We start from the raw sequence: 72089 nt of genomic DNA on the forward strand, positions 1-72089 counted from the left end.
TTACTGATATAACATCTGAATAAAAAATGTGTTGACACACAACACCGCTTTGAATCCAGAATAATAAAACTGTTTTTAATTAGTAATTAATTCATTAGATCAATGAGCTCAAGGGCAACATGACCAAGACACAAGGAACCATTCTTAGGTTCATACAGACGACAAGGGAGGGAGGTTTTATGTATAAGTGCTTGAAATCAATTCATTAAAAGCTATCTCGACAGTGCGTGTAGAAGATTGGAAAGTTAAAATCCATGCAATAAAGCAATGTGTGCAGACACAGACATATTGAACGAGCCCTGCATGGCTAACATGTGGATCAGACTAGCAAAGCGGAGAGAAAATGTGATAAATAAGGGCCACCAAAATGTTGTGCAGCTTGTGGGGTGTGAAACATAAACTCATACAGGGAATCTATGAAGTCCGCTGAAGAAGAGATGGGAGTAAATAAGGTGATGAAGGTCCATCAAGATCAAAGCCTACTGCACCTTGAGATGTGTATAGAGCAAAGTAAATGGAATGAAGTGCTGCATGGTTACCATGAGGTGCAAAATTCAATTTCTCATATGTCAGGAAATTGAGGCGCAGCATTATACAGCAAAGGGTATGAGACCTGCATTGCATATGATGCACACTTACTATGCGACCTGCATTGCATGCAATGCATGCTCATCTGCACTTCAACATGGGATAAAGCATGTGCTGTTGAAGCAGGCAGGGAATTGAAAGAAATGCAGGGTTTGGAGAGGGCACAACCACCCTCCCTCTTACCCCCAGGCCTGGAAGCAGTCCTCACCCCAAACAAACACAAAAGACAGAGGAGGCCCTGGAGATTTATCTGCGTACAGAAGAAATTCTGTCCCTTCAAAAGTGATAGAAACACTGCCCTTCTAGAGCAAGTAAAGAGTCTCCAGGAAAGGGCTGGAAGGAATACAGCTCTGTAGGAGTCAATTCAATAGAGGAAGACTCACAGACATAAAGTACGTGTTGAGGAGGCTCCTGTGGTGAGATTTCATAGAAACATATGGATCCCAGTTGTTACATATGGGATAAATGCTTATTTGCATATGAGTTTTATATCTAGCCTTTTGTCACTGTTCCTTTTCTTTATCTATATTCAGACATTTGTCTTTGCATTTAATGACTTACTCATCCTTGATCTGTGGAGTGCATTCAGGAATCTTGTTATATTCATGGAAGATGGATGGATATCGTTACAGATATGATCATGGTGTTGAGTATGATCTCTATCCACATGGATATTATGTTAGCATGATTTATTCTGGTTTTTGCATGACTACAATGGGAATTGAACTATGGAGCGATTTCTTAGGTTGAGCCTGGAGCGCTTGCACTGCAGTATGATCTGTTGAATGTACTTTGTAGAGTTTGACTCCTCTCATCACTTTGTTTTGGTCTAGTCAGTTGTCTTGTAAAAATGGTTGCTTACTAATGGGAACGTTGGCTTCCTGAACCCTCCTTTTTCCAAGTTGTTTACCCCCAGGAGTATCGCTGCAGGATTTGAACGATTCCGCTTTTGTCTATGTTATTTTCTGTTCAGGAGCTCTTTTTAATCTGAATGTTGAACTGGCTCAATGGGCGTGCTTGGGCTGCACGTTTATCAAAGCTAAAGGGCGGACCACTGTTCTCTTCTGCAATGGGCATAGATATAGAACTCTATCAAAAAAGAAGGGGGGGGACCTAGGAGCCAGTTAAAGGTCCAGTGTCTATGCTCCAAGTTTTAACTTCAAAACCAAACATGAGACACTGTTCCAAGGGTAGGGTGCATCACAACACCCTGGCGCTTTCAAAAGAAAGAAAGACTAAAGAAAAAAGGGGGGAGCCCCTAGGTGAACGGACATATGAATACGAAGGAAAGAACAAGTCTTGCCTCCTGTTGCCCTCACACACCCCGAAGGGTGTCACGCTTCATCATCGGGCGGTGCTCCTCGTTGGTCCAGCGCTGCAATTCCCAACGGGTCCCCCAAGGGTCACTTTATCGGAGTTCTTTTGAGGTACGCCGGATGGTGCATGTGGGTGTGTGAGGGGTATGTCTTATAAAGGGTAACCAAGTGTGAGCAAAGTGTTTAGAAACTCGCAAGGGGTGACCTCAAAAGAAATGTTAGAGAGGTAACACCCTTCACAAGATAAAAACTCATAAATAGGGTGTAATCCCAAAAGGCACAATGTACCTAGATAGCATAAAACGGTCAACATATTTCACGCCTTTGTTGCCGGAAGGGTCATTGGCGTTTTCTTCAGGACTGGGATTAAAAAATGTGATTATGTTACCACATACAGGAAACCCCTGAACAAGCATAGTCCCCAATAAGTCACACTCCATAGCTCTATAGGTAAAATTCAACCATTCTCTCAATATTCTCACCTCCTCGTAGAAGGAGAGTGGCTCCCATGACTAGACAAGTTGAACGCCCGCACCTGTGCCGGGCTGGTAAAAGAAACACAATAGGGATCTGCATGAGCTAATGGTTACACTAATGTGCTTGTTATGCTAGGAGCAGTAGGCTCCATTACCTCGTCCTCAATGCCCAAGTTAAACTCACAATAAAACTCAGGTGCCTCAAACCTTGCACCTACCCTGTCCAACCGCCAGCCGATAAGGCCCTACTAGCAGCGGAGAATGGGCTAAATACAATCAAAGGTGTACGTGCCTGGGCGGTCCCTCCTTCCTGTGCGCCCCGTAGTTTCCTTAAAGGAAGCGCATGCGTGCAATATTGCTGCAGAGCGCATGCGTGGTAGGGGAACTGAACTACTCCTCCGCACATGGGCGTCACTATAGGAGACGAGTTGAATAGGCAACCTATGACATACACTCAAATTCGGGCCAGAGTTCCATTCCCGATAAATGTCAGAATCGCATATGTCAGTGTATAAATAGACCTCTCTAAAATTAGGCGTGTTAGTATGTAAGGGACCTCTCCATTGGAATACAGGGGGCTGAAGGAATAGGCTCCATGAAGGAGGGGGGCAAACTGTGTGGAGCTGCAAAGCAAGTGTCTGCATCAGAAGTCTCTCTGACATTAACAAGCCTCTCTTTCTTATAGCAAAGTATACAGGATTATCCATATTGTAAACCTAACCAGAGGAAAGCAATGTACCACAACAGGTCTTTTACTGAGAAGGGAAGAATAAGATAACTGTGGGAACAAAAGGCAAGGACTAGAGAGTTCTGGTATTTCCACTATTTAAAACTCATCTGATCCAAACAACTAAAATAGGCATTGTAATTATGCCATGTTCCAGAACTAAGCGTAAGGTATTTTCTATTGCGGTGAAACACTTGTCTACTATAGTCCAAGTGGGCATGAGGAAAGGTCTTAAAAACCTATCTGGTCATACAAAAGTGAATTATACATAATATGGGGGTCCATAGTACATCACTACAGTCTGGGAATGTGCACTTGAACAATATACCAAGGGCTGCAAGGAGACAGAGAAAAACTGCTTTTCCCTAATCCAAATTATGCAACATCAGCTTCTAATAAGGACTGTGAGTTTATTTACACAGACTAGCTAATAAAGAACTAGCCATGTCACGTAAGATTTGCAGCACCCACAACTAATTCCCCTTAAAGATCAAAATAAAACATGAGAAAAAGAGAGAGCAATGTACATATTAACCAGCCTTAATTTGTAAGGGAGCTAGCGGGGAGCTAACCTCCGCCTTCTCCCTCCTGTTTGACAGGAAGAAATCTGCAACAGGTTTCAATTCTGTCAACACTATCAATCCGGTGTGTAGCAACCGGGCATAAACAAAGTTACAGAACAATTCTGAAAGGGCTGGAAATCCCTGCAGCAAATCACATAGCCTCAATCTATAAGCATGTGGGCTGTATAAATATGGTAAAGCTGATCTGCTAATCAAAGTTCACATATACAATTATAAGCAGCGGGCAATATACATGGGTCATAATATAGAAGTCAGCCTTTTACACTATACCCAAATGTATGCATTTTACTGAAACCTAAGGCAGATTGAAACTGCTCTGAATGCACAAATTGGGGCTGTAAATTAATGAATTTGTGTGCCCAATTTCGACTTTGCTATTTGGGACACTGAAAAATGAATCTCCTAAACACTTTTCACATATTAAACATCCTCAGAATGTTTCTACTAACTGCAGAGATTGGAAATTAGATATATCTCATGTAAATCCTTAGAAAAATGACTTTTTTATGCCCTGGCTGAGTGAAATTTCATATGCAAATGTCCTCATTATGTGACACTACACCACCTAAATTAAATGTGAATGCTAGGAGATCATAATATGAGCATTAAGCCTCCTAAATATTAGAAAACGAATTTTAAAAGCACTCATTAATTTTCATAATTAATAATTTGTCTTTTAATAAAACCAATCGTTTTTTAATATTAATTCCACATATTAAAACAAGGGCATCCCTTGCCTATCATATTTAGATGCCTTCATTCATAAGCCTAAGCACAGTAGCATAGTTTGAAAACATGACAGCTTTCTTCGCCAATATTTACAAGAATGAGTTTATAAAAAGAAAACTTTAAGAAAAGAAAATCCTGTTAAATTTTCTCGTTATCCAAAATACTGATTCCATTCGTGGAACCCTTTTACAGTATTCTAAAATGCAGAGCTTTCACTCTTGTTTAACTGAAGAAGTCTTGGCTAGGTAAACATTCCTGTTCTACATGTAATCTAAAAAAAACAACAGCTGTTTCGCTCATCGGCCATAAAAGCCTTTTCTCAGTATTGTAACATGATCATGGTTTTCAGTCTTATTTCAAACAGACATTTCAAGTTTGAAAATGCGTGTGCAATACAGCAATATCCAATGTATTCATCTGATGTGTTTTACCTATTAATATCTAATACAATATATTCTTTATAATTATTCATTTTATTATAGAACACGCAATTTTGTTTTTTAAGGCCTTTTATCCCTGTTTAAGGAAGGCAGAAAAGGGAACCCAGTTTACAAAAAGGCGTACTATACTCTACCTAGGAAGCAGAACAGGATTTAGCTAGTGCGATGTTAGAAAAGTTCAGGTCACCTCTTTGCAGAAACTACAAATCAAAATGGTTCCTTAATATCCAATCTTGGAAACATTCGATCAATGGCTGCCTGTCCATAAGGGAGAGGCAGTTATGGCTTAACTGCAGGTGACACATATTTTAGGCTTGCATAACTTTTTTTATTTTTCTTCAATACCAATTAGACATACACTGCTGAAGTGTGTCTGTCATATTTACAGCATGATAATGATAATATCATGTCTGTGGAATTTAGTAATTTTGAACAAGTTCCAGCCAACTGCTGCGCAGAGATAGACATCGTCATGGCCGTCTCCTTACATCACAGGGGAACTTGTACTAGTATCAAAAATAAACTTTGTCAATACGACACAAAGACAAAATCATATATAAAAATAAGAATTCATATGCCAAACGATCAATATACCAAGCACAGAAAGCATAGATAAATTACAATAGCATAAATAAATGAGCAATGATGTGCAATCACTGAACCTACAGCTCAGAATCCAACATCCTGGCCTGCTTAATTTGTCAGGCCCAAGATCAATCTGCCTTTATTACCCACATATGACAGCTGGTCATCTTTTTATGATGAAAGGCTGTCAGCTGTACACACTGTGTCATTCCTGACACACAGAACCAGTAGAAACAATTTACAAAAATGACTAAATGCATAAAATGACATTTTAATTTTGTTTGCCAATCCAACTCACGTGTCCCGTCAGTAACAATCCATGAATGATCTGTGGGCAGAAACAAAAGAAATACACAACACACACACAGAGACACTTCTCATAACACATAAAATATCAACTGTAACTGTTAATCAAGTGGCATAACATAATATACATTAACCAACCACAAAATATTTTTTTTTACTTAACTGTAATCCTCTTATCAGTCAGCTTGCAACATTAAGCCACCTTAATTTAAAGTTACTAAAAGTGAAATTGCTGTACTGACACTCCATGGTAGCCTTGTGTAACAAATTATATGGTGAAAAATAATTCTTAATTTGAAAATCGTTTTTACCTAGGCATGTAGCCCATAGAATTTCAAGCAAGAGCATCATTTCACTTTTTGTCTAGGACTAATGCAACATTTAAAAAAAACAGTCTTCATGGACATTATTTTCCAAAGGCAGTCTTGACTGCACCGGCTTGAGCCTGGGCTGGTAACCAACTGTTCTCCAGCACTCCTGGCCCCCACCTTACAGACCTCAAGGTTAAAATCTGCCTCACACAGCCCTGCTCCCGGTCTTCTCAAACTGGAGCTGCCAAAGACAAAAAGCCTTCCTAATTCTTTCTAAACTGCAATAATTTACCCTATTTTAAAAAATATTTTGTTCTTTCAAGGCTAAAAAGTTATGTCTATTCTCATGTTATTAAAAAAATATATACTGTGGTGAATATTTCACAGAACCTAATAACACACATACCAGTTTTTAGAACAAATGCTTGTTGCAATGGTACACATTTCATCGAAATGGATGAAAGTCTCAGCAGATCCAGCTTGAATCAGAACCTACAACCATGATGTTAAGAACCACCAAGAACATAAACCTGCATAGGAACAATTTACAAATTCAAAATACCCACAATTTTTCTCAAACTAAACTTTTAACCTGTCCCTAATTACTTTTCATTAGTACTTTTGTACATTAAGAGTGTCATCAAATCAGAGGGATTGCTCTTGGTCTAACTACACCCCTCTCAATGTACTTTTGCGATGCATTGATGGCGATGAGACCAGATTAAATTTACTCCTTAACAATTTCACTTCTCAGAATTCTTTCACTTATTCACAGTCATCCAATCACACGCTTTTTCCAGTGCTAGCAACTTTAAAAACACAATTTACCACAACACTACATTTTTATTCACTAATAGCTTACTGCCATTCAAATGAGTAATTTTACAAACATACAATCTCATATTTACATGGCCATGTTACATACACTTCACCACTTCTATACTGGAGTCATATATTCACTACTCATTCATATACTCATGTAATTAACCTTATTTCACATATTATTTTGCATACAAATTTAAACAAACAAACAGGGGTAGCTAACGTTTCTTTTTCCTACTTCAAATGCAGAGTGATATGTCTTCAGAACGAACAGAGCGCGTCGACTCCTGTTCGGGGAACCGATTCAACAGAATTCCAGACCACACAGATTCACAAAAGAGACAGTTTGAAGACTGTCCTGAGATCATCAGACAGGCGAACCACAAACCCTCTTACAGACAATCCCATAGTCCTGTGCTGGTTGGGCCGGGCGTCTGGGCGCGTAGCACCAGAACCCTAGCTTACCCAGTTGCTCCTAGGGCTTTTCTGAAGAGAATTTGGCCGAGTGAGCAAAAACCCCTTTTGCAACACTAGGGCGTCCGATGTTTAATCTCAATTAAGCACCAAACAAGCCTGTGGGGCATCTGCCCGTGCAGTCACACCACTGCCACGTCAGACCCCCAGATTCCCTTGTGGCTCGGCTTCACCGACCATTTCCAGATACAGTTAACTGTTACCAAAAGCACCGCTCAACAGTGCTATTCCAAACAACGCCAACAATACAATTCACTCACCTGGTGCACTCAGGTCTGATTGCATATTCTTCACTGCCAGCTCCTGACAAAGTGCCCTGAAAACCAACACGGTCAGCTCCTGGGTTACACCTTATAGGATTCCAGCGGGGGGTCATTTAGCAGCTGGGGAGACCTCTGGGCGCAAGAGTGGAATCTCACCAAAGAACTGGCTCTGCAATTAGGATCCTTATTTTCTTATCCACACCATTGACCAGAACTCCCCCCTATCCCTCTTCTCCTGCTTATGGGAGGGGGTGACCCTAAACGCGGAATTCCAGACGAGCCCCCAACTGAATGAATACAAAAATATTACATTACCATAGAGCTATAGAGCTATTCTTACCAATAGCCTCACCCCAATTACCAGTTATCAATAATCAGTCAGTTGGCAGTGAAGAAGAGTCAATCATTTGTTATACAAAGAACTCTGGCCAGAGGAGCCCCTCACATCCTTACCCCTCAGGGTGCGCGGAGAAGACTCAAGACTTACAGTGAAAACCAGACAGATATACTTTCAGTGAACACATGAAGTCACCACACATGGCAAGTTTCTATTTCTTGTGAAGCCTAGAGGAAAACCCACATATGGCACAATAGATTAGAACGAAACTCAGCTCAAACTATTCATTACTGGGGAGGTCAGGAAGGGTGACTCCCTTTCTATCTCGGGCATGGGAGTACAGGAACAGTGTCTGCAGGAATGTGCTTATCGTAGTCTTAAGCAAGATGTGGCCTTGGGTCTCGGACGATATACTTTCAGCAGCTCAGGCTCCATGAAGGAGGGGGGCAAACTGTATGGAGCTGCAAAGCAAGTGTCTGCATCAGTAGTCTCTCTGATATTAACAAGCCTCTCTTTCTTATAGCAAAGTATACAGGAATATCCATATTGTAAACCTAACCAGAGGAAAGCAATGTACCACAACAGGTTTTTTACTGAGAAGGCAAGAATAAGATAAAAGCTTTCACATTACTGGAACAATTCCATACACCTGAAGCTTGCACCTTACAAAGATAGCTTGGTGGGTTGCAGCACATGAATAATAAGCTGCAACTGCTTATTGGTTTAGACACATTAGGCCAATACTAAATATATATATATCTGGTAAAAGAATGGATAAGTACATCATGCCAACGCATATATTGGATACATTACGCCAATGCCACCTATAACGAATTTTTGATCCCAACAGGGCCCTCTATTCCTAAATCCTACCAGGCGAAACAAATGTCAGGCTATACTGTAAAGGAACATACCTAGTAGTGGTAGCAGGTTATCTCACAGGTATGCTACTAATACCTGATAAAAGTGCACACTTATGGATACCTCAGTCATATATTTATAGCGCTGTCCTATGTTTATGGCGGGAGTAGGTAAATAGAATAAAGGAGTTTGTTGCTATAGGTGGGGGAGAAGGGGAAAGGGGCATGCGCTGCCACCAATTATGCACTAGAGGAAGCCCACCACCCGCAGGAGAGGAGCCCCGACCATCAAAAGGCGCAGACTGAAAGAGTGGCATCGCAGCAGCCCCAGCTTGTACAGAACTTTGTGAAACAGTTATTACTTTGATTATCGTGCATTGAGGTAGTCTCACATTATTTAAAAGCAGTCTTTAGCATTTTTGGAGAACCAATCTCTGGATTTAGTAGCCCTTTTGCAATTAGAGTAGCTCACACCAGAGTTCAGGAAAGCGAGAGACATGTTCATGGTCAGGTATGTTCTGGGGTTGATGTCAGGGGTGGGACAGTTGTGACGAACCCTAGTGGGGTTTGGCGAAGGCCACTGGTGTTCACACGGGCCACGGGACGTGGGGCTGTCTGCTCCGGGTGGGGTCGGGACCATCACTCAGAAGTGACAAGTGGTTAATGTTATTGTACAGACAACAAGACTGAGAGCAGAGAGGAGAAAAATGTGTGTGGAGTACTTATCATTCACACATAGAACATGGAAGTATTGTTTGGAATTTTCTTTATATATTTGGCACGTCATTGATCTGTTCTATACTGAGAAGGCACTATCCCCTGTTCTAGAAGGTCTGTATATATGTTTTTCTTCAGTGTTTTATATTAGCACTTTGAGGGCGCTGTTGAATTCTGAGTGACCTTTACAAAACTTGGGATTCTCGTTGATTAGCTTTAAGGTTTCTGGAATCATTGACACTCAATAGTGAAGATTGTATTTAGTAATCTTTTGTCTATCATGGGAACTCTGCCATGTGTTTTCCTGTGTATGGGTGTCAGTTCCAAACAACTGTACTTTAATTTCCCCGGAGTCCATGTCTGCCCAATGCCTAACCCAGTGGGCCTGTTATGCTCGTACAAATCACTTATGTGGTTTTGCAGTACTGGGCGCACATGCGAGTGGTATGCTTAAGGTCACATGTTATGATTATCAGCCAAATAACGTCTGGTTCTATGGCTTGTGTGCTATGGTGCCCGGCAGTCTGATACCTGAGAACATATAAAAAAAATACTTAAGTGCCAGAAAGTGCTTTTGATGTTACTGACATGATTATCTATATTACATATGAAAACGACTAGACATATATGTCAAGGACTGTCTGTTGTCCCTATCACTATTACTTTAGTCCACCATAAAAAACTGAAGTGAATGCATAGATTGGTTTGCTTTGAGTGCACAAGACAATCCCAATAACTAACAATAACCAAGAACTCTAAACTAACCATTAACCTTGGGTTCCGGAACAACGTATTATGTTTGTGATGCATTAGGTAGTCTGATGATGTGCTGCCTGGCTCAACATTTATAAGGTCTCAAAGGCGTGACCTAGTGGCTGTGCCAATGCTTGTATTGTACTTGGAGACTCTAGTTTGAAGTACAGACGATTCCCATCTGCCTTGCTTTTTAGCTTTCGACTATGGAACTTGCATAATTCATTTCCTCTTTCAAGTCCTTGTTAATGCTACCACTAGAGTCTTATACAGAACTGCAGTCTTTTGGGATTTTTGTCTCTTTAATGTCTGAAGTTGATGCTGTCGCTCTGCTATTTTAAGTCCTCGATACTAGGAAACTATAATGTAACAGTTACCACGGTTGGTAGAATGTTTTAACTTTTCACACAGATATGCGCCGGAATATACTTTCTGCAGAAAAATAATCTGTATACTAATAACATTTAATTCTAGCAAAGTTATATGATTTACTGTTAATCATTAGTACATAACCGCGAATGACATTTACCCTTTGTTTTCACCATTGACAATAGTCACATTTTCATTACACAGAACACTAGCTAGAAAAAAACAGTCTTGGTTTCATTCATTCATTCATTCCTTTAAGGTAGAAGATAAGCGAGGAAACTGCGTAAGGTCAACTTAAAAATAGCGAGCTTTCTTAACCTTTCTTCTTTCTTCGTAGGATCAAAGCTGAAGTTGGTACCTCTCGCTGCAGTTTCTCGTCACAATTTTGTTTTCCCGCATATTCTCTAATATTCAACAAATAGTTCTACCCAACATGGCAATATGGGTGGGACTGAAAAGCTTTTCACTTCAGACATTGGTCAGCTATGGTAGCATGACATTAATAACGTTACGCTGACTTAAGTGAGAGGGAATACGTTCTTCTACTCGTTTTGCAAAATGAGGACAGTGCAGACCAACCAAGGTGTGTTTATATGGATTTCAGTGCTGCAGATCTGGGTTATCCAAATAAGGACTGATGGGTGAAATATTGACACTAATGGCTGACAGGAACGTCACTTGCCATCAAGACTTGTCACAAATGCTTTTTAATGTGTTGGAGTTGAACTGTATTTCCTCATTTCTATCTATTATTATTATTATGTTTCTTATATAGCGCCTGAATCGACCCCCAAAGGGGTATCTCCGCGCTTGCCTTGGGAACCCGTCCTGGCTTTTCCCTGTGAGATAGCCCCTACAGGGCATCCCCAAGGTGAAAGTCAGGCATCCCGCCGGGGGGGGGGGGGGGGCGGGGGGGGGGGGGGTCGTTGTGGAGATTAAGCAAGCAATTATCAAGCTTTATCGAGAATTATCGAGTCCATGGACATTTGAGCTCAAGACCCTGCCGCGTCGGGAATTGAACCCTGGTCCCGGGTCTGACCTCTGCTCCAGGGTCTGCCTGCTCTAACCAGTGAGCCACACTTCTCCATAGTATCCATCTATAGTGCACAAATAATGTATGTCAAAGTTCAAAACCCTTTCGTCGTATAACATAAAACAGGATGCATCTTAAGGAGGGTCAATGGTGGAGACATGTCCTTCAGAATTGTCTAGAGCCACTGCATGGCACGCTGCTCACATGCACCCTGCTATATATGGTACCAGGAAGCAGTTAATACCAACAACAAATAAAGAGGAGCAGGAGGGCTATCTCACAATTAAGCTGCCTATCATATAAACCTCGCAAATGTATGAGATATTAGTTGGAGGATGATGACTGGTCCTTTATTCGAAGTTGATTTATACGATCAACACATTCTTAATGAACAATTATCCTACAGTCTGTTTTTGGTCACTGTTCTCTATTTCTGTGTGGTTAAATTAAGCAGAAGGTAAGCTTGAAACTTTGACATGTGAATGGCTAAACAGAGGATCTGAAGGCTGAAGGTAAATATTGAGCAGGAGGGTTGGGTAAGCAAGCTGACTCATTAATGCAGAAGGAGCAAGCTTGGCTCATCAGTCTAAGTTTCGAGTGATTGCACAGCTGTGATAGCAATGGGAATACTGTAATTAGAAAGCCTGCTTGCTGGTTAGAAAGGGGGGCATGTAATGCTCGACGTGAAGAGATTGAAATTCCAGTTTTATACTTTATCATAATTACATAGCATTTTCATCCTCCCACGGGATCGCCCCATTTGATTTTCGAATACCCAGGAGAGGTTGCAAACTGCTTTGCTTTGAATTCAGTCGAGTATTACAAACTGCAGCTTAATTATAAGTTGGTTGATAATTAGACCTGAGATTTTTGTCCATTAAAATTATAGCTGCTGGTTTTCTTTCAGAATGATATTGCATTGCTTTCTCCAAAAACACACGTTTGACTGGGCAATGTGTCCGCCTGGATATTACACTATATGGAGGCATGAGGCCACAGGCTGAATGCCTTTATAAGGCGATGGAACTCCGTGGCGACTTGCAAAATCCTAATTAATGTGAAATTAGGGGTCGTTTTTCTGTATAACTAACCGCCCTTCCAATTTAGAATGGTCCTTTTATACTCCTTCCCACTAATAGTTCATTTTTCATAACACTTTTACCATTTAAAAGCACTGTAAATAACAAGTGTGCTGTCACAATTTCAAACGTGTTTGCCCTCTTTATCAGTGGCATACTCCCTTTTAATTTTGGCAACCTGTAGTGGCATGGGACAGTTGTCATTGACTCTAATTGTACTTCGCAACAGTCCAATGTCACTACAGATATTCCTATGCCAGTACAGACTGCTGCTTTCTAGTACCCATCTGCCGGTTTGGTAGTGAATTGCAGCAATAGCCATTGCGTAGTGGGCCCATCAGGTCTTTGGACCGCCCACAGTGGCACCTTCTTCATCATTGATAGCTATGCCACCAGATCGCTGTGTCCAGCACTGTTACCTTATTATCTTTTCCTAGCTGGTATGAAATACCTTTCTCATGTCTTCCCAGTACTCCCTTATCAGGTATGTTAATTTCATTTTCAGAAACCAGTACTACTTTGATTTTCAGATTACACCTGTAGGCATCATTTAGCATGTATCCTTTTATGACTTATACTAGCAGCCCGCCCCAGCTTTGCCTGGGGCAGAAGGGGGCTGGGGGTAGCATTTCCGGATTGCGGCAGCGTTGCCCGGGCGGAAGGGGGCTGGGGGCAACATTTCTGGCTTGGGTGCACTCCCACCCCGATGCCCACCCCAACATTGCCCAGACAGCCTCCCGCCTACCCCCTTGCCTTTGCCTTAACCCGCCCACCCCAAGATTGCTCAGACCGCCTCCCGCCCTCTGCCTCGCCTTTGCCTTACCTGAGCCGCCGCTCTTCCCCGCGCTCCGGACTTCACCGCCACTCCTCGCTGCTCGTCACCGCTCCTCCCCACCTGTCATCATCACGCACGTTGCGGACATCGCTAGGTCGCGGCCAGCGCTACGTCACGGCTGGCGCTACTTTTAGGGGACTACTTTGTTTTTTAAGCTTAATTTTTTAATTTACGTTTTTTTTAATTTTATGTGGTCTATGTTCATCTACACACCCTGAGGATAACAACAATGTATTGGGTGTGTGGATTGGCGCCGTGGTTCCCGAGTTTACCTTGCCAAAATGTTTCTGTTCTCTCTTTATAATAGTAGTATAGATAAGGGAACTACTTTCTTTCGTTTTTTTTGAGCACTCCATTGGAGTAGTGCAAGCCTTTTCTTGTTCTGTGCCTATAGTCTACATCCCCACTCCAAGTTCCAACCTGCTGTGCTCACACTATTGCTCCCAACCCCTTCCAAATTGGTCATAATGGAATAGACCACTCATCTCTTGGGGAGAGGAGGTGGCCTAACGGTTAGGGCGGTCAATCTTGAATTGGGAGAACGGCTTTCGTGTCTCAGCAATGACGCAGAACATCTTGTGATTCTGGGAAAATCACTTATTCTCCCTGTGCCTAACAAAAATGAATGTTTCCTCATGTAATGCAACTGGTGCTATGTAGAGCGCACTGATACCTGTTGTAATACTTTATTCGATATATTTCATATGATAAAAGTACAGACATTTACTAAACATGAAACCAATATAAAAGGAGCACTGATACCCCATTTGGGTCAAGCGTGCGCTATATAAAAATCTGTGAAATAAAAAAAAATAGCAAAAGGTATAGTTTTGTAAGTTTGATTAAAGGTATAGTTTTGTAGGTTTGATTGAAGAGTTGACTAATCTGGATAGTCACTTTCCTTCCAAATTTTGTATGAAAGTTCTGGCTTTATCACCATATTTAGACATAGCTCATGCAGTCCAAATACGACATGGCTACTTCCACTAGTTCTGAAAATCCACAACGATTTCTTGGAAAAATCTCCTTCAGCAGTCAGGAACTTTCCCTTGCTTGAATATTGATTTGTCCAAAAACTCATGGAGTTTTCAAAGAACTGAGACTCTTTGATGACATTATTATGTCTAACTTTACATCAAACTCAGCACCTTCAAAGTATAAATATGCCACACTTGCCACAACAAACACACGGTGGTTCGGAGCAGTTTGACTATCTACTTGCCCGACGCTGCTCGCTACAGCAAATGCCAAAGGAAGCCAACCCTCCAGCAGACGCACTGAGAGAGACGCTGTCTTTTCTCTTGCAGAGAAATCCAGCTCCAGTGTTTCCAAGCTACCCTTGCAGGTTGTTGGGAAAACGAGTCGTGAGACAGAGAGATACCAGACCTCCTTCATTCTAAACTAAGGTCCGGAGCTGATTAGACCCTAAGAGAAATCTTGGATAGATTCTTGGCCAAAAGAATACTAGATTTATGCTACACCTCACTTACTTCTTCCCTCGTAATAGACTTAGGTTAGGTATACCTGGGTAGGCGTATTTTAGAAGCACCAGTTGAGTACTTTTAGGCTTTATTTATTCATGTATGTATTCTATTTATTTTATGGCTTAGAAACCATACCTTGCATTTACAGTATAATTTCATAATACTCTTTTTCCTGTACGCATTATACTTTGCAGCCAGTATTACGATTGTAGCAGTTCCTTTCTTCTCCATGAGAAAGAAGCCTGTTCAATAAATACCTTTTATTGAAAATGTCAGTCTCTCTATTTCTCTGCACCTCTTTTGAAACGAAGCATGTACGATTGGCTGAGTAAAATATCTATCTATTGTTTCCACGACTCTGAAGATCAGTTTTATCTTGGGGAAACAAAGTTGTCATGTTTATGCGGTTCAAAACACAAAGGGTGAGAGAGGGCCTCAGGGGAGTCGTATTTATAGACTTTCTGGTACCTTGTCCCCCAACTTAGCAATAGACAACACGAGAGATACCAAGAGTCTGCGTACAGGAACCTATATAGTGTTCAATCTGTAAGGCAAAACCAACAGGTTAATGTGTTGGACACAACAATCCTAAGAGATATGGATGTGGTACCACAGGAGAAGAGAGAACTAGAAAGATAGCCTAAAGAGTGCTAGAAAAATCCCCATCAGCCCGCTCAATAGCGGAGCATCGTCATCTGGGTAATATGGTTGAAAATGGTGGTATCCAGTGTGCCCTTCCTTAGGAACAACCCAAGGCTAGCAGAACTTGGACCACCATGTTGACCCTCAACCAATAAAGATGATCAAGTGCAGACTGAGAGGGTTAGGTTGCAGTGCTCGAAAAACTGTGAGAAAAGAAAGGGAAAAAAACTTGTAATCCACGTGTTCTAAAAATACCTATCTTGATGTCATTTGAAAAACTTTATTGGGTCTGACCATCAAGGTGGTATGGTTAAAAGCAGAGTGAAAAATAGCATGCAAGGAATTGCTATTCACCATGAATGTAAATTGGTCGACATGTTTCAGCCTGGATAGGCTTTCTTCAGGACCTATGATGCACTACTGCAACATTAACTTACTGTGTCAAAAAACTACTGAGTTGCTCCAACTCCTCAAAATGAGAAAGTGGTGTGTCTTCTCCTGTGTGTAAAGAATTGACAGATAGAAATGACAATCATTATTGCTATTCAAAAAGGGTATGTAGGTAGGTACATAGACGACATCTTGGTGGTATGGCGTGGTGATGAACATTTTCTGCTGGCCTTCCACAATTGGCTTAATGGCCTAAATCCGTTTTTGAGGTTTACCTTAGAACATAGTAGAGAAAAACTACCATTTTTGGATTTGGTGATCTTTCCACATGATGGTCACCTAGCTAGTTCCCTCTACAGGAAGCCCATGGCGCGAAACTCTCTTTTGAGGTTTGATAGCCATCACCACCGTTCACTAAGGGAAAATCTCCCTTTTGGACAGTTTTTGAGAGTGAGGAGAAACTGTTCAGACTTGTCAGATTTCCGTGTTCAAGCTAAGGACCTTTCAGCCAAACTAGAGATGCGTCGCTACCCTGGCCGTCTCATTAAAAAATCGTGCAAAAGGGCCTCAAATAACCACCGCGAGTCTCTTCTAGAGGCACCGGTAGAAAGACCACCATTGAATCAACTGGTTTGTGTCACAACATTCAACACTTCCTCGTCCAAACTTCAGAAAATCGTCAGACAGAAGTGGAAGATTTTGAACAGTTCTGGTGATAAGATTCCACTACCACTCTTTTCATTCAAAAGAGGAATGAATTTGAAGGACGAGTTTGTCCACACTAGACCTCGACAAACTCCAGAAGACTCCACATCCACTTTGTGGAATCTTCCGCCTGTACAGGGTCATCACCCTTGCGGGAATTGCTCAGTTTGCCCGCAGACAAAGAAAACCTCATCAGTGGACATAGGCACTTCTCGTCCATGGATACTCAAACGCCATACAAATTGCAACAGCGAGAAAGTTGTTTATCAAATCACGTGCCCATGTGGGTTAAGATACATAGGGATGACAACGAGAAAAATAAAACTGCGCCTTCAAGAACATAAGAGCACGATTCGACACAGTAAGCAAGCCACTCGGCTTACATCCCATTTTCTCGAAGCAAAACACCAGACAGACGATCTTAAGTGGGTGATCCTAGAACAACCACACATACCAAATTACGTTACAGACATCTCCCAGTTCTTACTGAGAAAGGAACAAAGATGGGTGTTCAAACTAAGAAGTGACACTGAGGGATTAAATGATGAAATCCCTTGGTTACAGCTTTAAGAACTAGGTTTTTAGATCACAGTCTAATACATCAGCTTCTTCTAACAATAACCTGAAGGGATAGGGTCTTGGATAACTCTAACATGAACATTCCCTAATGTTAACAGAGAGTGATGCTGTTGCGCTCACACTCTACATTTCAGAACGGGGCTCACAGGAAATCCATTTCGATCCCGCTAATACCAGTAGGGTGGGCTGTGTTTTGTTGTTTTTTTGTTGGTGCCTTTCTGAACCTGACTGATTACGCTTGCACATAGACACCTAAGACGATGAACACATGTACAGACACATCGACCATTACATATTCCAATTCACCTATGAGTCTGACTATATACCACATTGGTCACTGGTTTACATGCAATCAGACCCTCTTCCATTCAACATCACCAGTTTATACTGCGGGTGCTTTTTACTCATAGGAAGGAATATGAGTAAACAACTCTATTGCTCTTTTTGGGTAAAGAAACAGTGTCCAACACGCTCTCTCCTCCCTAATAATACTTTGGGAGTGATATTGAGCAATCTAGTCACCGCCAGTATCAGACCAGAACACGGGTGGTTTTACAACCGACCAGGCTTGTACCCAATGAAGCTCCGTCTGTTGATTATTACTTCTTTTCAACATACAATATGGGCTGTGCAGGTTTAGAACCGATGGGGCTTATGTGTAAGTAAACATGTCTCTGAGTTTTTGCCTTTTCGATCGGATTGTTTACCGCCGATCGTATGTTTCAATCAGTACATTCATAGGTTTCTATGCATTTAAAACCGCCAAACGATTTCGCGGCTGTGTTGTATATGTCGGAAACACACATAAACAAACAATTCCCTCGCCCTCATTGGCCGAATATGGACCAATAGGATTGCTCCTGTCATCCTGTTGCCCAATCAGGGCTCAGCCTTGTTCTCTATGGTTATACTAGACGCACGGGCTTTTTCTTCACATAACATCAACGTAATTGGACGCGGAGAGAACGAGCCAGTTCAAAGACATCGAACGGCTCTCTCTCACGTCCGCAGCCGCTATATATCTTGCGGCCAGGTACATGTTGTCTTCACCTCCCCCTCGGCTCTCGACCCAGAGCGAGGCAACGACGGAGAGGTGAGGACACTGATTTCTCTCTTCATTTTTTCGGACTTTCCAACAGATAGGATGAGGTATAGCTGATAGATAGATCAGAACTCTGCTTTCTGGCCAGCAATCTGAACATAAGGTAGTGTCTCTCTAGAAACTGTGATCTCTTTTTCACATTATCTTAACTTACATTGTAGAGACTTCCTGTTGAGGTGCAGGCCATCCTCAGTTTATATGTAGGTGTCTGGATGGGAGGCACCGGCCACGTGGGTCCAGTCCTGATTTTTCCGGTGGGCAGATGGGTTGTCTGGCGCTCGCCTCGGAATACTGGTCTGTTCCTCGGGACTGGTGCATGGTGCCCAATGTGAAAGTGTGTCATCTTTACCTTTTACCTCCTTGACTGCCACACTTGTTGTCGCCATTGTTGAGAAAACCATTTCTTTTGGACTATCCACAGTCTGAATTTGGTCTCTAAATGAAACGTATTTTTTCTTTCCTTTTTTTCTTTTTTCCTAGTGCCTGGCCTCCTTCACTTTGAGCCAGTGCCAGGTGAGGTGAGGTTATTCCTCCCTACAATTTGGGTGAGTTGATTACCATAGGATTAATCAGTGCACAAGGCACATATGATAGCCCTTTTTGAATAGCAATAATGATTGTCATTTCTATCTGTCAATTCTTTACACACAGGAGAAGACACACCACTTTCTCATTTTGAGGAGTTGGAGCAACTCAGTAGTTTTTTGACACAGTAAGTTAATGTTGCAGTAGTGCATCATAGGTCCTGAAGAAAGCCTATCCAGGCTGAAACATGTCGACCAATTTACATTCATGGTGAATAGCAATTCCTTGCATGCTATTTTTCACTCTGCTTTTAACCATACCACCTTGATGGTCAGACCCAATAAAGTTTTTCAAATGACATCAAGATAGGTATTTTTAGAACACGTGGATTACAAGTTTTTTTCCCTTTCTTTTCTCACAGTTTTTCGAGCACTGCAACCTAACCCTCTCAGTCTGCACTTGATCATCTTTATTGGTTGAGGGTCAACATGGTGGTCCAAGTTCTGCTAGCCTTGGGTTGTTCCTAAGGAAGGGCACACTGGATACCACAATTTTCAACCATATTACCCAGATGACGATGCTCCGCTATTGAGCGGGCTGATGGGGATTTTTCTAGCACTCTTTAGGCTATCTTTCTAGTTCTCTCTTCTCCTGTGGTACCACATCCATATCTCTTAGGATTGTTGTGTCCCACACATTAACCTGTTGGTTTTGCCTTACAGATTGAACACTATATAGGTTCCTGTACGCAGACTCTTGGTATCTCTCGTGTTGTCTATGTTTATGCGGTTGTCAGAAACGAATCCCTTCTTGTTTATTCGAGAAAGTTTCTAGTGACCTCTGAGCTAGCTGGTACTCACAATTAAGTATAATATATTCAATAGAGACCTAGTCGACCTCAGTCCTACGTCTAATCTATAGGATATATTATTCCAATGCGCAGAGCCTATTGAGAATATAGGAACTACACTGCAGGTCGAGTAAAAGATATTAAAGGCAGTAGACCTTGGCAGCCAGTGGGAGCTCATTTGTGAGGCAGATGAGTTGTCACAAAAAAGAATCTGGGATTTGATTCCTGATCGTGAGTCCCTTACTGGCTGTCAACGGGCTCCTTCAGCTTGAGTTGTCAAGGACGCTGAGCGAATGATCGGGTGAGGTGATTTGACATTGTCAGGCGTGGTTGTTTCATCTTCTTTGTGATGTGCGAGTGAGTCAGAGTGCACAACTGAAGTAATCATTTGATGTATTTAGTGAATGAGATACTGATTTCTTGCAGGTTGTCCAGCATAACTTGCTTATTCTTTTGTTGATTCATATTATTATTCATGCATTTAACAGTTGTATTTGCCAAGTGTGTTATTATTGCTTGTATGTATGTGTATATATATATATACACACACACACACACACACATATATATATATATATATATATATATATATATATATATATATATATATATATATATATTCACTGAAAAAAACATAGGTTATAGACCATATATAGTTAGGAATTCGCATTTACAAAACCTTAATTTACTCACACAAAACCATTGAAATTCCATATATAGTTAGTTGCACTAACTATATATCGCGCACCCGCAATCCACTGCTGATGATGTCACATATTACATCATTCATGACATGGTCAGTGACATCACTGATGACATCACTGATGACATCTCAAATGACATCACTGATGACATCACTGATGACATCTCATTTGACATTACTGATCACATCACTGATGATATCATTCATGTGATAATACGATGGACCTCTTCAGACTCTAATACAACCTTAGATACAATCAGTGTAAACAGACACTCACAGACTGTCACTCATCCATGGAGTTACTCACACACCTAGTCAGCCATGCAAAGAATCAATCACACCTCCATTTCCTCAACTATACAGTTATACAAACTTTACTTATTCAAACATATACTAACACATATTTACTCTCTTATACAATCCCTGATACAAGTTCACAATGATCCATACAGCCACTCACACATTCACTGGCTCTTATGCACAGTTATTTATATATGTCAACTCTCACATGTACTGTGTTTTACATTTGTACTTACTTTGACATGTAGCACTGAGATATCCATTCACTCACCAATACACTCATGCACACAGTCAACCGCCCATACAGCTGTTTCCACATGCACTTTTGAAACCATACATCTAGTGAATCAACTGCTCACACATCTATGCACAGAGTCATACACCTCCCAGCCACCCACACACACACACTCAGTCTCCCATACAAATACTTGGGCAACCAATCAATAACCCATATAGTTACTCATATAGCTACTTATCAACACATGCAACAGTTTACAGAACAACAGACATAATGATGCACAAATTAAGACAGTTTAGTCACTAACCCATGCACTCAGTGAGACACATTTAATCACTCACTCATACAGTCAGTCATGCACCTACTAAATCCTTCATCCAGACACTTATACACTCATTCTTCAATATGTAAGACATATTTTAACTTTACAGAAACATACAGTCACTGGATGTTGTCATCAGTGATGTCATCAGTGATAACATTTGAGATGTCATCAGTGATGTCATCAGTGATGTCACTGACCATGTCATGAATGATGTAATATGTGACATCATCAGCAGTGGATTGCGGGTGCGCGATATATAGTTAGTGCAACTAACTATATATGGAATTTCAATGGTTTTGTGTGAGTAAAATAAGGTTTTGTAAATGCGAATTCCTAACTATATATGGTCTATAACCTATGGTTTTTTCAGTGAATTTTCAAGGTTTTGTAAATGCTAATTCCTAACTATATATGGTCTATAACCTATGGTTTTTTCAGTGAATTTTCAAGGTTTTGTAAATGCTAATTCCTAACTATATATGGTCTATAACCTATGGATTTTTCAGTGAATATATATATATACATACATATATAAACATATATCATCTGTATATCTATATAAATACAAACATAAATGCATGCATACATATACTTATATGCATACAGATGCATGTTATTTACATGAAAGTTGAAAAAACACTAATAAAAGCAAAGCTAAAAAGCCACCTCATTACAAACAGAATGGCTTTAACTTAAACGAGGGCGAGATCTGTTGCATTTTCAATGCTTGTTTACTTTGGTTCCATCAAGAAGGCATTCAGATGTGTCACACATTTGCCATAAATTCTGAATGTTAGCACTCTAGTTGCACATTAGATCACTGTAGTAAAGCTACTGCTCACCAGGGTCGTCTGCTGCTGGTATTCAAAGTGCATGTTTCAGTCTGCATGTCAGAATTTTTTTAATGAAATAGAAGAGGATTTGAGAAGTCACTCAAAATGATCCCTAATTTTGCTTTCTGAAGCACTAATCATACTTTCTATGGCAAAATTAACCCCCTCATGTTGTTCCTTTTTAAATTGAGTGTTTTCAGACTTACCACTTCATTCCAATCAAGATGGCTTCTGGTGTGCCATACTTTTGTCATAAGTAAGACTGTTAGCGCTCTAGTTGTTCTTTAGAACACTCTGGGACATTCTGTCATTGGGCTATACTTGGGGTACATCTGGGTGATATTTGGGCTACATTTAGGCTCTTTTGTCTCTGGTGGCCATCTTGGGAGACTGTATGTCAGAATTCTTTAATGAAATTGAAGAGGGTTTGAGAAGTCACTCAAAATGTGCCCTAATTTTTCTTTCTGCAGCACTAATCATAATTCATATGGCAAAATATACCCCCTCATTTTGTTCCTTTTTAAATTAAATGTTTTAAGAGTTGCCACTTTATTCCAATCAAGATGGCTTCAGGTGTGCCATACCTTTGTAATAAGTAGGACTGTTAGCGCTCTAGTTGTTCTTTAGAACACTCTGGGACATTCTGTCATTTGGCTATACTTGGGCTACATTTGGGTGATATTTGGGCTACATTTGGGCTCTTTTGTCTCTGGTGGCCATTTTGGGAGACTGCATGTCAGAATTTTTTAATGAAATAGAAGAGGATTTGAAAAGTCACTCAAAATGTGCCCTCATTTTTCTTTCTGCAGCACTAATAATACCTTCTATTGCATAATATACCCCCTCATTTTGTTCCTTTTTAAATTAAATGTTTTAAGAGTTACCACTTTATTCCCATCACGATGGCTCCAGGTGTGCTATACCTTTGTAATAAGTAGGACTGTTAGCGCTCTAGTTGTTCTTTAGAACACTCTGGGACATTCTGTCATTGGGCTCTACTTGGGCTACATCTGGGTGATATTTGGGCTACATTTGGGCTCTTTTGTCTCTGGTGGCCATTTTGGGAGACTGCATGTCAGAATGTTTTAATGAAATAGAAAAGGATTTGAGAAGTCACTCAAAATGTGCCTTAATTTTTCATTCTGCAGCACTAATCATACGTTCTATGGCAAAATATACCCCCTCATGTTGTTTCTTTTTAAATTAAATGTTTTAAGAGTTACCACTTTATTCCAATCAAGATGGCTTCAGGTGTGCCATACCTTTGTAATAAGTAGGACTGTTAGCGCTCTAGTTGTTCTTTAGAACACTCTGGGACATTCTGTCATTGGGCTATACTTGGGCTACTTCTGGGTGATATTTGGGCTACATTTGGGCTCTTTTGTCTCTGGTGGCCATTTTGGGAGACTGCATGTCAGAATGTTTTAATGAAATAGAAAAGGATTTGAGAAGTCATTCAAAATGTGCCCTAATTTTTCATTCTGCAGCACTAATCATACTTTCTATGGCAAAATATACCCCCTCATGTTGTTTCTTTTTAAATTAAATGTTTTAAGAGTTATCACTTTATTCCAATCAAGATGGCTTCAGGTGTGCCATACCTTTGTAATAAGTAGGACTGTTAGCGCTCTAGTTGTTATTTAGAACACTCTAGGAGGCTGCAGTAGAACACAAAGGAATCAACTGACAGTCTCTGTCCTCGTTGGATGTACATGTTTTACTGAGAATGTCAGACTTCATTTTCACATGACTGAGAAAGATAATGTGAATTTACAGAAAATATGCTTTCAGTTTAGCTTATAGATCCCCTTCCAAACCACTGTGGGAAAATCATGAGATATTAGTTTTCTTTCAAACAATATTCATGATATCACAGCAGAAGGTTTTTTCACATGGTAAAATCACCTTAGAACCCACCACAATTCCTAAAACGAGTATGGTACCATCAACAAATGATTTATAATGTAACTAAAGTCCTAAAACCCTCTATTAACTACAATGCTTTTTAATGAGGTGCTATCATGTATATTGGTCCCAAGATGGCTGCCAACACTTCTTGGATGAAGTGCTGACAGCCAATCAGATCAGATGTGTGGTTAGGCTCCGCCCAGATATATATCTTTTTTTTAACCTAAATTACTCAAAATCCACTGGAGCACATATATTGAGACCTAGCAAAGGCACATCGGGCTAACAGTCCCTACAATTTTGCCAAGTTTCGTGCAAATCCATTCAGCCGTTCGAGCTAAAAGTGAGGCCAACCGCCCTATGGAAATTAACATGGGAAAAACGCGTTTTGGGACCCCCCTTTTTTCTCGGCCCGCCCTTGATGAAACCCCCCCAAATTGTCAGGGGCTGCTCAGAAACAAAATGTTCCATTTTCCTGAAAATTTCAGCCAATTCCGTCCACAAACGCCAAAGTTATTAGACATAGAATTTTCAAAAATCCCATAGAGAAAAAATCCTAACTATATATACCTGCTGGCGACCGCCAGTAGGTAATATATATATATATATATATATATATATTACCTACTGGCGGTCGCCAGTAGGTATATATAGTTAGGATTTTTTCTCTATGGGATTTTTGAAAATTCTATGTCTAATAACTTTGGCGTTTGTGGACGGAATTGGCTGAAATTTTCAGGAAAATGGAACATTTTGTTTCTGAGCAGCCCTTGACAATTTGGGGGGTTTTCATCAAGGGGGGGCCGAGAAAAAAGGGGGGTCCCAAAACGCGTTTTTCCCATGTTAATTTCCATAGGGCGGTTGGCCTCACTTTTAGCTCGAACGGCTGAATGCATTTGCACGAAACTTGGCAAAATTGTAGGGACTGTTAGCCCGATGTGCCTTTGCTAGGTCTCAATATATGTGCTCCAGTGGATTTTGAGTAATTTAGATTCAAAAAAAGATATATATCTGGGCGGAGCCTAACCACACATCTGATCTGATTGGCTGTCAGCACTTCATCCAAGAAGTGTTGGCAGCCATCTTGGGACCAATATACATGATAGCACCTCATTAAAAAGCATTGTAGTTAATAGAGGGTTTTAGGACTTTAGTTACATTATAAATCATTTGTTGATGGTACCATACTCGTTTTAGGAATTGTGGTGGGTTCTTCGGTGATTTTACCATGTGAAAAAACCTTCTGCTGTGATATCATGAATATTGTTTGAAAGAAAACTAATATCTCATGATTTTCCCACAGTGGTTTGGAAGGGGATCTATAAGCTAAACTGAAAGCATATTTTCTGTAAATTCACATTATCTTTCTCAGTCATGTGAAAATGAAGTCTGACATTCTCAGTAAAACATGTACATCCAACAAGGACAGAGACTGTCAGTTGATTCCTTTGTGTTCTACTGCAGCCTCCTAGAGTGTTCTAAAGAACAACTAGAGCGCTAACAGTCCTACTTATTACAAAGGTATGGCACACCTGAAGCCATCTTGATTGGAATAAAGTGGTAACTCTTAAAACATTTAATTTAAAAAGAAACAACATGAGGGGGTATATTTTGCCATAGAAAGTATGATTAGTGCTGCAGAATGAAAAATTAGGGCACATTTTGAGTGACTTCTCAAATCCTTTTCTATTTCATTAAAACATTCTGACATGCAGTCTCCCAAAATGGCCACCAGAGACAAAAGAGCCCAAATGTAGCCCAAATATCACCCAGATGTAGCCCAAGTATAGCCCAATGACAGAATGTCCCAGAGTGTTCTAAAGAACAACTAGAGCGCTAACAGTCCTACTTATTACAAAGGTATGGCACACCTGAAGCCATCTTGATTGGAATAAAGTGGTAACTCTTAAAACATTTAATTTAAAAAGAAACAACATGAGGGGGTATATTTTGCCATAGAAAGTATGATTAGTGCTGCAGAATGAAAAATTAGGGCACATTTTGAGTGACTTCTCAAATCCTTTTCTATTTCATTAAAACATTCTGACATGCAGTCTCCCAAAATGGCCACCAGAGACAAAAGAGCCCAAATGTAGCCCAAATATCACCCAGATGTAGCCCAAGTATAGCCCAATGACAGAATGTCCCAGAGTGTTCTAAAGAACAACTAGAGCGCTAACAGTCCTACTTATTACAAAGGTATAGCACACCTGGAGCCATAGTGATGGGAAAAAAGTGGTAACTCTTAAGACATTTAATTTAAAAAGGGACAAAATGAGGGGGCATATTATGCAATAGAAGGTATTATTAGTGCTGCAGAAAGAAAAATTAGGGCACATTTTGAGTGACTTTTCAAATCCTCTTCTATTTCATTAAAAAATTCTGACATGCAGTCTCCCAAAATGGCCACCAGAGACAAAAGAGCCCAAATGTAGCCCAAATATCACCCAGATGTAGCCCAAGTATAGCCCAATGACAGAATGTCCCAGAGTGTTCTAAAGAACAACTAGATCGCTAACAGTCCTACTTATTACAAAGGTATGGCACACCTGAAGCCATCTTGATTGGAATAAAGTGGTAACTCTTAAAACATTTAATTTAAAAAGGAACAAAATGAGGGGGTATATTTTGCCATATGAATTATGATTAGTGCTGCAGAAAGAAAAATTAGGGCACATTTTGAGTGACTTCTCAAACCCTCTTCAATTTCATTAAAAAATTCTGACATAGTCTCCCAAGATGGCCACCAGAGACAAAAGAGCCTAAATGTAGCCCAAATATCACCCAGATGTACCCCAAGTATAGCCCAATGACAGAATGTCCCAGAGTGTTCTAAGGAACAACTAGAGCGCTAACAGTCTTACTTATGACAAAAGTATGGCACACCAGAAGCCATCTTGATTGGAATGAAGTGGTAAGTCTGAAAACACTCAATTTAAAAAGGAACAACATGAGGGGGTTAATTTTGCCATAGAAAGTATGATTAGTGCTTCAGAAAGAAAAATTAGGGATCATTTTGAGTGACTTCTCAAATCCTCTTCTATTTCATTAAAAAAATTCTGACATGCAGACTGAAACATGCACTTTGAATACCAGCAGCAGACGTCCCTGGTGAGCAGTAGCTTTACTACAGTGATCTAATGTGCAACTAGAGTGCTAACATTCAGAATTTATGGCAAATGTGTGACACATCTGAATGCCTTCTTGATGGAACCAAAGTAAACAAGCATTGAAAATGCAATAGATCTCGCCCTCGTTTAAGTTAAAGCCATTCTGTTTGTAATGAGGTGGCTTTTTAGCTTTGCTTTTATTAGTGTTTTTTCAACTTTCATGTAAATAACGCACCGTTTTCACCAAATCGACTTTGCCCAAGCACAGCCTTCCCTTCGGCCAACAAATCCCAAAAATTCGGCACACCTGCCGATCCACTCTCCCTACAGCTCACCCAAGCCCCGTCCCTCTAGCGCAACTGGAACACCCCAAATTCACCTTCTCCATGCGCACCAAAAACTCCCATTGAATAACATAGCAATTCGCTACTCCGCACAGAAATTGCTCTTTAAAGCACTTCCACTGCTCCGATCCGCTTCAAACTTGGCTGGACACTAGTTCCAGCGATTCCCTAACATCTCACCAAAGATCAGCCCAATCCATCCACTGGAACGGGGACGAATTTCAACCCGAATACGCGCCCCCCGCAAACACAAAAAAAAGCCATAAAACGGCCAAATCTCGACCAAAAACCGCCAAAATCCCTCAAAACCTTGCCAACACCAATACGCACGAAACTGAACCGGCCCCTCAGCCCTAGGCTCCGGGAACCCTACTTAATTGACCCAAAAGCCCTAAAAAAGCAACATAATACACACGAAAACGCCCTAACAACCCTAAAATGCATATAAGTATATGTATGCATGCATTTATGTTTGTATTTATATAGATATACAGATGATATATGTTTATATATGTATGTATATATATATATTCACTGAAAAAACCATAGGCTATAGACCATATATAGTTAGGAATTAGCATTTACAAAACCTTGAAAATTCACTGAAAAAACCATAGGTTATAGACCATATATAGTTAGGAATTAGCATTTACAAAACCTTGAAAATTCACTGAAAAAACCATAGGTTATAGACCATATATAGTTAGGAATTCGCATTTACTAAACCTTATTTTACTCACACAAAACCATTGAAATTCCATATATAGTTAGTTGCACTAACTATATATCGCGCACCCGCAATCCACTGCTGATGATGTCACATATTACATCATTCATGACATGGTCAGTGACATCACTGATGACATCACTGATGACATCTCAAATGACATCACTGATGACATCACTGATGACAACATCCAGTGACTGTATGTTTCTGTAAAGTTAAAATATGTCTTACATATTGAAGAATGAGTGGATGTATAAGTGTCTGGATGAAGGATTTAGTAGGTGCATGACTGACTGTATGAGTGAGTGATTAAATGTGTCTCACTGAGTGCATGGGTTAGTGACTAAACTGTCTTAATTTGTGCATCATTATGTCTGTTGTTCTGTAAACTGTTGCATGTGTTGATAAGTAGCTATATGAGTAACTATATGGGTTATTGATTGGTTGCCCAAGTATTTGTATGGGAGACTGAGTGTGTGTGTGGGTGGCTGGGAGGTGTATGACTCTGTGCATAGATGTGTGAGCAGTTGATTCACTAGATGTATGGTTTCAAAAGTGCATGTGGAAACAGCTGTATGGGCGGTTGACTGTGTGCATGAGTGTATTGGTGAGTGAATGGATATCTCAGTGCTACATGTCAAAGTAAGTACATATGTAAAACACAGTACATGTGAGAGTTGACATATATAAATAACTGTGCATAAGAGCCAGTGAATGTGTGAGTGGCTGTTAGGATCATTGTGAACTTGTATCAGGGATTGTATAAGAGAGTAAATATGTGTTAGTATATGTTTGAATAAGTAAAGTTTGTATAACTGTATAGTTGAGGAAATGGAGGTGTGATTGATTCTTTGCATGACTGACTAGGTGTGTGAGTAACTCCATGGATGAGTGACAGTCTGTGAGTGTCTGTTTACACTGATTGTATCTAAGGTTATATTAGAGTCTGAAGAGGTTCATCGTATTATCACATGAATGATATCATCAGTGATGTGATCAGTAATGTCAAATGAGATGTCATCAGTGATGTCATCAGTGATGTCATTTGAGATGTCATCAGTGATGTCATTTGAGATGTCATCAGTGATGTCATCAGTGATGTCACTGACCATGTCATGAATGATGTAATATGTGACATCATCAGCAGTGGATTGCGGGTGCGCGATATATAGTTAGTGCAACTAACTATATATGGAATTTCAATGGTTTTGTGTGAGTAAAATAAGGTTTAGTAAATGCGAATTCCTAACTATATATGGTCTATAACCTATGGTTTTTTCAGTGAATATATATATATATATATATATATATATATATATATATATATATATATATATATATATATATATATATATATATATATATATTCACTGAAAAAACCATAGGTTTCACACCGGTTATAGTTAGGAATTAGCATTTAAAAAACCTATTAAATTCACTGAAAAAACCATAGGTTTCACACCAGTTATAATTAGCTGGAAATTTTACTGATATAAAACCATTGAAATTCCCACGTTATAGTTAGTCGGACTCACTATAACTTGCGCGTGCAATGCACTGCTGATGACATCACATATTACATCACTCATGACATGGTGAGTGACATCACTCATGACATCACTGATGACACCATCCTTGTGACACAGTGACAGACCTCCTCTCAGTGTAAAGTAACCCTTGAGACACATATTCAAAAATAGAAACTGAAATTTTTAAAAAATGGACATACCTATATCAGTTACAACAAGCAATTCTGTACTTCCACTATCTATATACACATCCACTCATTCACCAATAGTTCTATATAGTCACTCATACATATACTCACTCATCATATGAAGAGATACACCTATACATCCTGTTACACACCGACATTCATCCAAAAGTTACTCACACACATATTCACACGTGCAAATAAACTATTGAACAACCATTTATTTGAATATAGAGTTATACACACACTTCCACCTTACTTCTATTGAAAATTACACATATTTATTCTCTTAAACAATCACTTATAGAAACACATACTTATTTAAACAGGAACTCTTACAATCTCTTACTCTCACATATACTCACTTATATACATCAATATTCATATATACTAGATTAAAACATATGTAGTTACTGATAAAGACACTAGTGAGACAGTCATTCACTCACTAACAAACACATATAGACACTCATCCACCCATACAGTCCTGTACATATGCTGTCTTCAAAACACATACAAACAAAGAGTCAGTCACTCATGCATCTATGTGCTAAGTAATACCCCCACCAAACCATATAGACACTCAAACTGATACTAATAAAAATATCAAATAACCCATATACATACGCATGTAGCTACTTATCAACACATGTAGCCACTTATACACAAAGTGAAACACTAATATATGTATTTAAATATTTAAACATAACTCACTAATATTTATTTTTCAGAAAGACACATATTCACTGGATGGTGTCATCAGTGATGTCATGAGTGATGTCACTCACCATGTCATGAGTGATGTAATATGTGATGTCATCAGCAGTGCATTGCACGCGCAAGTTATAGTGAGTCCGACTAACTATAACGTGTGAATTTCAATGGTTTTATATCAGTAAAATTTCCAGCTAATTATAACTGGTGTGAAACCTATGGTTTTTTCAGTGAATTTAATAGGTTTTTTAAATGCTAATTCCTAACTATAACCGGTGTGAAACCTATAGTTTTTTCAGTGAATTTCATAGGTTTTTTAAATGCTAATTCCTAACTATAACTGGTGTGAAACCTATGGTTTTTTCAGTGAATTTCATAGGTTTTGTTAATGCTAATTCCTAACTATAAGTTTCACTTTATAAATAAGACTGTTAGCACTCTAGTTGTTCTTTTTAACACTCTGGTACATTCTGTCATTGGGCTACAGTTGGGCTACATCTAGTTGAAATTTGGGCTACATTTACAATTTTTGGTCTCTGGTGGCCATCTTTGGGCTACATTGGGCTACTTTGGGCTACATTTGGGCTACATTTTGGCTCTAACATATATTAAGCCCAATGTAGCACAATACATATTTTTATAAAGTTAATTTTTTTACAAACCACTTCAGAATAGGGCTACCTGTCCCTACAATTATCCCATTTTTTTTTTTTTTTTGGGGGGAGCGCTCCCAGAGCGCGCCCCGGAGTGCGCCCCGAAAAGCGTATTTCTAAAAAGCGCCCCCGGGCGCGCTCCGGGGAGCGTCCCGTGAGCGCCAATATCGCAAACGAAAACATGATCGTGACGTATCGCGTAGCCGCGACCGCGTGATACGCACGGCGTAAGCGCACCCGGAAGTACTCGAGCGAATACGATCGCACAACGTAAACTTCCGACGCGCTTACGCTGCGCGCCCCCGGGCGCGTAGCGTAAGCGCGTCGGGTCATGTGAGCAGAAAATAACACTTTTCATTGGTTCATAACAGTTTTAGTTTCATAATGATGAAGCCCCTGGTCTTGTGACCTGAAAATAACACTTCTCATTGGTTCAGGACAGTTTTTTTTTCTAAATGATGAAAGACCCCACCTTTTTTCCTTATTCTGACTTTGTCCTTTGACTGAGGAAGACCTGTTTGTTGCTCTCTCTACTTTTTTGCTCCAAATAATGGCTTCAGTAGTAGCATCAGCTGGTGCATCTGCCCCACCACCACCACAACAACCACCAAGAGGACCAGCTCCAAATTATATTGGTGGTCAAGAACAGGAGGAGGAGGAAGAGGAAGAGGAGGAGGGGAGAAGAAGATGGCTGCCAGAAGAAAATACACCTTACAAACCCAAACCACACATTGTATGGCAGTTTTTTTCAATCCCAGAGGGGAAAAAAAAGGTGAATGCGCCCAAGGTGACTTGCCTCATCTGCAATGATGAACTTTCACGGGGCAACCCAAACAAAAAATATTCTTTTGGTAACTATACCATGATTCGGCACATGACCAGAAAGCACCCAAACAACTACTCTCGTGCAGAGTTCAGGGAACTGGCCAGTAACCTCCCCCAGTCATCAAGGACCCCCTCCCAAAGAAACCAACCCACCTCATCAGAACCAGAAACATCCGAGGTGATGCCTTGCATTCAGCCGAGATTTGCTGATTTTAAAATTACTTGTTCTGCATGTGGCAAGCTTATCGCCTATGGCGAAAAAAGCGTTAAGCTCATCGTCCTTGCAGGTGATAATCACAAGTGCCCCAAAAAGAAGTAATTTTTTGGGTTTTTTGTTTTTTTGCTCCAGTTGAGCCAGTTTCAATTCCCTTTTTTTGTTTCTCCCCCTAAAAAAATACAAAAAAAATATAAAACTGTTTTGAAAAGCCAAAAAAAGTTCAAAAAGTTCAAAAAACACATAAAAAATATAAAACAACAAAAAGAAGAAAAAAAAAAGTTCTTTTTAGAACTACCTCCAATTTCTAAATAAAAACTTCATTTTTTTAAAACTCTGTCATCTTTTTCCCTCATTTTACGCTCCCCGGTGCGCTACCTGGTGCGCGTACTGGGCGCTTCCCCCGCGCAAAACGGAAAAAAAAAACAATTTTAAATGCCCCGCGGGGCCCTTTTATAGCCCCCACATCAAACCTAGGGGGTCAAAGGGGTCTATCCCTGACGCCTTATGGTCAGTTCCACCTTTGTTTTAGCCACCTCTTATGTCTCGATTTTACCGAGACACAAGATGGCGGCCGCTCTGGACTGTTTCGAATGTTTACAGACACCCGAGAGCCAATCAGCTTTCCATGCGCACCTCGCGTCACGCGCCCGGAGCGCTCCCTGGTGCGCGCACCGGTGCGCTGCTATAGATATATATATTTTTTGTAACCTAAATTACTCAAAATCCACTGCAGCACATATCTTGAGACATAGCAAAGGCACATCAGGCTACCAATCCCTACAATTTTGCCAAATTTGGTGGAAATCCATTCAGCCGTTCGGGTTAAAAGTGAAATCGACCGCCCTATGGAAATTAACATGGGGAAAACGCGTTTTGGGACCCCCCTTTTATCTCGGCCCCCGCTTGACGTATCCCCCCCAAACTTTCAAGGAAGGACCGGAGCTCGACGAGGCCATTTTCAGGAAATTTTCAGGCAGATTCGTCAACCGGTGCCAAAGTTATTCCAAATAGAATTTTGAGATTTAACATTGTTGACGTTGTAGTCGCAAGAGCGGGCGGTAAACAGCTGAATGGCGGAAGAGGCACAGAGTACCAAAAGCGGGCGGAATGGCAACTAAAACGGTAAAGGGGCGCCCCACGACAGCGTGTCTTCAGGTCAAACGGATTGTGGGACAAGGTCCAGAATGGAAGAGTCATCAAAAGGGAAAAAATTCCGCCGGACCCCGGGAGCCGGCCGCCTATGCCGGGGGCGATCTCAGGCCACACCAGGGCAACACGACTTGGGGAGGGGGCAGGAGCCAAGCGCCCCCTCTCAGTCCGCGCCATCTCACCGCCCCTCGGGGGCCTCCGTCAAGCGGTTTAGGGAGGCACCGTATCACATTGTTTTCCAATGCAGTCAGGTCCACAAATGGACCCCACTTACTTTGAATAGTGAAGCTGCAGCAGGTGCAAATAAGGTTTAAACAGTGTTACAAGAGCTGTTTGAACTGTGAAGTATGGCACTCAACAACCAGGACTTATGCCATTTGTGTAAGGCAGTGACATGGAAGCAACTCAGGGACAAAAAGCATGAACGAACATTCACGTATGAAAATCTTATTTGGGGAAGGGGTAGAATCCAAACGCCCCCTCCCAGTTCGCGCCACTACACCGTATGTGGAAAATCTGAAGCCATCGTTCTACAAACTCTCAACGCTTGCTATCAGTGCATGAGTTTCTTGCTCGATCGATTGAGCTAGCCGGATCGGGCAATAAAAAGTATAAAATAGTTATGTAAATAGTTATTTAATAAAATGTTTTACCCTGTTTCTTTGCTGGTGTGTTGTCTATATTTATAATATTTGCATAGGGTTTGTCGTTATTTTGGGCGGGGTGGGTGGCGGAGTCGAGCTGTCTTGCAGCCCTCATGGTGTGGAGCTCAGTTCATTTCACTATTTTCGTATTTCTCATGAAGGGTTGTTCCTAATGTTTGTATTTTACCGAGGTCAAAAAGAGATCGAATTAGTGGTCTACTGATTTTGCTCGATTACTTTTATTTTTTTACACGATTTTTCACTATCTGCAAAGACTAAACAGAGTATTGCGACTTTGTGCTTGTTTATAAATAGGGAATGATCCAAAGAGAACCAATTCTAAAACAGTAAATGCTTGGATAATAATCAATCAAATGGAGAGACAAGCAGGTACGACGGATTACAACAGGGGTAAAGGTCTGCGTTAACTACCGTTCACTATCTGCAAAGAGAGAGTACTACTAAGAGAAAAGAGGGGAGTGGGGGGGGGCAGCGTTCAAAGCACATCAGCGTGCATAAACACGAAAACGTTTTTACCTATCACGTACTTGACATTTGACAGCTTTTGATATTTGCTATTAAAAAACCATTGAAATTCACAGAAAAAACCATAGGTTATAGTCGATATATAGTTAGGAATTTGCATTTACAAAACCTTGAAAATTCAATGAAAAAACCATTGGTTTTAGGCCATATATAGTTAGGGATTTGCATTTACAAAACCTTATTTTACTCGCATAAAACCATTGAAATTCCATATTTAGTTAGATGCGCTAACTATATATCGCGCACCCGCAATCCACTGCTGATGATGTCACATATTACATCATTCATGACATGGTTAGTGACATCACTGATGACATCACTGATGACATCTCAAATGACATTAATGATAAAATCACTGATAACATCTCATTTGACATGACTGATCACATCACTGATGATATCATTCATGTGATAATACCATGAACCTCTTCAGACTCTAATATAACCTTAGATACAATCAGTGTAAACAGACAGTCACAGATATGGCTGAGATACCCGCCACCCCCTCTCAACACAATCCCCAAGGATGGGAAACGGAAACAGTTCTGAAGTCTTTGGAAGACGGGAGGGAGTAACCCTCCCGGCCGTATTTATTAAAATATGAAACAAAATTAAAACATTAAATAAACAGTTTCATATTATGTACAATTTCATTACCACATTGCGATGTTTGGCTAACCTTAACAGATTCTCTAATACAAAGGTTCTCCTAGCCGAACTAACATCCTACAAAACATTTACTTGAAATTTTTAAATTGTACATCCTAACGTTTAAGGGCCAACGGCAAGGTCGTAACCGGTGTCAAGATCCCTAACCCAGAAATATCGCCCTCACTTGTGAGGGGCGGCCCAGAGGCGTACCTCCAGTGCAATTGCCAATTTCCCTTGACTTGACGGGGGCCCCAATAAAACTCGACGCCACTTAGAGGTCGTACGAGGACTCGTGTGAGGTATCTAGAAGGTAGCGTAGACCCCCCCCCAAACCCCACACAACTTACCATATCTGCCGTCGCAGACGTCCTGGCCCCGGGAAATTCCCCAGGAGGGGGCTGTAACCCCTCCTACCCAGGAAGGGGCCTTGACCGCCTTTCCTCTTCTTTCGGCGACCCATCCTTAGAAGGGACCGCCTCCCCGTTGAGGGGCCAATGGCCACCTCCCCCGAGCGCACCCATCCGTGCTGGGTGACGCCCACTCATAGGGATCTTCCAATTAGTGCTCACCGATCATGACCTTACCGCCACAGGCCGGATAGTTGACCGGCTATCCGGACCCCCCACAACACTCCTACCTAAAGGTCATGGTGTAACGTTTTTAGCCATGCTAAGAAGTCTCCTATGAGTAACTCATTCCCCACCCGAGACAAATGCACTCCATCCCCCAAATACATACTTTCATCATTAATACACCCATGTGAAATAGAATGCAGTGTCTTGGAACGGAACAACCTATTCACTTTGTTATTAAGCTTTCTAACAGAATGATTTAAAGCAGGAACCGAAATAGCCCCCCGCCACACTTTTCGTGGGATCATATGGGACCACGCAATTGTGCACCCTGGAACTCTCCTCGCTAACCAACTCACAGTGGAAAGCATCGCCTCAAGAAGAAGTCGTCTACCAGTGGTGACCAAATCATTACCCCCAAGATGTACTATGACTACAGACGGCGGTGACCTCGTCCGCCCTAGCAAACCCTCAAAAAATGATTGAAACTGGTCAATACAGAGACCGCCTCTTCCGTAGAAGGACACACTGTACCCGTATTCCCCAGCTACGTGAATCATATCACCTGCCTTGAATACGTCTGCGGCACGTCTCACGTATGAGTGGCCCACGACCCACACCTCCTTTTTCACAGCCGGTGATGTCTGACCGCTGGCCCGGTGTTGGGTCGACTGCAAAGTCCGCCCCGCCTCGTAGGCTTGCGCAACTGAAAAACCAAACAAAAACAAGAAGCGTGAGTACATTGCTACAGCTTCACAACATGTGCAACCGCACATACCTTTTATAACAATTGGAGGACCAACGCCCCACCCGCTTAACTTGTTCAACATCCAAACCCCTGGCTGTAGCTTCTGTAGCAGCCCCTATCCGAAAGGAATGGGTCCCAAACTCGCCCGGGTTCAAGCCCGCAGCGGCAATCAACATCGCAAGCACCCGCTGAAACTGAAACTTTGTCAGTGGGGTGGCGTCAGCGTGTCTCAACAATGTCCCCCCCCATGATGCCACCCACCGTGCTAAATAATTCTCTAGACACCTTACCGGGCACATGGAGGACCCGGGAATCCTGCGTATGATTACGCAGTCACCCATCCCACTTTGATCGGTCTTGGACCTGACAAATGAGACCGTCATCATCTCCCCTCTGATCTGGACGTGCCCGTGGCACAATCCTTCTGTCACATCCTGCTTGTTCCTCGCCACCAGTTCGCTTACCCGCATAGCCCCATGGAATGCCAGCGTAAAAGCGGCTCGGAATAACACTGTCTCAAATTGAGATGAACACGTAACAGGGAGTCTGGCTAATAACTGGGCCAGCCTATCCAAACCTATCGGGCGCCTCTCGTCTACTCTGCGACCCTCAAGGCGTTGCCACCCCCGTAGCGCTTTCTGTACAACGAAAGACGCTGTCGGGTCATGGATCCCATGAGCCCTGGCAACAAAGGAAATGGCAGCCCGATGCCTCTGAGCCGTGGCCACCGATTTCCCGACCTGATGTAAGGACATCAGAAAATTCACCACCCACTCCTCCTGGCCCCAAAGCTCCTCTCTATCAGTCCCCAAAAAGGCCAAATAGGACCGGAACGCCCCTTCATATGCCTTCCTCGTCCTGGGTGCTAAACTCTCTCCCACGAGGTTACGAAGTTCGGGGCACCGAGAGACCAGAGAGCTTCGGGAAAGGGTGCCGGCTCCGGGTCCGCTGTGGGAAGGAAACCCCAGAAAGCCTGCATACGAAAACGAGACAGTGCATCAGCCGCCTGGTTCATTACCCCTGGGACATGTCTTGCTCTGAATAGCACATTCAATTGCATACACAGTAAAACAATTTCCTTGAGCAGTCTCAAAATCCATTTGCATCGTGCTGCCTGACTATTGATACACTCGACCACGGTCATATTGTCAGACCAAAATACCACAGAGTGATCTTTGAACCCTTCGGGCCAAGTTCTCAGGGCCACGAAAATGGGGAAAAGTTCCAGGAAAGCAATGTTACTTGTCAGTCCACTGTCATGCCACCATGTCGGCCACTTTTGTGCGGACCATCTCGTGCCGAAGATGGCACCGAAACCTATGCTCCCTGCCGAATCTGTCCACAGCCCCAGCTCCTCAGAGGACACGGCCGGTTTGTTCCAGACGACTCGACCATTGAAATCCGCCAGAAATGCTAACCAAATGCGCATGTCCTGGCGGACCTCTGCCGAGAGCCTTGTGCGATGATGGCACTCCCTCAGGCCGACCATGGCTTGAGCAATCGAACGGGAAAAGGGGCGGGCCATTGGTATAACCCTCAGGGCAAAATTCAGCTGGCCAACTAACTGCTGTAATTGATGCAGCTTAACCTTAGGTCCACTTAAACACATTTGCAGGGATGTCCTGAACTTTGACACTTTGTCAGCTGGTAAACGAAAACAACCTTCTGCGGAGTCTAACTCGATCCCCAGAAACTCGAGGCAAGTGGAAGGCCCCACAGTCTTACCTGGTGCCAATGGCACACCAAACTGATTCATCAAGACACAAAACTGCGCCAAAGCCTGCCCACATTCCGGATCCCCGGCTGCCCCCAGGAACAAAAAATCATCAAGGTAATGCATCACATTTTGGAAACCCGTCTTCCTTGTGAAGACCCATTGTAGAAAACTACTGAATTTTTCGAAATAGGCACAAGATATAGAGCACCCCATCGGCATACACCTATCCATGTAATAATGACCCTGAAACATGAAACCTAAGAGACGCTGATCGTCTGGATGTACCGGGAGCAACCGGAACGCTGACTCGATATCAGATTTTGCCATCAGCGCCCCGGGCCCCAGGCGATTCAAAATGGCTACGGCCTCATCGAAGGATGCGTACCGCACCGAACACACTTCCGGGTCTATCGCTTCGTTTACGGAAAGACCACGTGGGGCTGATAAATTATGTATCAGCCGAAACTCACCCGGGTCCTTCTTTGGGACCACACCTAAAGGGGAACAAACAAAATTAGGAACCGGTGGTACACTAAACGGACCGGCGACTCGACCTCGAGTAACCTCCTTCCTGATCTTATCCTGTACCACAGTCGTATGCTGAAAGACCGATAGCTGATTTTTACAATTCGTTGCACCTTGAAAGTCCCCCACTGGGATGCGGAAACCATAAGAAAACCCGTTCCGCAACACCCCAGCAGAAGTACGATCCGGGTATTTACTGAGCCAAGGAATCATTGCCAAGGTATCAATCGGGGTAGGTAGAGGCGCCCCTCGGACTATGTTAGACCTGTTTGGCGCCTCCTCTACCCCCGTTATCACCCGTTTTGGCTCTGCACGTGGACTCAGGATGGGATGATAGCCCACACCCACTACATTCGTGTCTAAATTTGCACGATCCCTGGGGCCTAGTACATTTACCCCTGTTGAAGTTCCAACAAACCCCCCTTTTTCCTGGGTTGCCGGCAGGCTTCGAGTAATTGTCGGTACCCGCACCTGACCGAAAGGGCGTCCCCGCATACTGGCGGGAAGATTCGCCAACGATACTCCCTACTAATGGCAATTTTAACATACCAGTCTCCTTCATTTTGGACCATGACACAGAATCATAACAATCCCATGTTAAGTTTTTATCATGTTCTTTAGCTTTTCTAAACAAGTTATCATAGCAGAACCAATGATTACCCTCGTGTGATACCGAGTACCCCATGATTCGTGACTGATAAATCGGCAATTCGGGTAACAGATCGGGCCTTCGCTCCCCCAAGATCGATGTAAAAACCCCCCACGCTTGGCCCCAATTGCCAATGTTTTCATTTACCTTAAAGGCGGCCATTTTTGCGCGCCAAACACTCGGATGCATGAGCTCCTTCTGGCCCTTAACATGCTCCATCTCATAGTGATCAGTAAGCAACGAGAAGATGTTTACGTACTCCCCTGCCCATATCTTCTCCTTAATAGCCAAAGGAACATGCTGACCCAACTTTTCCCTACGAGAGGGTGCTGACTCATCCCTCGCAATCGGCAATGGCCGCTTACCTGCACCGGACGTTGCCTCTGCTACTGAACCCGTCCCCTGTGGCTTCTCTACTGCTGCAGCCGGCGTGGACACCTTCGCTGCTTCCCGTGACTCACGTAGTTGCTTCATTAGCTCCTGCGCATCGACAGCCGTGGCGCCCTCGCTACCTTTTCCCAACCACGCTGCCAATTGTGCTGCCAGCTCGGGCGGCATATCTTCCCCGGACACGGGGGTGACCACAACGGGAATCGGATTCCCTTCCTCCGGCACGGGAGTTGGTGCCTCGAGGGGGGCACTGGGACCCGGGATGTCTTCTCTCGCCGCTCCCCTCCTGGGCCTCTTGTTTTTCCCTCCCGGGGCTGCTCCCGCCAAAGGACGTTTCGGTCCCCCTTCCTCGTTCTTATCCACTCGCCTCTTTAGTTCGGTCATCTCCTTCATGAGAACGCGCAGCATCTGGTCAGTAGTCATGCGCTTTCCCGCCTTCTTCGGCATTCTCCAACAGAGTATCTGAAAAACAAACAAGAACGATTACAACGCTCAAAATTGGCTCTTCGTTCCGTCTCGAGCTCACGTGCAGCGAGGAGGTGCAGCTTCAGAGCACAGGAACAAGAGGATGCCTTCGGATCTTGCTTCTCCTTTTATCTGTCTTCAGGGCGGGCGTAAACCCACCCCTGCCCGCCCCTAGGGCGTGGCCAGCCGCGTCAGTGTCTAGGCCAACCCACTCTAGGGCGGAAAAAGGCGCGCCCCGGCTACGCCGCTTCGGGCATACCAGCCGAGACTCGCCTCCCGCCCAAGATGGCTTCCCGGGGGGATCGTGGTACTCCGCCATACGTTCGGGGGGACCGAGTGGTCGCCCCTTTCCACTGTCACTCATCCATGGAGTTACTCACACACCTAGTCAGTTATGCCAAAAATCAATCACACCTCCATTTTCTCAACTATACAGTTATACACACCTTACTTATTCAAACATATACTAACACATATTTACTTTACTGTCTTATACAATCTCTGATACATGTTCACAATGATCCATACAGCCACTCACACATTCACTGGCTCTTATGCACAGTTATTTATAGATGTCAACTCTCACATGTACTGTGTTTTACATATGTACATACTTTGACATGTAGCACTGAGATATCCATTCACTCACTAATACACTCATGCACAGTCAACCGCCCATACAGCTGTTTCCACATGCACTTTTGAATCCATACATATAGTGAATCAACTACTCACACATCTATGTACAGAGTCACACACCTCCCAGCCACCCATACACACACACTCAGTTTCCCATACAAATACTTGGACAACCAATCAATAACCCATACAGTTACTCATATAGCTACTGATCAACATATGCAGCAGTTTGTAGAACAACAGATATAATGATGCACAAATTAAAACAGTTTAGTCACTAACCCATGCACTCAGTGAGACACATTTAATCACTCACTCAATCAGTTAGTCATGCACCTAGTAAATCCTTCATCCAGACACTTATATATCCACTCATTCTTCAATATGTAAAACATATTTTAACTTTACAGAAACATACAGTCACTGGATGTTGTCATCAGTGATGTCATCAGTGATGTCACTAACCATGTCATGAATGATGTAATATGTGACATCATCAGCAGTGGATTGCGGGTGCGCGATATATAGTTAGCGCATCTAACTATATATGGAATTTCAATGGTTTTATGCGAGTAAAATAAGGTTTTGTAAATGCAAATCCCTAACTATATATGGCCTAAAACCAATGGTTTTTTCATTGAATTTTCAAGGTTTTGTAAATGCAAATTCCTAACTATATATCGACTATAACCTATGGTTTTTTCTGTGAATATATATATATATATATATATATATATTTGAATAGTTCTGGTGTGAACTGCTATGCTAACGTAGTGGTTAATGTTGTCTTTTCTCTAGAAACTTTAGAAGAACAGATTGTGATCAATTTGGATCAAAGTTTTTGCTGTTTGTTGAATTCTGTGTTAGAGAAATGTAGCGCTGATAGAACAAGAGTAGAAAGTGTGTCTGAAATTCGAAATCTGTTAGTCAAATGTTCAGGTCAAACACAATTCTCTCAAAATATTCAGCAAGATTGTCAGGAGTTTTTAATGTATATGCTTAATGTTTTGCAAGATGAAGGTGTAGATGTAGATCATCTGTTTGGCCTTTCTTATCAATGGCAGCATGACTGCGAGAATTGTACGTTATCAAGTACTACTAGTGTAGACTCAGAAAGATTTATATATTTAACTTTGCCAGACACTAAATCAGTATCCTTTAATGAGCTAGTAAAAGCAGCCGATCAAAACATGGAGTGTAGCCAATGTAAGTCTGCAATGCTGTCCACATTATTTATACAAAGATATGGCCAGTATGTAATTTTAATGTTCCAACGATGTAGGCCTGATGGAACAAAATTGACAACTTTAATTAAAAATGTTGTGGCTTCTCAGTTGTCAATATCAGGAAGGACTTTTCTAACTGCAGCAATTATATATCATGAGGGTCCTTCAACAACATCAGGACATTACACAACTTATTTGAAGTCTGGAAACGGCTGGTCATTCTGCAATGATTCTGTTTTACCTTTCAAAAAAAGATTGCCTTTTCACCTTCAAAATTCTTACCTGGTGTTCTTACAACCAAAATTTTAGGGAAGGAATCTTGGGATTTGTTCTGAGGAATTTCAAGAGGTTCTAATGGCTCCTACACTATATAGCCTTGTGGATAAGTGTAGCACAGAGCGAAAAATGTTTGATTTAATAAGCTAATTCAAGCAGCAGATCAAAAGAAGGAATAGAGGTAATATAAGTCTGCAATGCTGTCCACATTATTTATAGAAACTTATCGGTGAAATGTCATTTTACAATTCCAACTATATAAACCGGATGTAAATAAATTGTCAAGTCTAATTAAAAATGTTTTGTCTGCACAGTCGTCTATTTCAGGAAGAACATTTGTAACTGCAGCTATTATATGACATGATGGTCCTTTAACAACTTCAGGATATTACACAGCTTATTCGAAATGTAAAAAAGACTGGTCTTTCGGCAATGATTTGTATTTGACTATGAAGCAATGTTGCCTTTTGACTTGTTTTCAGAAGTGAGAATTTAGGGTAGGTAACTGGATTATAATGATTCTAGGTGTTGCTGTAATTTAGTGTGCTGTTTTAAATTGCTTTGTATGTCTCATTTTTCTTAAAACGATGGAGCTTATCTTTCAGAAAGTGGCGGGCAGAAAATAATAACAGCACAACAGAGTATAAGCTGTTCATAGGACATCCTTTGACGTCATGGAAAGTAAGTTACTTTTGAGGAGTTCTGATTTCTGATTGATTATATTATATGGGTTTTTTAAACACAATCATTTTGATTTTTTTTTCCCCGCTGTTCTATGAAGAATACCATCAACTCACTGTTTTCAGTGAAATTTGATATATTCTGAGAACAGCAAAAATAAACCATTAAATATGTATAATTAATTCTGTACTTTGAATTGTGATTTTTAATATGTACTCATCTTGTCTCATGCTCACTCATCTTTTACTACTTTCTATCAATTTTAAAATTTTTGTTCTCTCATTCACAGATTGAAAGTATAAAAATAACGCGTGAATAAGTTAACGATAATCATAAGGTAAGTGTTTAGTACTCATTCCGTTACATCTCTTTCACATTTTACTTTTATAAGTTCCACTGCTTCATTTCTTTAACCCTCAGTTTCCTGCCTTTGCTACTTCCCTCATTCCTTTTTCTATTACTTACTTACTCTACTCTTTCCACTCCTTTTCTCAGTCCCTCTTTAAACAGTATCTCTGTGTTACTCCCTCTAGCTGTCTTTCTTTTAACATTACTCTCTGTTTACTTACTCTTCTTTTTAAAAAAAAATAAAACATTTAGTTCGCTTCCGGTTTGCGTACCGGCGCCCGAACGGGGAAGCAAATCAAAAGAAATAGAGGTTGCCAGAGTGCTAAACATTCTAGCAATTTCTTATAAAGGGGAGGTAGTTCTGAAAAGAACTTTTTTTAAATTAATTTTGTTGTTTTATTTTTTTTTAAAAAAAATTCTGAACATTTTTCTACTTTTATTGTATTTTTTGAATGGTTTTATATTTTTTTGGGGGGGAGGAAACGAAAATGATTCATTATAAAGGGCTCAACAGGAGCAACAAAAAATAAGATAATTTATTTTCTGGGGCGTTTTGGACATTTGTGATTGTCAATAGCTGTATTGATTAAATGTATGCTACTCTCCCTGTAGCAAATCAGTTGGCCACAAAAAATGCATACGTGCTTCACATTCCCAAACTTCATTTCGATATTTGGGACCATCTCCCTCGCCTCTGGTCCCGTCACTGCCTCTTCATTGGATGTACTGGCCACAGGTGGGGGGTTATCCTGCAGGTCACGTACTTGTGCAGCACTATAGTTTATAGGGTGCCACCTGTCCATGTGCCGATGCATGGTATAATGGCCATAACTGTATTTCTTTTCTGTCCCTCTGGACAGATCTTTTTTATAGATCAGACAGGTAACGTAGCGGGCATTTACCTTTTTTTGGCCCTGGGAAAATGTAAAAAATTGCCATATATAATTTTCTTTGACATGAGACCTCCTCGGCTGTTCAGGTAAAAACCTCCTCCTCCCTTGCTCCTCTTCCTCTTCTTCCTCTTCTTCCTCCTCTTGCTGAAGGATTACCTGAGGAGGTGGTCCTCTCTTCCTAGGAGGTGGTGGTGGTGGTGGGGCTGCACCAGCTGCAGCTAATAATGAAGCCATTTCTAAGGTATTCAAAGTAGGTCTTTCATAAAAATGAAAGTCAGAGTGAGGAAAAAAGGTGGGGCTTTCATCATTTGGGAAAAAACCAAGGAAAAGTGTTATTTTTAGGTCATATGACCAAGCCTTACATCATTAGGAAACCGAAAGTAAAATGAACCAATGAAAAGTTTTATGAACAAGTCACATGACCTGTTTTGCTTACGTTACGCATCCCGCTACGCACCCGGAGCGCTTCCGGGGCGCTGCGCTTTGCGCCTCGATTCCCGTTCCGGAGCGTTCCGGGTGCGCTAACGCGAGCGTCATAAGACGCATTACGCGGTAACGCGATACGTCGCGCTTACGCAACGCGTCACGATGTTGTTTTCTAACGCGGTAGTTGCGCTAACGGAACGTTTACCGGTTCGCGGACCGGGTCGCGGAACCAAATGGAGCTAACGGGAAGCTGCCCGGTTCGCGGAACAGTAGCGAAACAAAAAAAAACATTAAAAAAAATATAAATAAAAAAATTATATTACAAACATATAAAATATATTTTTGCATTAAAATAAGAATACATTTTATAGCTTTTGATATTTGCTATTAAAAAACCATTGAAATTCACTGAAAAAACCATAGGTTATAGACCATATATAGTTAGGAATTAACATTTACAAAACCTTAAAAATTAACTGAAAAAACCATAGGTTATAGACCATATATAGTTAGGGATTAGCATTTGCAAAACCTTATTTTACTCGCACAAAACCATTGAAATTCGCATATATAGTTAGTTGCACTAACTATATATCGCGCACCCGCAATCCACTGCTAATGCTAATGCTAACTGATGACATCACTGATGACATCTCAAATGACATCACTGATGACATCACTGATGACATCTCAAATGACATCACTGATGACATCACTGATGACATCTCATTTCTTTTTTTTCAAGTGCACTGAATCTCATCCACATTTTTTTCTATGCTCTTAGTTTTCAAACTTCCATTTCATTTCCAGAGCCCATCTGAGTACAACCAAGATGCTTAGACTGTGGATTGTGGGACACAGCTATATTTTCTGGAGTGAAAGGTATGCAGCAAATAGATGCTTTCTCAACCTTGATTTACCAAATGTGGATATTATGTGGATTGGCCAGAGAGGATTGAGATGTCACCAATTGATGCCATTGGTAAAATCCTTTTTGCATCTCCCACACCCTGGCCTCATAATTGTGCACTGTGGTGGCAATGACCTAGGCACTTTTACTGGGGTAGGTCTGGAAAGGCTTTTAAAGGACACCTTTGGGCAATTGATGTCACCTTTTCCAGAAACTGCCTTTCTATATTCTAATATATGACAAAGGCAAAAATGGAACTGGTCCAACCAATATTGTCCGCAGATTGAGAAAGCAAGGAAACATGTGAATAAGTCTGTTTCTGCTTTCCTCAGAGACTATGGTATGGGTTCTATATACCACAACAACAGCATTTATTGAGGAGACGGTGTACATTTCACAGATGAGGGGAACAGAGTCTTCCTCTTGAACTTTAGACTCGGCATCGGTACTTACTTGTAGGTACAAAAAACACTCAATGAACACAACTGCTCTTTTTAGAGCCAACCGACATCTAAAGACTCAAATTTGTTATTTATCTGTATTTTTTTGTATTTTTTTTCCGATGTACGTGCACCATGCGCATACGGGTGCATGCACGTGCGCTTACTCCGCGATGTAAAAAAAATGTTATTTTTGGCCTTCAGGGTCCTTCAGGGACCACCTGAGAAGGCCTAGTGGGTCAGGGAGTCTCTACCCTGCCCCTTTTTTATGTTCTCCACTTTTGTTTTTGGCTCTCTTCTGCCTCGGAGATACAAAATGGCGGCCAACACTTCCTGGTTTCGATCGAATGTTGACAGACGTCTAACAGAAAATCAGAATTCTGCTCACGCATAACCGATACACGCACCGTACACACACGGTGCCCGCAGGGTGCGCGCACGGTGCCGCTCCTAGATATATATATTTTTTTTCTTTTGATTTTTTCAGGAAATACTGGAGGGATTTACACCATTTAAGCAAAAGCGTGATCTGCGAATCAGACTCCACCATTTGCCAAATTTCTTGTAATTCCGTTCAGCAGTACGGGCTGTAGCCGTGTCTAATCGTCCTATGGAAAATGACATGGGGAAAACACATTTTGGGAACCCCCTTTGTTCTCAGCCCCCACTTGACAAATCCCCCCAATACTTTCAGGGAAGGAGCGGAGCAGAGCGGGCCATCTTCTTTGAGAAATTCATGAAGATTCATCAACCGCGTCAAAGTTATTCCCAATAGAATGTTGTGGATTTCCTATGGAAACTAGGTCCCAACTATAACTACCTACTGGCAACCGCCAGTAGGTAATATATATCAAATATATATATGTATATATATGTCATCAAACAAGTTGCCCTCAGGTAGAGACGCCGTGCAAGTGGAGTTTAGAATCTTTATTCGAGGACTTCAGGGTAGCATTTCTCCATTTCTCAGTCCTGCATTTGTGCCCAACGCGTTTCGAACATCCTTTGTTCTTGATCACGGGCTGAAAGAAGGAGGACAGCGGCCGTTACCTTGCAGAGCACCTGATAATGATCTACAGTCCCGCCCTAATAGGCGTGTGCTCACGGCATACTGGGACATGTAGTTCTGCAAGATTTTTACCCCGTTGGTGCCGCCTGACCCCTCCAAATTGTTCCATTAAAATTCCCCAGTGGGTGGACTGGATTGATGCAAATACTGCTGCACTGTTAGTTTCTATGTTCCTCGACGCGGGCTCCACTTTCCATTAGCGCTTGGGTTTCCAATCGTCGGATCTGTTTTAGCAGCGGGGCATCTCTGCGGCTGAGCAAGCCGCAAATATCATTAAACAAGTTGCCCTCAGGTAGGGATGCCGCACAAGTGGAATTTAGAACCTTTATTCGAGGACTTCTGGGTAGCATTTCTACATTTCTCAGTTCTGTATATATATGTATATATATTACCTACTGGCCATCGCCAGTAATTAGTTAGAGTTAGGACCTACTTTCCAAAGGAAATCCACAACATTCTATTTGGAATAACTTTGGCGCCGGAGGACGAATGTTTGCGAATTTCTCCATGAAAATGGCATGCTCTGCTCCGCTCCTTCCCTGAAAGTTTGGGGGTGATTCGTAAAGTGGGGGCTGAGAAAAAAGGGGGTCCTAAAACATGTTTTCCCCATGCAATTTTCCATACGGACATTTTGCCAGGGCTACAGCCCGAATGGCTGAACGGAATTTTACCAAATTTGGCAGAGAGGTTGAGTTAGTTCGCAGATTGTGCTTATTGTTAAATGGTGTAAATCCGTTCAGTAGTTCCTGAGAAAATCAAAGCTAAAATCATAGTGATATGTAGAGACAAAATACTGTACAGGTACGGAAATCCGTACAATTACGAGCACAAGCTGCATGTTGATTGGATGTCAACTGTCTGTCAACACTCCAAACCAGGAATCGTTGGCAGCCATCTTGTGCCTCGGTAGAGCCGAGTCACAAGAAAACAGTAAAACAAAGTTGAACAATAAGGAAAGGGCTGCTTAGGGGCTCTCACATGGATCTTTAGGCCCAATTTTTTTTAAAATAATTAAAATAAAAAATCACGGGGTACGCGTTTGTGGTGGGAAAGGGAAAAAAAACTAGAAGTCCGTTTTATTCAAATATCAGGGGCAATTTTTTTTTCATAATGGGGGTCCAGAGGGGTCCCTCTGCCTCAGGGGTCGCCATCCCCTGGTGCTTTAACTATATGTATGCGGGGGGCTCATGGCCCCCCAGGAGCCCCTGGGACCGCCAGTCCCTGGGCCTTTTTTTATTTAAAAAAACTGTGGCGTGGGGTTTCAAGCCCCATACACACGACCCAGGTACTGCCACCTCCCGGGGGCTCTAATATAGAAAATAGGGGGGACGGACAACCCAGCCCCGGGGACTACCACCCCTCGGGGCTTTTGAATGTTGTGATCCTTTGATGGCCCTGGGGACCACCACCTTTCAGGGCCGGCTTCTGAGGTTTCGGAGTGCCTACAGTGCCGCCTTCTGCAGTGCCCGGGGTGACAAAAAGCAATGCCGGCTCCCAAAGGACGCAGGGAGCTGGCTGGGCCCGTGGGGGATTTGGGGCTCATAAAAAAACAGTTCTTTTCAGAACTAACTTTACTGGTCAAAAAAGAGCTATATTTTTATGATAGTATGTAAAACGTTAATTTTTTTTTTGCACTAGTTGTACTCTCTACGCATGCGCAGCCTCGTTTCCAAACACACGCTTCTTTGTTTTTCTTCAAGTTCGCCAAGCAAACCTATCCTCATTTCAGGTATCACTTTTTCTGCTGTCTTCTGCTGGGTCGTGTGCCTCATCTCCTGCTACACTTTTGTAATATATTAATAACCATATTCTATCTATATTTATTTTAAACGTATTGCAGTGGCGCCAAACGTTAATTACATACTCCGTCATCCGCCATTTTAGTAGTTTTCCTCCGTTATTTTTACCTGCTACTTTCAATTTACCCCCCGCCTATCTTATCTGTGATCCATGAGATTTCCTGCCACAGACACCACGGTGTTTGTTCTTGGCTTCTGATCTTATGAGACTTGGTCACACGCATACCTAAAAACTCATTTGAAGCACATAAGGCACAGCCATTAGAATGCGTGACAATCACCACAAAGCCATTACAGTGATTATGACTTTATCATGCGTGGTAAATGTATAGTAGTTGTGAAAGCATGCGTGGTAAAGGCATGTGTGGAAAATCCATATGTGTGCTAATGAATTTGTGGTGACGGTCAATCGTGGTTATGACCGCGTTGTAATGGCTGTTTCCCCCAGGACACTGCAGGAACCCGGTCTGGGCGTGGCGGACTCCAGGGCATCAGGCGGTGAGCTACGCAGCCTCCCTCACACAATATAAAAATCTCCGGGGGGTGGTCGTTTTTGTGGTTTGAGGGGCGTCATTGAGGCCCACACAGTTAATTTTGTAGGGGGGTAGGTTTGCACGCGAATATGTCGCAAGAGGTTAGTAAATGTGGTACACATTGTTTTGTTTTACTTTGATTTCCTTTCTATGTTATAGTCCATCCAGAGAAAATATAACTTATTTTTCAGCCAGTACTTTTCAACCCTACTTTCAAACATCTTACAATATTATTTATTTTGTGGACTGTCACCCCCCCAAAAAAAAAATCAAGTATATGTTTTTTTTTAATTAACTTTTATTAAACCAACAATAACTGTAAAAGTAACGTAAAGATAATATAATAAACAATTAGAAAAATAACTTAAATAAAACAGTATTATAAACAAATTGTGATGTGGACTGCGAAAGATGTAGGATAGGTAATCTGCAAAACAAAAAAGAAAATTAGAGTTTAAAGTTATGTAGATGTGACTAAATAAGGTGAAGCATTACAAGTGAAGGTAACAATACGATTTTACGTGTGTAGTGTGCATAGTACATTTCACTTCTGTTATAGTCCCGCGTTCAAGTGGTGTCTATATGGAAGTGCCTACTGATTTACTGACACAAAAGTGGCACAACATATTTGTAAATACGCCACATTTATTTCTAATGCATTAAAATGGAGGCATTGTACATCTAGGCCGCTGTGCTTACCTTGTATGAACACTGTGGCCACCAGAATTCACAACTTGAATTTAACTCTGCTTCTACATGTCAAAGTATAATCAATACGTTGCAGACAATTCCATTGCTGTTGCTCGATATGTCGTGGTTGCTTCTAAAGAATGTTTGGCGAAGGCAAAGAAAAGAACATTTGATTAATTATCGTAAACTGAGTTGCGAAACTTCTGACAAAAGTAAATTTTAATGTGAGTTCTTAAAATTGTGTACTTACACTATAGCTCCCCATTAACTCGCAGAGTCTGGAGTTGAGAGTTTTTCTTGAAAAGTCAGACGCAGATTTACAAGCTTCTTGCACCACTTTTCACATGTTAAAAGTGTCACAAAAGTGGCGCAATAAGCTTATAGATATGTTCCTCAGACTGCTGTAACCGATCTGTTGTCACTGTTCGGAGGTACGCACTCTCTCCTTTCACAGATAACTTATTGTTCTTTCGGAAACAATCTTCTTTGCTCACCTTGTACCTTTGCCGTCATTCAAAGAGGGTGCACCAAGTGTGGAAGCAGGCTTCTCAGTCGTTGTTGCAATTGCCACGCATCATCGCAGAATACACAAACGTATAGCTTTGTAGGTTTCTTTTTGCAGGGGTTTCGTCAATTTGTAAAACAAAACCTATAAGATAAAAAGGTAGTTAACATTGTGTGTAATTATTTTATGAAACGAGAGAAGAAATAAGAGAATGACTGAAAACAATACTCACAGCTGTGTTTTTTACCACGTTCCGGACATAATACGCCCTGAAGCTATGATTGGTAATTGTTACCATATTATTTTGGAGATCCTTCTCACATTTCTACGAACTATTTGTATTGGTAATATTCTGGACATTTCAGCGATTATAAAAACGTTCCTGCTATTGGGAAAATAATTTATACATGTAAATTGATACACTATATAGGAGTGCGTTAGTCTAAAATGCTAAATCGCGTTTTTGTATCTAGTCTGCTGCATACTCAAGCCCCACTGCTCACCTTTTTGTGGAAAAGACACCTTCTGCATGATGTAGTCCCGATCTACAAGAAAGAAGTCTCCTATATGGTACTGAGTCTTGATATCTCTATGGCTAACGACATACTCCAGCTCCCATCATCATCATCTCAGGTTCTTTACCCACTCAGTGCTTTGGGCACCACTAACTCAGTGACCAAAGAGGCCACGCATGTAGAAGTGGGCCCCCTTGTTCGGTACTTGGGAACATCTCTAAAATGGCGTACAACACGTGTGCTCCGTCTTTTTTATACATAGGGTCACGTGTGTAGTGACAGATGCGCTGAATGGGTGAGGTCTGGGTGTATACCAGCCATGAGGGAGTGTGTGTGTCGATCTGACAACTAGACCTGCAACTAAGAAATCACTACAATGGAAATTTGGGCCTTATACTGTTGTTGTGTTTTCCTGGTAGCGTAAGAGTGGCGCGCATTCAGTATAATTTTACCATCTCGCCCCGGGGCTTTTAAATGTTGGGAGAGGGGATGCGCGGCTCTGGGACACTGCAGGAGCTGAACTTGGGGCGTGGCAGTCTCTTAAACCTTCGAGGGCTCTGGGCATAGGGTCACACACTCTACCTCATACAATACACTAAAAAAGAAGACAAAGTGATGAGAGGTGATTTGTGACGTGTTTAAGTTGAGAGTCTGGATAATCATTAAATGGGGTCTGGCAGTGAAGTGCGTACTTTTTTTGGAACAAGCCTTTTGGGATCTTGCAAAAGCAAGTCATCTTTAATAATTCCCTCTCGCTTTGTGTACATGCCAAAATATCTGATTTACTCGTATGTTAAAAACAAAAACTTTTTACACCTGTTTTTGATTGGTTGTGAAGAATTGCAAGAAAACTTATTAGCGACCAATCCTTTTCCTTTCGCAGATTTTGAAAAAAATGTGATTGGCTGTTGTCTACTTACGTCTATGTTCTTCATGCTAATTTTGATTGGCTTTCTTTTTTCTATGTGATGTTACGATACAGTCACCATGTATGTAGCCTATTTTGTGACACATTTTATTGTACAATGCTTTTTAAAAACTAGTTGTGGTAGGGTGCTTTTAACTTAAACTGTGTACTTTGCTTAAGAGTTTGTTGAGTGTAAAAGTATTTAATTTTTTTTCTATTTTCTATTCTATCATAATTGTGCTGACTTTTCTCCTTTATCGTGCAGTACTATAATATTTTATAAAATGTATAATTCTTGAAATCATCTTTGAAAGAAAAATGTAAGCATGTAAGCTGCTCTCTGTGTCGAAAAGCAATGCGGCTCCCGAAGGAAGTGGGTAGCCGGCTGGAACCGTGGGGGCCTTGGGGCTCCTCCCACAGTCCCCATCGTTATATTTGAGCCCCGGGGGATGGGGTCCTTGGGGATTATAAAACATTTGTGATAGAGGCTATTTTATTTTATGGTAGATTTATCGTAGGTGTACCATGCATGTATGGATGACGTACAGTGCGAAGATTGGAAGTCGTCCCATAAGCGTACTGAAGGAAGAAAAAGAAAAATATTTTTCAGATATTTATGAAGTGTATGTGTTCAGATGTTGGCTGGCTCTAAAAAGAGCCCTTGTGCTTATTAGGAGATTTTAGTACCTACAAGTAAGTAACAATGCAGAGTCTAAAGTTCAAGAGGAAGACTCTGTTTCCCTCATCTGTAAGATGTACACCGTCTCGCCCATAGATGTAATGCATATTGAAACGGAGATTGTTGTGGTAGATGGACCCCATTCTATAGTCTCGGAGAAAGGCAGAAACAGATTTATTCACATGTTTCCTAGGTTTTTCAATCTGTGGACTATAGTGGTTGGACCAGTTCCATTTCTGCCTTTGGCATATATTAATATAGACAAAGGCAGTTTTGGGTAAAAATGTCATCAATTGTCCAAAGGTGTCTTTCATAAGCATTTCCAAACCTACCCCTGTCAAAATCTAAATCGAAATGTAAATGTAGTAGCATTTGTATAGCGCACCGAATCGACCCCCGAAGGGGTATCTCAGGCGCTTGTACGCATACCGCTGTGGAACCCTACCTGGCTTTTCCCTGTGAAGTGCCCACTCCTGGGCACCCCCAAGGTGAAGCCAGGCATCCTAGTGTTTTTGGGGCCATTGTGGAGATTAAGCAACCTATTGCCCAGAGTTGCAGAGTGGAAATTATGATTAGAATGGGCACTGAGGCTTGAATTATCAGGTCCGTGGAAATTGAGCCCAAGACCCGCCGAGGCGGGAATTGAACCCTGGTCCCGGGTCTGCCGCTCTAACCATTGAGTTTCAACAACAGGAGAGAGAGGGAATAGGACTCTCTCAGTCCCCCAGGTAAATATGTTTCAATCAACAAAAGAGTGTCGGTTTTTGATGTGTGTAAGCACAGACACATGAGAAAGGTTAGAATTCGGTGAGTAAATCACATTGGATTTTTAAGGTAGCCCTCACTCACCACCCTGGTTGGTGACATGCTTCATCATTGGGCCCACCAGGAGAAACCGAATGCCTCTCTGGTGTGCTACAATGCCAGGATACTGCAGAGCTGGTCTTGTGGCAGTAGTGTGAAAAGGTGATCTAAAAATGTCACGATTGAATGCCACACAAAAAACTTTAATCAGTGGTCAACGTGACATATTAAAATATGTGTGGGGAAATTACCAAGTAGATTGTTTGGATATTTCCACTTAAGGTGGGGTCGGCATGTTTCTGCCCTTCAAGTGTAATTTACTGGGCTTTCTTCAGGACCATGGGAAGTGTACCTCGGCGGTATGGAAGCGCTAAGCCCCACCCTAACCTGAGGACGTCAGAAATAAAAATTGGTGTAAAAACTATAAGGTGCAAAGAAAAAGAGAACAAACCAACAAGTTGTGGGATTTACCTCGAATTTAGAGGAACCTGTATAGTCTGAAAAGAAGAGACATACAAACATACAAAAAAGGCAAACATTTAGTAAGTTAGATCTGTCTTCTAGGTTCTCTTAAAGGACCGATCTCATAATAAACGTGCTAATAACTAGTCATAATGGTGTGGCAGAGGTGGCATAGTCGGTATAGTTATGCAGGATCCCTTTGTCTGCAGCGCAGAACAATGAAGTGACATGCACTATGCCTGGTGGAGAAAGGCGTAGGATGTAGCCCTCCTTCCCTTAAAGTGGCATCTAGGTTGATACTCGTGGTCTAGAGATCAATGGGCCAAAATGCGGGGACAGTGATAAATAGTGACTAATAAATGACCCAGCGTTAAAAGTGAGATAAAAATGAGATAAAAAGGAGAATCTCACTTGCTACTGAAATGATCAACGCCCCATAGGTCTCGGGAGGGGGGTGGAGGTGACAATGGCACACCCTGTAGGAGGGAAGATGGCGACATAACAGAGAAAACAGTGTTGAGTAAGAAACGATGAATACGGCATCGGAGAGCACTTAGCTGTATTCTGCCATGGAGAACGAAACTCATGCCCGCAACGCCTAGCACACGCTTGGTACCTAGCTACTTCCACGGCCGGACCTCGTGGATAGCTTCGTGCCGCTGGAGAGGCATTTAAAGTAGTGGCCGGTCAGTGCGGAGACCTGGAACCGCATACTCGCGTCATTGCAGTGCCTCGCGATGTGGGGGCGGTCTTGATTCAGAGCGAGGCTTGGGATTCAAGCACTCGCGCCGCACCAATCGGCTGTGAGGCTCTGAAACAGGCTTGGAACACAAGGGGTGTGTCAAGGGGATTAAGAAAAAAATGTAGAAAACTTTATTGTTCAGGATGGCTATATTTGTTATATGCTCGTATTAAACGGAGGTGGATGGGAATTGATTAGAGGTCAAAAACTAATCTTGTAATTAAAAATTGATCTTATATGAATGAAAAACGCTGCGGCAAAACAGATGGATAATGCCCTGGGACACATAAAGGCATGAGGTTCAGTGCTGGGGGGATAATTCTTACGTTGATAAGGCAGGAAGTGTCCTTATCATCTGTGACGTCATGGAATGAAAGGGGTTACAGGAAGGTGAAAAATTATCCACTCTTGTAGAAGGCATGTAAAGTTAAGGGGCAAGATCGTAATGATCTTAGTGGGAATAGTGCTGCTGCCTAGCAGGTGAGTGTTACCCAGGGATAAAAATACACGGAGCGATCAATTGTGAAGGGAACTGAACTATACTGGCGACAAAGATTGATAGCGTTTTAGTACTGATGACCATGGTATCCCATCCTTAAGGCCGTCAGTTTGTGTCCACAATTGTTGCTCTTTTTCAAAGAGTGAATTGGGCATGTTTTTCCCAGTAGGGATCTGTTTGATGATCGTCCAGTGTAGATTATTCGGGGTATGGTTTTGTTGTAGGAAATGTTTGCTCACTCTGGTTGTCACCTTGCGACACCTGATGTTACTGCGGTGTTCGCAGATGCGTTGTTTAATTTTCCGAGCGGTCATTCCCACGTATCTTTTTTGGCAAAGGCAGGTAATCAGGAAGACCACATTTGTGGAATTAGAGTTTGTGTGTGCTCGCTGGGTCCATACTTTGCCTGGTTCCAGGACAAGCTGGTTGGTATGCTTGGTGATGTGGCACACACTACAATTAGAACATGGGTAGTGCCCAGTTATAGGTGGAAGGCCCTAAGCACTTCTTGTGATCGATCTGTCAGTTGACATTTTGGACAGGTCTGTTTTGGGGCGTGTATGAACCAGGGAGTCCCGCAAACTTCTTCCTTTTCTAAAAGAAAAAAGAGGTTTTTCAACACATGTGAGAGGTGTTTCTTTAGGTTCTCTCACATTGTCTTCAAGTAGCTCTTCTTGTGGCTGATTCCTTGCACGTTTGTTGCTTTTATCTAGAAGGTGGGTAGGATATCCTCTCGCTTTGAGTCTTTGTGTGAGATCAGTGGCTTGTTTCCTGTAGTCTTTGATGTCACTGCAGTTTCTCCGGATCTTTAAGTACTGACCATATGTAAGATTCTCTCTAAGGGGTCTTGGGTGAAAGATCGAAAATTCCAAAAGGTTGTTTTAAGCTGTTGATTTATAATGGGCTCTGGTAGTTAGCCCTTTGTTTTTTACTGTTATTACCACATCAAGAAATATCACTTCCTCCTTGCTGCTACAGTGTGTGAATTTCAGGTAGGGGTCTAATGTGTTGATCAAGTCAAGGACGTGTTCCAGGAGGGTCTCGTCGGCCTTCCAGATGAGAAGAATATCATCTATATACCTCCGCCATAATCCTATGGAGGAGAAGTAGGGGTTATTGTTTGGTAAGATGAACTTAGATTCAAAATCATGGACATACAATCCTGCCACGCTTGGGGCGAATGTGCTACCCATCGAAGTTCCAGTGCTTTGAAGATATAGTTGGCCTTTGTACTCAAAGTAATTCTCTTTAAGGGCTATAGTAGCACATTGGAGAATGAATTCTTTAGGTGTTGAATAATCCCATATGACAGAATCCAGGGGGGTACCCAGTACTCTGAGCGTGTCATCCTGCGGGATGCTGGTATATAGACTTTCTATATCCAGTGTGACAAGGATGATGGAACTATCCTCTAGGGTGAAATTCTCAATTAATTGTAGGATGTTTTTTGTGTCCTTTAGGTAGGTTGAAGTGTTCTGTATGAGAAGTTTGAGGAAGTGATCACAGAACACTGAGAGAGGTTCAAGGAGTGAACCAATACCAGACACAATTGGCCTTCCCCGAGGTGGAGTTACATTTTTATGCGTTTTAGGCAAGGTGTAGAAGTATGGTATAGTATTTTCTCCTGCCGTTCGAAATGCTGTCTCATGTTTAGAGATATGGTAATTTTCTTCTGCTTCCCTGACAAGGTCATGAATGCGTGATCTCAGTTCTGGGGTGGGATCTGTTGTGGGGGGGTGTAATTTGTCTGTTGTCTAGGAGGGTTTGGCACACTTTGTGATAGTCAGATGTGTTCTGAATGACAATCCCACCCCCCTTATCAGCTGGTTTTATGGTTATTTCTTTTTCATTCTGTAACTTTTGAAGGGCCTTGTATTCCAAAGCGGTGAAATTCTTAAAAGGCGTCAGTGTTTGTAGAGATTCAATATCATTGAAAACCGCATGTTCAAAGCTGTCATTTCAGCTGGAATTGCTGTGAGGGGGAGGTGTAAAGGTAGACTTTACTCTCAGGGTGGTATCGCCTCTGGGGGACTCTGTGATAGGTTTGTCTTTGGAATCAAAGAAAGATTTGAGTTTCAGCTTTCTGAAAAATTCTGAAAGCTCGCAGTGTAGTTTAAATTTGTCATGTCTTTCTGTGGGAACGAAGCCTAGGCCCTTCTCAAGGACCTTGATTTCCACAGGATTTAGTACTTTACTTGATAGATTAGTAATTAGACTCCCTGGGCACTTGTGCCCGGTACTGGTGTCTTGCTGCGGGTGTGGTTCCCCACGGGGTCCTCCATTTCCCATGTCACTTGGTTGTTGCCTTGGTTGTTGCCTCTTCTCCTTCATCTTCCCCTCCTGCCTCTCTCTAAAAAAGGTATCATCTCCGTCTTTGTTTCTGGCTGCTGTTAAACGAATTGCTATCGGAGTAGTCAGAATTGTTCAGATCTCTACATGGTGGTATGTAGTCAGGGTCTGAATATGGGTATACCTTACTGAATTCAAATTTCTTTAGATCTTTTTGAAATTTTGTTACCTTGGATTGCATCAAGGAATCTTTATACTCAGTCATTTCCCTGTTGATTTTGTCTAATTTCTTTTTATAGCCAGTTATGGTTGTTTTGAAGTGTGATTCGGTCAGTTGTACTTCCACCATTAGTGCCTCGGATAGTCTCAAGGCCATTTTTATGATTAAGACTAACCAATCATGTGTGCAATGCCATGCTATCATTGCCCACTCTTTTCGAAATGTCGCATCATTGAGAAGGATGCGTGGCGCATTTGTTACAAGAAGTCCTTTCAGGGCGCTATTGGTTGTTAGATATTGCTTAAGTATCGTCTCATGTAGTATTGTTCTGATTCAGTCATGTTTTTGTTCGGTTAGTTTCTCCCATTATGTGGTGTGGGATATTGCCTGAGATACGGCTGGGTCCGCAAAGAGAGCGGGATCTGTTAGGATAGCATCCACCTCAGCCTCAGAGTAAGTAAGACCAAAGTTTGCCATTATAAAAAAAGGGAGAGAGAGAGAGAGAGAGGTGTCGATACAGGAGGAAAGAACTTTGAGCCACACTTCTCCACAAAGGGCCTAAGTCATTGCCACCACAGTGCACAATTATGAGGTCAGGGTGTTGGAGATGTAAAAAGGATTATACCAATGGCATCAATTGATTACACGTTAATCCTCTCTGTCCAATCCATTTAATGTCTACATTTGGTAAACCTAGGTCTTTGCGAATTCCTTTCTGTTCTGCGTACCTTTGGCTCCAGAAAAAATAGCTGTGTCCCACAATCTACACTATAAGCATCTTGAAGAGAGGTCTGGATGCACTCATATGGTCTCTGTAAATGAAATGGCAGTTTGAAAAGTAAGATTTTTCTAAAATGGTGGACAACATGCAGTTTTGAAAAAAGAAAAGAAATGATTCTCAAAACTAGGATGCAGGTTTCTGTTTTTTAAAAGCCTGATTTTTATTGGTTAAGAAAAACTGATAGAAAAGAACGTTACATAAGATAAGCTGGTATATTCTCAAGTCAAGCACACTTGTTGTTTTAATTTGCAACAATGTATGATGAACTTTTCACCTGTGTGCTCAGTTAGGTGTTCCCTGAAGTGTTTCTATGATAACTGGAAGAATGTGGAATCGGGGAAGGGTTGAAAGTTTTGTCAGTTGGAAAGGGTTCAAAAGTTCAAGCAATATAAAAGTGTGTTTTTTTTATTTAATGTGGGAATAAATGTAAGCTGCTCTCTCTGACGAAAACCAATGCCGGCTCCCGAAGGTAGCAGGGAGCTGGCTGGGATCGTGGGGGTTTTGGGGCTCCCCCCATGGTCCTGAACGTTATATTTGAGCCCCGGGGGATGGGGTCCCCGGGGATTGTAAAAAATTTGTGATAGAGGCTATTTATTTTTTGGTAGATTTACCGTAAGCGTATCATGCACTTACGTACGAAGTGAGGTTCCGTGACGATTTGAACCCGTGTTTTCAATATTGTCGGAAATACATAATTTTGGTATCAATGAACCGCAAATGATCCATTTAGCATATCCTGGTGTTTTCGCTATGCTACGACCAAGAGTACTCCTGTTACAAACACATTTCCGATCTACCCATGGCATCCATCTTAGAACATGGCAGCCATTTTGTGTTTCTTGCCCTCACATACGCAATGATCTCTGATTACTTCATTTCGATTAAGGACACGTAGGCTTAGCCGGCGATTCACCTTTCTAGTGACACGTGCACCTTAGAACAGAACACGCTGTAACAGCATGACTCGACAAAGGCTACCTCCTCTGCCCGAGGCCTGTCCTGCTATACTGGTTCTTGTGTTCGTTGGCCTGATCATGATTAGGCGGCCGAAGCCGGTAGCCTTGCCCATTTACAACCCACAAACATCTCTTATCCTGCTTTTCTATCTTCTGCACCTGGCTCTGCTCCTTTCCTTCTGGGCCTTTATTAGGGGGAGGTAACGAAATTTACGATGAGGCGGTCCGGGTCTTGAATGAAAAGTTGACATGAGATTATGATGGAAAAGTGGGAACCCCTCGTTCGTAATGTTTTGACATCAGATATTGTCAACGATTCCTGTGCAACGCCAAATATTTATTGTTTAGGACACAAAGGTTTTGGGAATGTATTACATGTAAAGAATTTGCCTCAAGCTCAAATTTTAGTATATAAGAATCAACCCTTCTTGTACAAATTGAACAGGCTCCTAGACACTGCCCGTGTGTAGTTTCTGTGACTTCTGTGTCCCTGCAGTAATAAACCTTTGGTCTTTGACGCCACCATCGAGAAGCCCGTGTTTCTGTTTATTTGTGCACCGAGACAGGTGGAACTCCGGGGTCTTCGGGTGTTATCCCTGACACCTCTGGACGGAACCAAAAAGTCCAGAACTCCAATTGGCGCCCACTGTGGGGCGACGTCATTCGGTACCGGTCCAAAAGCCTGAAGAGTTCGAGAAGCTTCGTGTGAAGATTCCTGAGGGAGGCGCCCCACTTCATCGATCCCGGCATATCGCAAAAGTGGCCCGACGTTCTCTTCCACGAGGGTTCCCGTTCAGGACGGCTGCAGTGGTCCGTTGCCTTGACCGTCGCCCTGTCTTGGACCCGAGGTGCAGTCCTTAGTACGGCGAAACGTGACGGGTTTCTCCTTGGTGACGTCTTCAGTGCCTCAGTTAAGTATTTAGTGGGTGCTAAGTTGGTTACTTCGTAAGGGTTGTTAAAATCCTTTTAGTTCTTGGTTTGGTTTGGTTTCGTAAGATTATCACTGGTTGTTCTGGTTACGATAATCTATTGGTTTAGTTTGGGTATCGATACATTTGTTCGCTTTTGGTAGGCCTAAGTTCTTGGTTCGAGTGCACATTTCTGTTTGTGTTTGTTTGTTCTGTACTCCGGATTATAAAATGGTAAGTCGGAAAAATTGTATGTTGTCGTGCTTTGGTTGCAACAGTGATTCCCGGTTGGAGGACTCATGTCTGGTTCCTCCGATCGGAACTCCCCTATATGATCTTTATTGTAAGTTTGGAGTGGGTCCTATATCTTATAATGAGGTGTGGGTCCGATACACTGAAAAAGATGGTGTCCTTAGTTGGCCACTACATGGTAGTTTTGAATCTGAAGTTCTTGACAATTTAGAAGTAAAATTGTTTAAGAAGAAAGCCCGGCCGGCAATGTTTGATTCTTTCCGTTACTGGCGAAAAGAATCTAAACAGAGAGAAATTAAAAGGTTGAAAAAAGAACAGAAGGAGCAAGAGTTAACTTTAGAACAAGCGGCTAAGCAGCTGCAAGATAACGAGTCTGAGAAAGCAATGGAGATAGCTACTAGAGAGCGTAACTTAGCGATAGATAAGTGCTATCCTGCCTTGCCATCGAGTACAACTAAGATAGTAGAGGACCCCGAAAACGATCCTCTGTTGTCTTACTTGTTACGGTCACCCCCACCGTATGCACAGGGTGCTACGGCTCCACCTGTACCGAATGTTCAATTGCCGGTTGCTGGACAACCTGGTATTCCTGCTCCTGCCCCTCAGAATCAAGCTCCTGTACCTCCTGTGGTTAATGTAAATGTTCCTTCGGCACCCCCTCTTCCTGGGTTGCCGACTTCTTTGCCTATACCTATGTTGCTTACACCTACTGTTTCACAAGCTACCTTGCCTGATACTCCTACTGTTTCTGGTCTATCTGTTCCAACTGCTACCGTGTTTTCTACATCTGCTAGTATTATGACTCCGCTTTCTGTTCGTCGAAGAATCACTGATTCTGTCTCTAACATTCTGTCTCCTTTCTATAAATCTTTAATTAAGACTCCTACTTCTGAGTCTGTGCAGAGACGTAGTCAGCTCCCAAGTACTGAGGAACGGGGAATATTAGATTCCACGGCTCTCCGATGGATTTCGAAGAGTAGGAGATATAGTACTAGAGATGTACTAGATACATTTATGCAGTGGAACGAACCAACACAACGATATGTATTCGACGAGATGTGCTCTCTTTTACGTGAGGAACTAGAAGAAGATGACTCTGAATCGAATTTAGAAGACTTAATTAAGGTTCAGAAAGAGTTTGCTGCAGGTATGATAGTAGGTCAAAATATAAAAGAAGCGATGGAACTGATTTTAAGTTATAGGAATGATCCATCACTTCGTTCACCGAGGGACTTAGAGAAAAGTAGTACGAAGCAGAATCGCCAATATCCGATGAGAGAGGTTCCTCCAATTTGGCGTGAAGCTGTGCAAGCTAATGTAAACCTTGGTATTGCAGCTGCTCCGGCACAATTCCAGAGAGTGTGGATACACATTCCGTGGAAGCGAGCTGAAGTATTGGCAGTGAAACAGGCCTTGCCAGATCCGCGTAAGAATCCTGCCGGATATTATAAGGAGTTGGCGCAGACAGTTGAGGCTTGTGTAATGAATCTAGCGGACATTGACATGTTATTTGGGAATGTAGTTCCGCAACCCATTTGGGCTAAAATTCGTAAAGAGAATCATCCAGTTGCCCTAGGTGGTGATTGGGCAGCTATAATTGCAGCAGATGGTCAGCAAATAGGTGGTTCCAAACCCGAACCTCTAATTGCTAATCTTCCAGGTAGGATAATCGACTTAATGAAGACTTTGATGCCAGCATTGCGTGTTAACTGGGACAAGTTGTCCGCATGCAGGCAAAAGAAAGACGAAAGTGTCTCCGACTTTTTCACGAGGTTCGAAGAGACTTTTGTAGATCACAGTGGTCAGGATATGAGTACAGAAGGAGGACAGAGATTGTTTGTCGATAAGTTCGTACACAATTTGCTACCAGAACTCTGCAATAAATTGAAAGATTCCGAGAGTGCATGGGCTGTCTCTACAACTGCGCAAATACTTGCAACTGCACAGTATTATGAAAATAGGGATAAAGAGGAGAAAGAGAAATCAGATAAAAAAACGAAAGACTTAAAAACTAAAGTTCTTTTGCAACAGGCATATCCGCCTCGCATGAATCAGACCAATACACAGCAAGGGTCGTATCAAAGGACAGATTATGGTTCTCAGAGACCACAATACCAGTGGAATCAGTGTGCGTATTGTAAGAAAGAGGGTCATTATAAGAATGAGTGTCCAGTCTTAGCGCAAAATAACGCAGCAGCAGCTCAGAGAGGTCGTGGTGGTTTTGTGCAGAATTCTAGAGGTCGAGGACGAGGTGCTATGCCTCCACAAACAAATGATCGCCCTTCCAATCACTTTGATCAGCGAAATGGACAGTCTGCCCAACAGAATAGATCGCAACAGTATCATGTCGAAGACTATTGTGAAAATGATGAGGGATTTCAACAAAGTGAGTACTAGGACAGCCATGGACAGAGAGAGGGAGTAGTATCAGTTCCAGTGGATCAGAGTGGGCCTTATGTCGCAGTAGCAACATCAGGTGTAGTCGAACCGTTTCTGTTGGATACTGGTGCCGCAAAAAGTTCTATCATTCATGCGAAACTCCCTGGCGCACCTTTGTCCGGCTTAACAAATGTTTCCGTAGGTTTTTCAGGCGCCCCTGTTTACAATCCTGTATCTGGTCCTTTGTCTATTTCTGTTGGACCGTGTCAATTGAAAGCACCCCTGATTTTGACGACAGGTTGTAATGAAAATCTGCTTGGTTTAGACTTGTTAAAACGCCTATATGCGACATTGTACTGTTCTCCAGAAGGAGTACAGCTTACGTTGGGTAAACAAATCACCTCTCCGATGTACTTGTCAATGGATGCACTCCCGCCAGAGCTGCGTTCACTCCCTGATACTCTTTGGGCGACTGGTCCTAACGATGTAGGCCTTTTAGAAATACCACCATATGTAGTCACTTTGAAAGCAAATGTCAAATTTCCACGAATTCCTCAATACAAGATCTCTAGTGAAGGCGAACGTGCACTCTTATTGATTGTGCAAGATTTGATTAAGAAAGGGGTGGTTGAAGAAACTAGAGGAAATGTCTGTAATAGTCCTGTATTGCCAATTTTGAAACGTACTGATCCTTCAAAGCCTCCAGTATATAGATTTGCTATCGATCTCAGAGAGGTTAATAAAATTGTAGTTCCGCAGTTTCCTGTAGTTCCAGACATTACTGCATTGTTAACATTGATTCCTGCAACAGCTACATGGTTTTCAGTCATCGACTTGAAGAATGCCTTTTTCAGCATTCCGATAGCCGAGGAAAGCAGAGATATTTTCGGCTTCTCTCTAGGAGGTCGAAGCTTCAGGTTTAAACGTGCTCCACAAGGCTATTGTGAGAGCCCATCCATTTACAGTCAGGCATTAAAAAGTCAGTTAGATTCCTTTGTACTTCCTCCAGGTTCTGCTTTAGTGCAGTATGTAGATGACCTTCTAGTGGCTGCCGATGACAAGGAAACTTGCAAAGCAGCTACGATTTCGTTATTGCATCATTTGTCAAATTTGAATCACAAGGTGTCCCCTTCGAAAATGCAATACTGCTGCCAAGAAGTGACCTACCTAGGTCATCTCTTGTCAAAGGAGGGAAGGAAGTTGACCCCAGAAAGAATAAAAGCAATTACGCAGATGAGTGTTCCTCGCACACAGAGAGAAGTACGTGCCTTTCTAGATATTACCTCTTACTGTAGGCAGTGGATCCCACATTTTTCTCTTTTAGCAAAACCGTTGGTAGCCCTGACTGGGAAAATGTTCCGAGTCCGGTGCCATGGTCTGCTGAATGTCAGGAGAGTTTTTCTGAGTTACGAAATGCACTATGTTCAGCTCCTGTATTGGGTACACCCGATTACAGCAAGCCATTCACGCTCTATGTTCACGAGAGAGAAGGTTGCGCGTTAAGTGTTCTGACACAGAGATTCGGTGATAAACAACGCCCTTGTGCGTACTTTTCATCAACATTAGATCCGGTAGCTAGAGCGTTACCTAGTTGTTTGAGAGCTACAGCGGCAGCTGCGGCTTCCATTCGACAATCTGCTGGTTTGGTGATGAATAACATGCTAGTGGTCATGGTTCCTCATGCTGTGGATACACTCATGAACAGAACCAAGACGCAACACCTTACCAGTGCTAGATTATCTGGCTACGAGCTGACACTGCTAGCGAGTCATATTCAGATCAAAAGATGCAATGTATTGAATCCAGCAACACTGTTGCCGGCTAATCAAGAGTCGAGTGATTCCGAGCCCCATGATTGCTGTTTCAGAACCGAAGAGGAGACAAAAGGACGAATTGATTTAAAAGACACCCCATTGTCAGATCCAGATGGCACGTTGTATGTTGATGGGTCATGCTTTAAATTGGAGAATGGTGATGTGACTGCTGCCTATGCAGTAACGACTTTGAGTACGATTGTGGAGACTGCAAGAGTGAGTCAGAATTCTGCCCAAGCTGCAGAATTAATCGCTCTAACGAGAGCGTGTGTTTTAGCTAAGGGAAAGAGAGTGAATGTTTTCACAGATAGTCAGTACTCGTTCGGCGTGGCCCATAATTTTGGCCGTTTGTGGAAAGAAAGAGGTTTCATTACGTCCCATGGGACTAAGATTCAACATGGTCAGCTAGTTAACGACTTGTTGGAATCTCTAACCTTGCCGACTGAAGTTGCGATTGTGAAATGCAGTGCGCATAAAGCAATCACGGATGATGGTGGTCGTGGGAATGCTTTTGCTGACGAGACCGCTAAACAGACAGCTAGAAATATGATGAGTAGGATGTATGTTGCTACGTCTGCAAGATGGATTTCTGAGTCTGGAATGTGTGAGGACACAGTGGAAAGTGTGAAAGAGATTCAGAAAGAGGCGACTGAGGAGGAAAAGCGTGCATGGAAAGAAAGTTCGGGTAAATTGGACTCGAATGGGTGTTGGATTGATTTGTCGGAACAACATCGTTGGATGTTGCCTGATGCGTATCTGCTTGCAGTGGTGACAATGGCACATGGAGTAGCGCATATCAGTTCTAAAGGGATCTGTAAGATGTTGGCTCCAGTCTGGAAGAATGATGGGATTAGTAAATGTGCAGAGAGAGTGGTGAAAAATTGTATGGTATGCCTGATGCATAATCCTGGCAAGGGAATCCCTACTCCTGCTGGTCACTTCGCTCCTCCATCTTGCCCCTTTGAAGTGATTCAGTTAGACTTCATTCACATGGATCGGTGCAATAACTTAAAGTACGTCCTGGTGGTAGTTTGTGCTTTCTCCAGATGGATCGAAGCGTATCCACTAAAGGACAACACTGCCCTATCAACTGCCAAAATTCTTCTCAAAGAATATTTCCCTAGGTACGGAATGCCACGGATTGTATGGTCAGATAACGGAAGTGAGTTTGTAGGGAAAGTTATGCAGAGTGTGTGTGCCGGTTTAGGAATAAAGCAAAAGTTTCACAGTGCAAACCACCCCCAGTCTGCTGGTTTAGTTGAGGGTTACAATGGCACCCTCAAACTAAAACTCGCTAAAATACAGGCATCCACGGGTTTATCCTGGCCAGACGCACTACCCTTGGCTTTGTTATCCACGAGAGCGACTGTACATTCTAGAGTAGGGCTTAGTCCATATGAAATTGTCTTTGGCCGTCCCGCTAATATTTGGGGAGTGCCAAGGCCAAAGGAATTTTGTTCTCTGGAATATCCAATGTTAATTGATTACCTTTACGACTTGACTGCTAAATTGAGTCTTATTCACCAACAGGTTTTCGATGCATTGCCAAAGCCACCGGAGAGTCCAGGTCATCAGCTGAAACCAGGTGATCACGTTGTGGTGCGGAACTTCGCCAGGACGAAGAACCTTCAGCCCAGATTTGTTGGCCCCTATCAAATACTACTAGCAACAAGAACTGCTGTTCGTGTGGCCGGACACAAGCACTGGATCCATGCGACACACGTCAAACGTGTGCCCCTGCCACTTCCTTATGACAACTGGATTAAGAAGGGAATTGGTGCATCTGAGTTCGAGCGAACACCCAAGTTTGTCCCTTTCAGCGATGCCGAATTGATAACTGACACTTCGAACTCTGACTCTCCTCCTGAAACTACTTCTTTGACTCCTGAACACTTGCCCTCTGCATCAGAAGGAACTTTGCCATCTGCGAACTTGAACATTGCAACCTCTGCTGATAACATACTGTTTCCTGATCAAACAGTTCCTGCAAAACTAAGATACAATTTACGATCTCGCAATATGGACAAATAAAGCAGGAAACTGCCTATTTTACACATTTGAAATTTTAACACTTTGCCTCCAGCCAGGAAGTTTGCTATTGTTTTATTGTTTTTAAAATTGCCTTGCCGTCTGGGTAGCCGTAGGGTCGTGGCTGTGTGCCTAGTTGAATCTGCGGGGGTCAGACACAAGGTCGATCTTTCTGTTAGTTCTGGGAACTCCCAGGGCTGATAGAGGCATTTTCATCTACGTACACATCATCAGTGGTCGCGAGCGGATTGTAGAAGATGGAGCTTCCTGTGCTGCAACGAGAAAATGTGATTTATGTTCGCAGAAACAGACTTTACAGAATTCTTCATAGCAAATGTTTTCTGATGCAATGTGCTATTACATTTTTAATTGTTTTAATAACGTTGGTGGGTGGAATCGTTTTTGGTATAAATTTAATCTTTGTGCCAGTAACTACAGTACCTCCCCTTGATCCTGCTACCTCTACTGTTTCTTCTATACACTCTTTTCACTCGTTTCCTGAACATGAGCAAGCTCGACGCTCAGAATTTATCAATAACACTTTCGTACAACTCTTACATCAACACCAACTGGTGGTCAACACTACAGACTGCTGGGTGTGTGGCTTGATACCCCACACTATGGATAAAGGCATTCCTTATCTGGTTTTGCCTTTTAGCTATAATGGATCATTTCAGGCCTTTCAAACCATTTTTGCCTATGCCCTTGAAACCTATCCTCCGCGTCCACCACGTTCCACTAAATATAACTCTGCCAACAAAGCTTTAGTCCAGGGAATTATTGACATGATCAAGGACGTCAATAATACTCCATCTTACCCTAGAGACGAATTGCGAGTATATTTGAGTTGGAACTCTACAGAGTATCGCCTTAGTTTGGGAGAAAGCAAGCGAAAAAGCTCCACTCCAATCTGGGTCGTGCCTCACCGAGGTCAGGTCTGTTTGCAAGGTAATGGGAGAAATCCGAGAGCTCAGCTAGGGAGGAGTGAGTGCGTTGAGACTTACGTGTTTCCGTCTAACTCTTCCCCTGCTTTTCTTACTGCTAGGGGTACCTACTTCATCTGTCAAGACCGAGCGTACACATGGTTGCCTGCTGACTTTTCAGGTTCATGTTATATTGCTCGATTGTTGCCTCCAACATACACTGCTTCTTCTGACTATCACAAAACCAGAGTAGCAAGAGGTGTTTTCAGCAAGGAAGACACCGCTGGTCAGGAAGCTGGAGACTTCTTCAAAGGTTTCCTTCCGTTCTGGGGGCCTATGGCCAATAGTAGAAACATACGTCAGCTAACACGGGTAGTTGAATCTACTATTACCGAAACTGCTGGTGCCCTTAGCAACTTGACAGCTGAGCTTCAGGCGGATAGACTCATGACGTTGCAGAACCGTATGGTTCTAGACGTGATACTTGCAGATCGAGGTGGGGTATGCAGAATGATCCAATCGAGCTGCTGTGTCTTTATTCCCAATAATGCTCCAACAGTCTATGAGGCGATCTCTAAGCTACACAAGATTTCCGACTCTATACATGTAGACAAGGGAAACTGGTCCTTCATGGAGTGGTTGTGGACTCTGATATCAGCGTGGGGATGGAAGGTTCTGATGGTCATTGGTGTCATCTTAGTATTCCTATTCTCATTCTGCCTGATTATCCAGTGTGGTCCTGCTTTGTGTAGTCTTTGTGCTGCAACCTGTTTTAGAAAACCACCTGCGTTTGGAGAAAAGGCACGAGAAAGGATGATGATACAACAGCATGTCACTGACCTGATGAGCATAGAGTTAGACTCTGACATAGACTGAGTAATTGCCTATGTAAGGGCAAAAGGAGGGTCTGAGGTTCCGTGACGATTTGAACCTGTGTTTTCAATATTGTCGGAAATACATAATTTTGGTATCAATGAACCGCAAATGATCCATTTAGCATATCCTGGTGTTTTCGCTATGCTACGAGCAAGAGTACTCCTGTTACAAACACATTTCCGATCTACCCATGGCATCCATCTTAGAACATGGCAGCCATTTTGTGTTTCTTGCCCTCACATACGCAATGATCTCTGATTACTTCATTTCGATTAAGGACACGTAGGCTTAGCCGGCGATTCACCTTTCTAGTGACACGTGCACCTTAGAACAGAACACGCTGTAACAGCATGACTCGACAAAGGCTACCTCCTCTGCCCGAGGCCTGTCCTGCTATACTGGTTCTTGTGTTCGTTGGCCTGATCATGATTAGGCGGCCGAAGCCGGTAGCCTTGCCCATTTACAACCCACAAACATCTCTTATCCTGCTTTTCTATCTTCTGCACCTGGCTCTGCTCCTTTCCTTCTGGGCCTTTATTAGGGGGAGGTAACGAAATTTACGATGAGGCGGTCTGGGTCTTGAATGAAAAGTTGACATGAGATTATGATGGAAAAGTAGGAACCCCTCGTTCGTAATGTTTTGACATCAGATATTGTCAACGATTCCTGTGCAACGCCAAATATTTATTGTTTAGGACACAAAGGTTTTGGGAATGTATTACATGTAAAGAATTTGCCTCAAGCTCAAATTTTAGTATATAAGGAGCAACCCTTCTTGTACAAATTGAACAGGCTCCTAGACACTGCCCGTGTGTAGTTTCTGTGACTTCTGTGTCCCTGCAGTAATAAACCTTTGGTCTTTGACGCCACCATCGAGAAGCCCGTGTTTCTGTTTATTTGTGCACCGAGACAGGTGGAACTCCGGGGTCTTCGGGTGTTATCCCTGACACCTCTGGACGGAACCAAAAAGTCCAGAACTCCAGAAGTACAGTGCAAAGTTTGTAAGTCGTTCCATAAGCGTACGTAAGCAAGAAAAACTCAATTAAAAATATATATTTCACAGATATCTATCAGGTTTATGTGTTTATATGTTGGCTGGTTTCAATTAGACCTTTTCTCTATATTGGTACTTATAAGTAACTGCGTATGCACAGTCTAAATTTGTTGAGGAGCAGTGTTTCATAGAGTGCTGAACTTTTGACCTTTGTTGATAGTTGACTTTTGCATGATCTGTTGGGGGTAGGGTGGAAAGTTATGTCATTTGGAAAGGTTTGAAATGTTGAACCAATAGAAATGTGTGTTTTGTTTTGAATTATTGTGTGAAGGATTTTAATTTGTTATTTACATGTATATATGTGTAAATTGAGAGGGAAATGTGCCATTTCTTGATTCTGCTGCAAACACTGAACTAGACAGATTCTGTATAAGAATATCTACTGTGTGAGTGGCATTCTTCTTAATCTAGAAATCAATTTCAAAGGTGAGTTGATAAGTTGTGTGGGAATGTATGTGGTTCATTTTGTTTTTAGTTAGAGTAATGTATTCTCTGCATTTGGATAACTATTGTGATAAAATCATTTGGTAATTTAATTTGTTTAGTGAGTCACCTTAGTGCAATAAAGTGCAGTACTAAAAAAATGTAGAATGTGTGCAGTCATGTTTTCAGTTGTAGAGTAGTTAATAGTGTTGCTTCTTTAGAATTAGGCTTGTGTTGTAAATCTACAATTTTGCAGTCAGTATAAATGCACTGCTGCCTACACTTTTGGCAGATTTATAAGATCCTTTTGACTTTTTGTTTTAGAATTGTTCTGTGTCTCCTCATATTCCTTCTATCTCCTCATTTTCCTGCCTCTCTGTTCATACTTCATCTGTCTCTCCATACTCCCTGGTCTGTCCTCCTACTCTTCCCTCTCTCTCTTCATATACTTTGGTGCAGATTTACAAGCCCCTTGTGCGTTTTTGTTGTTCTATTGTGTCACCTTTTTTGATGAAATGTTGGCAAAAATAATGTTGTAAATTGCATATGTATTTTCAAAATGAGACAGGGTTGTTTACTGAAATGTAGTAATTATATACATGTAATGGGTACAGTCACTTAACCGTTTTACAGTAGTAAATGTGTTTTGGTAAAATGCATGGTCTCATTTTTTTGTCTAATATCAAACTGTGCATCTGTGTACATTAAGGAATTATATTCGCACCTTTTTAAACGTTTTATTGTAGTAAATGTGTTTTAGTATAATGCATGGTGTTATATTTTTTTGTTTAATATTACATTGTGTGTCTGTGTACATTAAGAAACTATGTTTGCCCCTTTTTCCATATTTTCTAAACTCTCTTGTCATACTTCCCTCTCTCTCCTCTTGCTCCTTCCTCTCTCCTGGTACTACCCTCTTTTTCTTATATTGTCCTCTGTCCTCATATTGCCCTTCTTTGTCTTTATATTTCCCTGTCTCTCCTCTTATTCCTTCTGTCTCCTCATTTTCTTTTCTCGCTCTTCATATTTCATTTTTTTCTTGATACTCCCTGTTCTGTCCTCTTTCTCTCCCTCTGTATGCACTCTGGGCAGATTCACAAGCACCTTGTGCGTCTTTGTTGTTTTATTTTGTCAGTTTTTTGATGTAATGTTGGCAGAAATAATGTATTAAATTGCATATGTATTTGGAAAATGAGTCAGGGTTGTTCACTGATATGTAATATTTATATACATGGAATATGTATAGTCACTTAAACATTTTTTCAGTAGTAAATAGTAAAATGCATGGTCTCATTTTTTTGTCTAATATCACACTGTGCATGTGTGTACTTTAAGGAATTATATTCTCCCCTTTTTTAACGTTTTACAGTAGTAAATGTGTTTTGGTAAAATGCATGGTCTTATATTTTTTTGTCTAATATCACACTGTGCATCTGTGTACATTAAGGAATTATATTCGCCCCTTTTTCCATATTTTCTATACTCTCTTGTTAAACTCCCTCCTCTCTCATCTTACTCCTTCCTCTCTCATTATTCTATCTTCTCTTTCTTATATTCTCCTCTCTTTTTATTCTTTTTTTTTCTTCATACTTGCT

The sequence above is a fragment of the Lissotriton vulgaris genome, chromosome 3_1 (assembly GCF_964263255.1).
Source record: "Lissotriton vulgaris chromosome 3_1, aLisVul1.2, whole genome shotgun sequence".
NCBI lineage: Eukaryota > Metazoa > Chordata > Amphibia > Caudata > Salamandridae > Lissotriton > Lissotriton vulgaris.